At 40.5% G+C, this 72,089-nt stretch overlaps 1 protein-coding gene and 1 long non-coding RNA gene across 2 annotated transcripts; one reads left to right on the top strand and one right to left on the bottom strand.

Moving 5' to 3' along the window:
- The first annotated feature begins 14,788 nt into the window (after positions 1 to 14,788).
- LOC118563176 lies at positions 14,789 to 22,135 on the top strand. The gene is made up of 3 exons (XR_004931072.1): positions 14,789 to 15,185; positions 15,500 to 15,824; positions 22,063 to 22,135. It is a non-coding gene; the product is annotated as an uncharacterized LOC118563176 (long non-coding RNA).
- slc2a15b (solute carrier family 2 member 15b) lies at positions 20,314 to 42,794 on the bottom strand. The gene is made up of 12 exons (XM_012852046.3): positions 42,360 to 42,794; positions 41,552 to 41,650; positions 38,769 to 38,929; positions 38,513 to 38,637; positions 36,709 to 36,854; positions 35,597 to 35,729; positions 35,317 to 35,504; positions 30,294 to 30,404; positions 28,547 to 28,648; positions 28,181 to 28,256; positions 24,991 to 25,118; positions 20,314 to 22,294 (listed from the first exon to the last, which is right to left on the bottom strand). The coding sequence occupies exons 1-12, from the start codon at positions 42,402 to 42,404 to the stop codon at positions 22,067 to 22,069; spliced, it is 1,542 nt and encodes a 513-aa protein (XP_012707500.2). The 5' UTR covers positions 42,405 to 42,794; the 3' UTR covers positions 20,314 to 22,066.
- Positions 42,795 to 72,089: the final 29,295 nt, after the last annotated feature.

A 72,089-nucleotide genomic window follows, 5' to 3' on the forward strand; every position in this document is an offset into this window, starting at 1 on the left:
TAGTTTATTTAACTGAGTCGAATATCTTAATTACTTGTATTGTGTTTGTAACATTTTATTGTTTTTGTCTCTCTCAAAGATGAGCTCTTGGATCTCAATGAGAACATCTGTATAAACAAAGGTAAAATAAAAAAAAATCATTAATAAAAATTTGTGATGCAAACAAATATTTCCGACATTTTAGAAACGCTTGTCTTTCCCTTCTGAATTGTCATCGTCCACAGTTATATACCCTGCGTTGAGCTCTACAGTTCAGTGGCGACTTTAAACAGGAAGTTAATCAGAGTGAAGTAGATCACATGCTTCTGTGCAAGTGTCCTAGTCGCTAAGCAGTGGGATCAGTCCCAGCATTTCTTTTCCCCCCCCCCCCCCCCAACAACAAGTACAGTAGGTTCACCCATCTTAGCAGCCTTGAATGTATTATAAAAAGTCAAAATCCAAACCATTCTCTGTTTAAATATAAGCACACTAACAGGAATTGTTGTGATCCTGAAAAACTTCTTAACCAAGTTCAGCTGTTCTTCAAAATCTGGACCTGTGTCACGGTTTATTTTTGCTGGAGAGGCAGACTCCACACATCAGACCTGCAGTAAGAGGAGGAAAAAAAAAAAGGGACAAAGGACACCCAGTCATCTTGTGGCTGACCATAACCAGTGTTTAGCCTGGACAATCCGTTGCCACTGGTCATTACAGCACCATGCTGGACCTGCTGTAGTGTTGTCCAAACACTGTGCTTGGCAAGGACTGCACAAAACAACAAAATGACACTGGGAAATGTCAGCTTGAAATATTTGATTTGCTTTTAAGGTTTCACTCTGCTGCAGCGTTGTTTTTTAATGTGTCGATTCGGTAGCTGCAGGGATGGGGAAGATGTTGAGATGTTTCAGACAGGCTTAGGTGGGAGTCTGTGAAGTGAGTGGTGGGCTCAGTGTAAGGTCTGATGTGTGGTTAATGGGCTCCCCCTACTGTCTCCTCTGTTACTCACACGCTTGTCTCTCCACATGAACATATCACATGTTACTGCAGAGTGACGCTCCTGTGAAACCTACCATCGTTGCAGCTGTGGTCAGATTTGCATACACTCATCATGGGCATGACTGGGCCTTTAATGATTTATTTGAAATGTTCCATCATGAGTTTAAAAGAGAAGAACTGGGTGCATGCATTTGAATTTTTTGTCAAGTGGCTCAAACATATACATGCATTACACTAAATATTTAATTTTATTGGTGCAGTGGAGTAACCAGCAGCGGAGTAATAGACTGGGTGAATATGATTGTTGCAAATGGTTTGGATCATTGGCTGAACTTGTTCATTTACCAAGTATATAGTTGATGATAAACTCTAAACATATTTATCACTTGTTTGTGATATAAGTTATTGCAGCTGAAAATGTAATACTGTAAAAAAAAAAACTATGTTTCGGAAAAACAAAACATGAGCAGCAGTGTGCAGTTTTTTATATTTCTAAGTAAAGTAATAACAAACAGCGACATTGTGTCAGGATCCCCAGGTCGTTTAATTTTCTGGGGATCATGCAGTTCTGTTTGTGTTTTCACATCTTTAATATTGTTCATTTGTAGATTTGGTTCCTGTCATTAGTTTTTTTGTTCATTATGATATATGCAGTTTGTTCTTGTTTCTGTCAACTCCTTATTTTTCTGCCTGCCTTTCCTCGGTTTAGTCAGTGAGTTTATTTTTATCACGTCTGTTCATTCAGCATGTTTTCCTGTTAGATTCTGCTCTCCTCCTGTCTCTGTCAGATTATTGTCTCTGTCTTCCCCTCAGCCTAATCACCTCTACACTCTTCACCTGTGCTAATTGCTCCACCTGTCTTCCCTACTGTCTCTCCCCATTTATTCAGTCACACTCATTGTCAGATCCTCCGTTATGCCACCCTCTGTTCCAGTCAGTCTCCTTGTCCTGCTCCTGGTTCCTGTTTGCTTGCCTCTAAGATTTGTTGTTTAATTCAGGGGGCCTATTTTCACCACGTCATGTGACTCCAAAGTTCTTGCCTGCACTTTGGTCCACCAACAACAGCAACAGAATACCTGACACATTACCTTTGTTCAGTAAATATATTTATTTACTGAACAAAGATACTGGGTCAAATATTGTGTTGCTTCAGTCCTGTGGTGTCTCTGCATTTGGGACCAGGCCCCACCACCAGATGTCGCTGTGGAGCTCTATGTTCGCAACAATCAGTGGAACAGGATCGTTCTTCGTAGAGTAATATTGTAAAAAGGACCGATTCCCTTACCAATAACAATCTGTCATAGACAGTTGTGTCTATATAACTAAGTCTGCCAGAAAACTGACTTGCTCAGTAGGCTAAATCCTCTTGAGGTGCTTTCTCTAAACAACTGTGGGGCACAAATCATCTGGCCCCAAGCTCGGATCGTCCAATCAAAATACTTGAATTGCACACGTTACGTTTAGGTTCTGCTAGATAGTGTGCGACAATGTGGGCAAGGCGAATTTTTTTGATTAAGAACATTTCAGTACAAGGACAATGCAAAGTGCTTTACATGAATAAAACATAGGAAAACTAAAACAGAATAAAAGCAAGAAAAAAATGTTTTTAAACAAAATAAAACATAGCAAAATGTCAACTAAAAGCAAATATTAATCTAGTGTTGGTTGTCCTTGCTGAACAATGAGTGAGTCTTTATTTGTAATTTTATGTGTTAAAATTAAATTACATTTAGCTTATATAAAATGGATTTACTAGTGTGGTGGTTTATGCTAATTTATTTGTTTAATTGTTTTAAGTCAGGTTGTATGCATCACAAAGAATTTTGTTGCTGCTAATAGGTGTTGAGTTTTTGTGCCCCACTCAACTTATCGTGCCACTGAGTAGGGCAGAATATTGCAAAAGTTTAAACAATTTATTGACCAAAGTCAATTTTACTTCTCTTCTGGGATCAGGAGATTCCCGGACGACACTGAGAAAGAAATGTTATGGTTTTCATTTCTTGAAGCTGATGAAAAAAGTGGAGAAGAGGCAGAAGTCTTACTGTTTTCGCGGAGGTGGAGGGGAGCATACCCAAAGAGGCTGAGGTTGTCAACATATGTCGTGCAGTTCAGGTTGATAGGGATTCACGTCTTTCTATCCAGGGGATGACAGATATGAAGAATGTTGGAGGGTGGAGAGGCAGGTGAGTGTTGTTGGTGGATTATGGAAGTGTCTAGACAGCGGATCGGGAGGAGCGGTGAGGAGATTTGCGGTGGGAATCATCAGCTGAGATCTCCAATGAGCTTCGTAAATGAGGAGGCAGAGGAGTCGAGTCCCCGATGAAAAAGAGACTGAATAATTGTTTCCACTTGACAAACAAGAACAATTTGGCTCCTGCCCCAGGGGATCCCCTCCTCTACAAGCTCTTCCTGATTGGACCAATAAGAGGCTCCAGCTGGGAGGACGCACCTGTCATTCACACCTTAATCAATTAGAAAGCTAAATATTGAGTTTGCAAATTAAATATTTAATTTGCAAACTCACTATTTTATCTCAAACCTAAATATTAAGTTTGGAGATAAATATTTAGGTAATATGCAAATTCACTTGCCGATGAGTGGATGTGGTCATCTGAAACAAGATCTGGGTCTTGCTATTCCTCTATACAAGCTCCTGCTGCTAGCTAGCGACGAGAATGAATTTCTTCCAGCTACATAAAAAATTTGTCATGATGGTTTGAAGGAACTGGCGCCGTTCCGGGGATGGCCGGTGTGTGACAGGATGTAAGCTTGATGAGTGGGGTGGGGTGGGGCAGAGTAATAGCCACTTCTACTACTCTGTCTATAATGCTAACAGCAGCACGACCAGGTACCAGAATAGCTGTTGTTACATGCAGCATTTGGTGCTCATTCATAGAAAAGTGCTGTGATAGGATATTTGGGAGCAGGGGCTGCACAGTGGCTTTGCCCAGGGATCCCTGGGCATTCAAATTCAAATTAATTTAATTTAAGAAAATACACAACAAATGAAATCTTCTGCCACCGACTTTTCGAAAAACCAAGGCGGTTGTATGTTGCACAAACTTTCCATCCGGGAAAAAGAACAGATCAAATAAGTGAGAGCAACCTACAGCAAACCTGTATATCCCCCATCACATCTGAGTTTCTGTGAGACGCACACCCTTTCCCCTTCCATCTTCCCTCCCCTTTTCTTCTTTCTGATCTATAAATACTCCGTCATCAGTGGAGGTTGGCTGTGAGAGGCATCGACCCCGACCTCTCTCCGTCCAGCAGAGCGGTGATTTATGGGGTCTCAGGCTGCTGCTAACCTTGCACTTGAGCACTGGCGGTATAAATGATGGCGGGTCAGTGGCACCGTCGAAACTCCGTCTCTCTCTCTCGCTCGCTCTCATTCTTTCTCTCCCGATCTCTCTGTCCTGTTATCATCAGTGTGATGAAGACATCATCATCATCATCGTCCTCGCCGACTCCTGCGAGTATAAATAGTGCCGGATCAGGTGACAATGCCGGCCTTGGCCTTTGATGAGAGCTTTAATTTCATGCCTAATTTCTCTCGGCAGAGCGAGGATCGATGCTGCCCTGCTCCTGCTCCCTCTCCCTCTGCTCTCTCTTCGGCGGAGCAAAAGCGAAGAAAAGCAAACGTCCGGCGCTGAATTATATGCACACATTAAGCTGTGCTGTACATCGGCGAACGTGCGTTTTCTACTGACGTCCTTCACAGAAGGTGAATTACAGACAAATGGAGGTAAAGAGGCACATGCGGAGACTCGGACTTCTCCGGCGGCACACATGACTTAAGCAATCGATACAGCTGAAACAAATAGCTTTGGAAATAAGAGCAACAAGCAAAATATAACTACACAGAAGCTAGCCACCTGAGTGCAGTGTGTGTTACACATCGCCACGGTGATAAATATGAGTCCCCGTCCGCAGCCCAGGGGAGGCATTGAACTCTAGCCCCTTTATAATGACTTTGTCTACCTATCGATCCGGCTATGATCCATGTACTGTAATTCTTATATCATCAGGCCTGGCCTCAACAATAACTCCCAGTCATATTTCGGGGCCTCCTGTCCACTTGACAACTTAATGATGCAAGGGTCCTTGCCGAGTTTGGACTTTTACCCACCCTCACATCTCAGCCCCCCCCCCCTACTCCTTTCCCCTGCAGGGCACTAATTTCTCCTTGTTCTTTAAGACTAATATCAGTAAAAGCACTGAGAGACTGTTCAGTCCAAGGATTTCCTTCTTTACACCGCACACCCTCTCCTCTTCATCTCTCTCCTTGCAGCGCAGGGCAGGCGGGTTTTTTTTCTTTTTTCGTTCTGATTTGAAGCGCAGCCCCCTGCAGGCTGAAAGGGAGACTCAGCTGTCCCTCTTTAGTCCCTGTTCTTCTTCTTCCCTGGAGCCAGAACTATATTTCATTGTCACTTCAACCCTTTCTTTTAGCCTGGTGTAATAGCGGGAGATATATGGGGCTCAGTTCTGCAGCCTTCTGAGCTTCCTCAGTCTTCTATAAAACACTGTCAGAGTGACAAAACAGCAGCCCCTGGGTATTCAGGCACAGATGCCCCCCTCATCCAGAGGCGATTACTCAACATCCTGCGCTGATCCTTTCAGTAACGAGATAACGTCTTTGGGAAGGAAGAGTTGGAACAGTCCTCAGCGTCCCTGCTCATCCGCTTACCTTCACATGCACTCACTGGCCACTTTATTAGGAGCAAGGTTGCAAGGATGACCGTCCCCTTATTCCTTCAGAACCGCCTTTATTCCCTTGGACATTTACCAGGTGCAGAAGACATTCTTCTGTCATCATCTTGGTCCATATTGACATTATAGTACCAAGCAGTTGCTGTAGATTTGTCAGCTGCACATCTGGGATCCATGATGCACATACGAGGACCGCTATGCTTCAAATACGCTGTTGAATCTATGCCGTGAAGAATCGAGGCAGTTCTGCAGTCGAATGGAGGTCCAACGAGGTCCTGGTGGGGAGCTCAATGAAGTGTACTTCTGCAAACAGATTTTGATCTGTTTATCTTGTGAAGTGCATCAAGTTTTTTTTTTTTATTTTGGAGGAATTGTGCAATGTAATTAAATTGAATTTATTCATTTGATTATAGCATAGTTAGGTGAGGAGTGTTGGAAGATGTTGGTTGATTTTATTTTTCTTGCTAGTTGATGTGAGACCTGCTTGGTACAGGAGAAGGAGCTGAGGTTCACAACAGATGTTCTCTGTGTATCGTGTCGTTTAAAAAAAGCTCTTCGCTCTCATGGAGTGTGTAGCTTTAGCAGGGCACCATGCTGTTCTTGCCACTGAATGACTTATACTCTGACATTTTGCTGTAACCCCAAGCACTCATATTATAATGTATAGCATGAAGCGATCTTAGAGACTGCCTCCAAGTGGGAGGAGTACGTTGTAACCATATGTTGATCAAATAAACCTTGTTGCTCCTTTTAATAAACGAGAAATCTTGTGATTGCACATACTTTGGTGTCTGATCTCTCCTCTCTACGGAGATGCAAGCAGTCTAGGAATGTAAGAGTTACCTTAGGCATGTGGTCTAGGACCAAAAATCAAATGATCTGGTCCAGGACCAGTGGATAGGAATTTTTAATATTGCAGGGTAATTGTTTACATTTACCGCATATTAATGTAAAACACAGAAATGAGTGACTGAATTTAAATGTTGTGTTGGCAAGCATAAATACCAATTACCCCTGGTGCAATATCATGTATAATGGCATGTATACATACTGTAGGTGTTCCATATTTATATATATGTAGATATAACTCACATATATTAACAAATGTAAAGGGAAAAATTGCTCCAAACAGCAAGGAGTGCCTCCAAAAAACGTTCTAAGGCCAGGTGAGGGCTATACATAAATTTGAGGGGACTCAACCTAAATCAAAAGCTATATTTTATTTTTAGCTTATATTTTTTGCACTTTTAAACCATGCTTTGATTTAATTAGCCTAATTACATTCTGTTTGAATAACTTGATATCGAAGGGTGTATGTGAAGCTTTTTAAGTCGCTCATATGAGATATGATAAGCTGCATTTGATGATGATTTCATTTTCTTCATCACATAAAACATGTTTGTTACTGAAAACAATAAATTTGCTCCTGCATTTTTTTTTGTCGCCCTCTAAATTTAGGTTTACTTTCCCTCATTGTCTCTTAATGATAAAAGAACTACCAGTTTTGCTTTTACTTTTAGAAGTGTTATATGTTTTTTATGATATGTGGTATTAATATCCATAATGACAACAGAGTAGAGGTAGGTTTAGCTGACTTCCCCCTGTGTGCTGCAAAAAAAATTGTTAACCAATTGTGATTTTACTTTTTTTTTTTTTTTTTTTTTTTTTAATCAGGACTCACACATACTGGGTGGCAAAATTTTTGTTTGTGCAACCAATTGTTGTAATAAATAAATATGAACCTTTTTTCATTTCAGAACATAAAGATGCAGAATTTAATAATGTATGTAAAAGCAAAGTCACATAACATGGCTAAAAACAACAACTTTACATGATTAACTAAATAGTAAAGTAGGTGTCGCCACTAGTCCAACCGTGTGGATCAGTGCAGTCAGGTTGGCACGAGCGGTTAACAAACAAGGTTGGTACCAATGAACAAAAATTGAGAGGTCAAGCAGTTTCCATGTCCTTTTATTTTCCATTCAAAAAAAAGTCCAAAAAGTGCAAGTGCAGTCAGTATATGCATGGATGTTAAACAGTTTAGTGTTTCTACCTAGTAGCAGCAGAACAGCAGGTGGCATTCAGGAAACTCCAACAATCCAACTCATAATGAACGAACAAGATGGCTTTTTAAAGGGTTCACGCCCAACTAGGTAAAAACCACTTGAGACAACTAGGGGTGTACAAACATTAGTTCCTTTAAAACTAATGTAAAATTCCTCCAAAAAAACCACCAATAATGATGTAGAAATAAACCTACTAATTAAATAGACAAAATCCTAAATTAAACACAATTACAATAAATAATTACAGCAATTCTAAAACCAGTAAACCTCTCCCCTCTGCCTTCTTTGTTCTTGGTCTGGCCCGGAAGGTTTCAAATAGGTGTCTGGTCTCTGGGGAATCTTTTTGCCAGACACCTGGACACAAGAAGAAGGTAAGAAAAATAATACATTACACCACTCTAAAACCCTTTAAAACACACCACATACACTACACACTGACACTTAAGAGATATCACCAAAATTACATTCATCATTCTTATTTCTACAGGCTGGAGCCTGGGGATGTGCAAATTAGTAAAACTTTAAAGTGCAGTGTGCCATCCAAAGTGCTATGTGCATGTTCAAGCGTTTCAGGTAAGAGCTCTCTTTTTACTTCACAGTAACGAACCGGGTCTTCGTTACAGTAGGTTTCAAGACTTGCTGTGTGTGGAGCCTAAAACATCTGCCCTTTAGCCCTTTATCATAGCGGGGACTGGGAGGTCTGAGAGGGAAAATGAGAGATTATTAAAAAGTTTAAATCTAACCTTTTTATCAATATTATAAAATATAATTATTTTTTAAACCATTATCACAAAACCTAACTTGTATTAATCAGGGGATTTAAAACTGAACTCTAAGGCTCTTCCCTTGTCTGCGTTAGAAAAGACTTGAGCCACCTCAGCTCACAGGTCTGAGGGCACTGAAATACATTCAACTTTTGGCAACAACCTACTTGTGTGAGTCTGACTTTTCCACTTTAAAGGTACTCAAAACAAAACATAGAACACTCACTAGACACAGTGAGTGTCTAGTGAGTTTTTCTTTTCTTTTTCACAAAAAAGGAAAAGTTTGTTTTTCAATGGGAAGTATACAGTGTTGAAAACATGGTAGTTAATATCCTGATGCTAAACACATTTTATAATAAATAAACAATGATGAAAGTAAGAACAACAGCTGAAAATTAATTTTTCTTTACATATTTTGTAGCATTGTTTATGGGTTTTCAGTGAGGGACCCTGGTCAGAAGCTAATGCTGTTTAGTTTGGAAACCCCTGCAAACCTCCTGGCTGGAAGTATTCATTCCTCCTCTGCTCTCCTCTCACTCAAATGTCTATGAAGACATGCCATCAGAAGGCAGGGAGGCATCATTCTTCTTGTCTTTCTTACGTTTTTCTCTTCAAATGATCATTTAAAATGTGTGGAATGATAACGAGGAAAAGAAGAAAGAAGGGGTTCCTAATCTTGTGACGTGGCAGCCTTGTTTTGCCCCACCTCTGCTGCCTGTACTATCCCAGCCAGCCTGATTAAACACACCTGCTCTTAATCATCTCCTCCTGTGTGTATTTAATCAGTCTGTTCCTTCCTTCCATGCCAGTTTGTCTTTGTTTCTTCCAGCAAGCGGTCCAAACCCTTTTTCCCAAGCTTTCTAGCCTCTAGTGACTTTTGGACCTTTGCTGTGCTTCGTCTCTGCCTCAGCCCAGTGTTTTTTTTGGCTACCTCTGCGCTCTCGACTGATTCTCCGTGTACTGACCTTTGGACTGTCATTAAACCACAGAATTTTGGAAACTGTCTAAGTTGACATTTGAGTCCTGTCTGCCCAGTTTCCTGTGACAAATATAAACACAAATAAAAGCAGACATTAACAAAAACACTTTATTTTGAGAAAAATAAAGGAATAAATAGAAAAGCAATCAATAAACAAATAAAATGCACTTGGGCAGAGGTGTCCACATTTTTTGCCATGTGGGCCAAAAATTGTAAAGTAGAGGTTACACGAGGGCCACAAAAATTAAACCTCAGAAATTAATTTAATATATCTTTTCTACTTCAATCCACTCAACAGAGTCTTAGCAGGGAATATTTTAATGAAAGAAAGTACAGGCTATTTTTTCCCAGTAAATTGATCTGTAGTACATGCCAGATAAGAAATGTAAAAAGGGCCTCAAACTTTTGCTCTATAAAAGTATTTCATTTTGGAACTTTTGGAGTCAATTGTTAAGGATATTCTTATTAACAAGAACAGGATACATGTCTCTGATTCTTCAAAAATGCTTTGCTGCGACTTGACACATGCTAGTGTTGGTTGGTCAGAAACGTGCCATCCTTGAGTGGCAAAAAGTCGAGGGCTGCATAAACTGAGCTTTCACCTGCTCAGTTCTGTCTGTTTTGAGCTCCTTTCAGAAAGAGTGCTTTTTAGGGCTCTGCCCCTGTTATGCAAATACACTGTAGTTAGCTGCGTCCTCCTCCCAACTCCCAGGTTATATCCATATTAGGTTACGGCAGTCTGAATAAAACAAAAATAAAAGGTATGACACTTACCTGAACACACATATTTTTGGTTCTCTGATGAAGGATTTAATCTTGAGGAGTGAACATAGTCTTGTCTTTACAAGTAACCTCATAACTTCTCAATCTGCTAGTCCAAAGGGATCTGCTATCAGATTCCAAAACACAGAGACACCTTAATTAATTAACCTTAGTTAATTTTATGGCAGTGAAGTGTTGCCAGTGGCCTTCAGGGGCGCTAAAGCTGGAAGTTACAGGTCTAGCGCTTCCTAGTGGCTAAAAGTTCACAGTGCTGCTTTAAAGCCCCTGTGTGGTTTTAGCGCACTACCATCTAGTGGTACGCTAAATTAATTTTAAACGACCGTGCTGTTAAGCACGTAATAACTACTACGGAAACCGTGGAGTAATAAGCGTTACTGTAACGTGCGGGGAAAAACGGATCCAATTATCGACTCAGAACAGGTTAGTCTGTAACAATTAATAGGCTCTTTATTCAGGAGCTGAGTGTGCTGCGGTGACGCGTAGCTCACAAGCCGATAACTTCCTGCGGTAGAGACAGCGGGTTAGTGATCAGGATAGGAAGGGAAATGGTCGGGAGGGAGTGAAGCTGAATCACTAACCTGCTGAGAGCTGTAAGTCCGGTTGCAGGCTGTGTCTGCGGGGCGTAAGCCGTGGGGGCGGCAGCCGGGCTGATGGTCTTCTGGAACTCTCCTGGTGTGATCCAGAGACGGTCCAGGAATAATCACTTGTTCACCGGGTGCACACAATGTTTCAAAAAAGGGGAAATCCAAAGGCAGGTCCAGGTCCAATCCAAGGTTCGATATCTTGCGGGCTCAGAGGTACAAAAGGAGAAGGCAAATCCAGGGTTCCAAAGACAGATCAGGGTCGGGAAACAGAACAGGCATGCAGAATCAAAAGGGCTTGAAAGTACTCGAGAGTTAGCTTGAGACGATCTGGCGCTGGTGGTTTGTTTGGCGGTGGTTTATAAGGAGGTGGAATCAGGTGAAAACGGTGAAGGTTGATTGCAGTTGGGGTGGAGCCGAGATAGGTGTACTGAGTGAAGAACAAACCAACCCCAGTGCCAGGATCATCACAGTGACAATGTAAACATGTCCTCCATATATTTGCTACTGCTAATAGCTAATAGCTACAGTCATCGTGTGAAATGCTTTTTGGCACTGTTGCCAAGTCCGCTTGTTTTTTTCCCTAAAGTTTCCTAAAGAGTCGCGGTTTATTGGGTTCATTTCTGAACCTGCAGTTGCTTATTTGGGCTCTGAAAAAGCAACTAAAACACGAGTAAAGAGACCTGGCCTGTCTTGTTGCTTCACTACAGACAGTGAATGGGCGGCTGATATTCCTCTGCTGCTCCCCATACACATATACTAGAGGGAGACGAACAAACGAGCTCACTCTACCTGCCGGGAGGGCAAAGTGGTTGCTGGAATACACTGCCCTGTTTCTAACGTAATGCCAAAAAACTTCACTGTTATATTAAATTGATTTACCCGTCCAGCAGAAAGCTGCAACCTCTGCATCAGTTTTGAGTCCGCGCTCTCCAATGAATTGTCTTCACCCCACCTGGTAATTATGGCTGTGTCGATACAGACCTTCGTCTTCTCCCGGTTATTACTTATTTTTCTTTTCTCGGTTACTTTCTCTTTCCTCTTGCTGACGAATAGAATGATCTACGGTCATCTTTGCTTGTTTTCTACTCCTCCTCCATGACAGCGCATCCTCATATAGAAGACAGAGAGGGAAAACGCATAAGTCTGAAATCAGAAATGGCGATGCAACATGGCGTCTCCCAGTGGGTGCACTGACACCTATGTATTTATATACTACCAATTCTAAGTTGTGAGAACACTTTCATTTTTGCTGTGATGTTATTAGACTTTACAAGAATATGTGTTTATAAAACAATACTTGGTTTTTGCTAATTAAAAGCCAAATTAGTTACAGTTTTATTTTTTATGACTAAGAACAGAATTTATGGTCCTGAAGAATACAAGCACCCCAGACCATTACCCTCCCATCTCCATATCGAATCGTTTAAAGATTGCACTTTATATTTGTGTACTGTAGTGCCTCATAGTAGTTTTCTGGATTTAATGGGGTTGGCTAACCTGAGCTCTTTAAAATAATGTGGCATATCTACCTTTAATGGTTGGTGCTTAGCTTTCTTACCACAGAGTGAAACACAGAAATTAAAGGAAACCCCAAAGTCTACTTTAAACATGTACTTTACCTCTCTGTACTGTGTATGTATGTATGTTCTCCATCTAATGTTCGAAAGAGGCCCGTCCGCACACTTTTACCCCGCGTTATCCATTCAGGTCTACTCATCACACAGGATACACATCCGTCACCTGCTGCGGACATCTTTCTTTCTCTCTTTGTCCTCCTCCTTCTTCTTCTCTCCCTCTTCCGGGTTCAGCTCTTCATCTAAACCTTACAGCAATCACGTAAACTACCATTTATAGCAAATCAAAATTTCTGAGAAAGCAGAAGTCATAGTCAAAACCTTTGCTGTGGTTCATAGTTCTGAAAACATGTCAGAGGAAGGAAAAGTAAGAAAATTAAAGACAATGGATCAATATCAAGAAGTCCTGGCTAGTAAGTTTACAACAAACAATCGAATGGGTTTATTGTTTACAATTGAGGATATGTGCAGAGCACTTAGAAGGTCAAAACCAACATCTCCTGGAAAGGATCGGGTCTGTTATTTAATTTAAAAGAACATTGGCTGCGAAGGACTTACAAGACTACCTGAATTGTGTAACCGAGTTTGGATTGAGGGTAAACTCCCAGCAGCATGGTAGGAGGCAGTAATTATCCCAATACGCAAACCAGGTAAAAATCCATCTAATCCAAATAGTTATTGTCCAATAGCGCTTACCTCAAATTTGTGCAAAATTATGGAACGAATGATAACAGAAAGGATAACTTTTGATCTTAAAATAATGGGTTCAGGAAGGCATAAAATACCACAGATTCCATTATCAGATTAGAGAATGAAATCAGGAAAGCTTTTGTAAATAAGAAACCAGTAATTGCAGTGTTCTTTGATATTGAGAAGACGTATGATATGATGTGAATGGAGGGCCCTTTCATTAAGTTACACAGGTTGTGGATTGGGACCAGGGTCTTTGGTTGGATCAAAGACTTTCTCTTTGGTCGACAGATTCAGGTTTGAGTTAATTCAGTTTTGTCCAGTAAGTATACAGTTGATAATGGTACACCACAGGGAAGTTGTTTTAGTCCATTGCTTTCCATTAACATGATTAGTGAATTTCTCCAATGTGAGATCAATAAAGACTATCTTATCTTATCTATATCTATATCTGAGACAGGGAAATGTGAAGGTTAAAAGGAAGAGGAGACTGTTGAACATGCAATCTTAAGATGTGGTCTGTGCACAAAAGGAGAGTCTGAAGGAATTAGGGATAAAGGAGTTCACTTTAAAGAATATTTTGGGGTGTTGTAGTAGAGCATAGGTAAAAGTGTTAGTGTCCTTTCTAAAATACGCAGGGTTTTACTGCAGTATATATATATATATATATATATATATATATATATATATATATATATATATATATATATATATATATATTTTTTTTTTTTTTTTTATTATTTTTTTTATTTTGCATACATTTGTATAGTTCCTAGATTGTAAGTTCAGTCTAGCCCATACTCCGGAACAGTAGGTGGCGGTAATGCCCCTTTAAGTTGGTTGCCAACCGTGTTAAAATTTTAAGAAGATCTAAACATTTCTGCAACACTTACAACACTTTCAATTAAATCATAAATCAGTTACATTTCACATATCGGAAATAATAACATAACCACACATGAAATTTTAAAATTACATACATAAACCTTTTAAAGTTTGGTTTAGTCCCCAAATTAACTCACTCTTTCTTTACCGATTTATGCTTTTTAACTGATTCATGCTCTTTAACTTATTTGCGCTTTTAAACCTACTTATGCTCACAACCACAAGCCATTAGAATTGTAAACCCAAACTTCGAGGGGTTACATTCTCAAAGATTACTTTTGCCTGATATTAGCTACCAGTTTGCTTAAAAAAATCCGAAACAATTAAACGCGACAGAAACATCAGACATAATCAGTTGAGTTGCTGCTGAATACATTGTCGGCATGATAAAATAATTTCTCTGGAGATTGATAATCACACAACGATTTTATGTGAAATTGTCTTCAATTGTTCCCTCCTTTACTGTTCAAGCAAAATGTTGCCTGTCTGCAAAGGTTGTCCTCCCCTGTGTCGGCTCTCGTTACACCTTTGCATCTCTCTCACTTTCTCATCACCTCTATTCAGTTTCCGCTTTTTATTCTGCTCATCTTCATTTTCCGTCATCCCCCCCTCGCCACCCCCCCTTGCCGCCCCTCCCTCACCCTCACACCGGCACACAGTCCCCTCCCCCTCCCCCAGCCTTAATTGGGAGTCAGGCAGAGCAGTGGAAATCGCATTAACGCGGGCCCCGCCTGGGTGTGCCATCCATCTTCTTTTTTATTACGCCACGCCGGGGCTGCCTGGGCCGCTGCCGTTCGATTTGTCACCGGCCTCGTTCGCTGATAACAGGCATTTGTCATCGCCTTGCCTCCCTGTTAATGTTATCATCTCCTCCCTGACAGCCGCCCTCCGCCGGGGAGCGCCTGCGACAAAGCACATCCGTCAAGCGAATATTTCCACGGCTAAGGGGACCGCGCACTGCAATAAGCCACATTAAAGCACTTATGAAGGGTGCAGGCCGAGCAGTTTGTGTGCATGTCCCCGTCTGTGTGTGCGGGGTGAACCTTTAGCATCCCTCTTAGTGGCGCGCGGGCTCGGCGCGAGCGCACGTCCGCACACACGGGGTTCGCGAGCGCGCGGCGCTCCTGTCAGCGTGGTAAAAGAGGCGAGGTGGGGGCCGACAGGGAGAGGAAGAGGTAATTTGTTGCAATTAATTACGCAGTGAGTGTGGCTTTGTTGTGTGGGAGACCATTTTATCTGTTGGAATGCTTCCTTCGTCAGGGTGTGATGCTATTTGTTTGATTTATAGCTTCTGCCAGCCCGAGGCACAGCGAGTTGTGTACGTGCGTGTGTGTGCTGCTGTGGCATTATCCGCAGAAATATACTGTAGTCTCTGTGACAAGGAGACCTTTGTTTCAGAGTGATGTTACATATGAACAGGCCACTCGCAACCCTTGCTAGTGGTCCTCTGCTGGGACTGAGACTCTGCCGTCCATTTGTCTTTCAGCAGCAGCTCCAAAAGGTTGACCCTCCATCACGAGCCCGCCTCGCCTCTTTTATAAGACAGGTGGTCCGATCGGAAGGGCTGAGACCGCTGCAGCATACAAGACCTCGCTGCAAAAAAAAAATCCACACGCACGCCAAAGTTCGACTCGTTCGTTTTTTTTTTTGTTTTTTTTTGTGAGGACCCGGAGAGATGTGACAGCGTTTATCCATTCTGCCTCAGCTGGGGGTTGCAGGGCCCTTCTGCAGGGGCTGACAGATGGATCAGCCAGCCTAGAGGCAGCGGGAAGAGATGAGAGGGGAGCGGAGAAGCCTTTCGCATCGCTCATGCGGTATGAGTCCTAAATTTGCTAAAGCACGTCACATGTTGTGGCGTATAGCCTCAACCCTCGCGGAGCACCGGAGCCATTATGATGGCGGTAACACCTGTCACTGAAACTTGTTCAGCACACAGTCGCACGCCCTGCAGTTGAAACAAGATTGGAGATGAGCTGGAAGACCCTCGGTCACAAAAGCCATAGAAGAAACAGACTCTCTGACCTTCACTTATTTTACCGTTGGATGCTCTAACTACTGCCTGTTGTAGATCTGTTAAAAAAAAATTATGATTTCAGCACATATTCCCTCTGTTGCTTCTTTCAAATATGTCGGTTTCTAGCAAAGGTATTCACACCCCTTGAACTTCTTCACGTAACAGACTTCATTGTACTTTATTAAGAATATATGTGATGGATGAACATGAAGTTGTTTGTAGTGGGTAGTATAGCTATAGTACGTGGCTTTTAAAGTTTTCAAAATTATTTAAGAAGAACAATTCTTATGTCTTCACCATGCAAAATATAAATATTCATGGATTTATTTCATATTTTAACTTCTTAAATGCCAGGAGTACAGGGAGATGCAACGTAAAGTGAGGGTAGAGGAAGCTAAAGCCAAACAAAGGGCGGTATAGTGACTTGTGTGACATGTTGGACAGTAAGGATGGAGAGAAGGATTTATACAGGCTGGCGAGGCAGAAAGACAGCGATGGGAATGATGTTCAGCAGGTTAGGGTGATTAAGGATTCGAGACGGAACTATACTGACAGGTGCAACAAGCGTGATGGGAAGATGGAAGGAGTACTTTGAAGAGCTGATGAATGAGGAAAATGAGGAAGAATAAAGAGCAGACGAGGAGACCATTGTGGATCGGGAATTAGCAAAGAGGTAAAGACGGCTCTGATAAGGATGAAGAGTGGAAAGGCAGTCGGTCCTGGTGATATTCCTGTGGAAGTATGGACGAGTCTAGGAGAGACGGCAGTAGAGTTTTTCAGTACGCTGTTTGATGAGATGTTAGAGAGCGACGCAGGACATGTATGAAAGCTGTAAGACAGTGGTGAGGTGTGCTGTAGGTGTGACAGAAGGGTTTTAGGTGCAAGTGGGACAGCATCATGGATCGGCCCTGTGTCCCTTGTTGTTTGCTGTGGTGATGTACAGGTTGATAGATTTCTTTATTCTAAATTTGAAAAAAATAAATAAATACAATGAGTGTGTGTAAATGAGAGGGATCCAAGTGGAACCACGAGGGTACATGGAGCAGAGATAAAGAAGGTGAAGGATTTTTTTCTTTTTTTTTCTTCTTCTTGAACAGTCCAGAGCAACGGTGAGTGTGGAAAAGAGGTGAAGACACACACCCAAGCGGGTTGAAATGGGTGAAGAAAAGTGTGTTGCGTGATAAAAGACAATAATCAAGAATGAAAGGAATAGTGAACAAGATGGTGGGGAGACCAGCAATGTTGTCTGGTTTTGAGCTGGAGGCACGGAAGAAGAGACAGGAGGCAGAGCTGGAGGTAGCAGAGATGAAGATGTTGAGGTTTTCCTTGGGAGTGACGAGGATGAATATCATTGGGAATGAGAACATCAGAGGGAGCGCTCATGTTAGATGTTTTGGAGATACAGCCAGAGAGGCCAGACGGATGGTTTGGACATATACAGAGAAGTGATAGTGAGTACATCGGTACAAGGATGCTGAGGCTGGAATTGCCAGGCAGGAGGCCTAGAGGAGGTCCAAAGAGGAGATTTATGGACGGCGTTAAAGACGACAGCAAAAGGATGGATGGATGAGTCAGTGACACAAAAAATGCCATGGGGACACAGATTGTTGTGTTTATTTTTAAAGGGTGTTAAAACACGGGTGAAAACATAAACCTCTTCCAAAAGAAATGTCCAGGGACTAGTACCTGGTTAATAAAAATGTATGGAGTAGAACAGAATAAAAATATCCTTTATTGTCAGGAAAGTCTAACGTTATAAAGTCTGACGGCTGCTGGTTGGAAGGATCTGCAATAAAGCTACTTTTTGCACCCGGGATGCCGCAGTCTGTCACTGAAGAAGCTCTCCAGCTCTACTACAGCTTCATGCATGGGCTGGAAGACACTGTCCAACAGTGATGTCTCCCACCACCTGATGAGCTTATTCGCTTTCTCGCAGCTGTAGACAAGCTGCTGCTCATACAAACTGCACAATAGAAGATGACTGATGTCAACACACTCAAAAAAGGTTTTCAGGAGCTGTAATAGCATAAATCCAGCTATTCTATAAAGGCCTCAGAGGTTTAGTAGTGTAGTGGACATTAGTGGGGGAGTGGGGGCAGGGTCATGAAGACGTAGGAGCACAGCAGAAAGACCAGGGAGAAAGTTAAGGCAAGGCAAGGCAAATTTATTTGTATAGCACAATTCAGTACAGAGACCATGCAAAGTGCTTTACATGATTAAAGTACAGGAAAATAAAACAGAAAAAAGCAAGTAGGAGTAAAATGTAGAAACAAAGTTTAACTAGTGAGAATTGTTTAACTAGAACAGTCGAATGCAGTCCTGAACAAATGTGTTTTTAATCTTGATTTAAAGGAACTCAGGCTTTCCGCACTTTTACAGTTTTCTGGAAGTTTGTTCCAGATAAGTGGAGCATAGGAACTAAATGCTGCTCCTATATGTTTAGTTCTGGTTCTGGGTATGCAGAGAAGGCTGGAGCCAGAAGACCTCAGTGGTCTGGAGGGTTTATACACTGACAACAAGTCTGTAATGTAGTTATTGGGAAGTTTGAAGCAGGGTTAGACTGTGAGTGGATTTAATTTTTCTTCCTGTTTGTTTTCATAGTTGCAGCCTTTTTATGTCATACTTCTGTACATTATGTTACTAATTCATCCGCTGTACATCTCATATTGTTTCTGTTACTCTCCTGAGCTTGTTTCTGTGCTACTCTGATTGCTCTCCCTTCATTTCGTCTCCGCTGTTCCTCATTTCTCCTGACCAGCTTTTCGGTTTGCCACACTTTTCTCCACCCTGTTTTCACGCTCCCTGGTCCTCCTTGCTCTCAGCTGGTTTCTTCTGCACATTTATGGAGCGCTCCATCTGCCTTGGAACTCAAACTTAATAAGTCGCAGACTACGTCATCTCTGCCCTTCTGCGTTCCTGTTTCCCTCTTTTTGAATCGTAGGAAAAAACATGGACGCTCGTACAAAAAAACATTATTAACGGTAAAAATACAACCAACCTGCGTCTCAGAAAGCGTTTTAAAGACTCATTTTATTGCAAAATCTTTGTCTTTCTTTAAGCTGTGCTGAACTGTTCAACATGAAACGCGAAACAAGAGGTGGCATTTCTTCATTGCTCATTTAGCCACTATGGCTACTGTTGAACAATAACACTGTTCTACCTGGTGTGTTCTGTGTATAAACAGCAATGACACATCGCCCTATAAGCGCGAAAAGTAGTACTTGTATAACTGACTAAATCTTACATAAATAAGAGGGAACTGCTAAAAACAGTCAAAGAATTAAGTTTTCTCAATGTTGCAGGAGCAGCAGCCATCATGAATACCGAAGTCGGGTACCAACCAGTTACGCCGACTTCCCAACTAACAATTCCAACTTGAGGGGCTGTCCCAAATGAAACTTCTGACTTGGAGTTATGACATAGTTATGATGGTGACAGCATCCTGCTGTGTAAATGTTTTTCTCCTGAATTATTTGCAGCTGTTTGAAAACTTCTGATCCTCTTGCAGTAGTAAATTCAATTCAATTCAATTCAATTTTATTTATATAGAGCCAAATCATGAAACATGTCATCTCGAGGCACTTTACAAAGTCAAGTTCAATCAGATTATACAGATTGGTCAAAAATGTCCTATATAAGGGAACCCAGTTGATTGCATCAAAGTCCCGACAAGCAGCATTCACTCCTGGGGAAGCGTAGAGCCACAGGGAGAGTCGTCTGCATTGTACATGGCTTTGCTGCAATCCCTCATACTGAGCAAGCATGAAGCGACAGTGGGAAGAAAAACTCCCCATTAACGGGAAGGAAAACCTCTGGCAGAACCGGGCTCAGTATAAACGGTCATCTGCCTCGACCGACTGTCGAGTCAGGACTAGTAAACATAGTTTGGTTTTATCATCAACATATTTGGTTAAAATGAACACAAAATATCATTCTAACCCTCATCACTGAGGCAAGATGTTCTGCATATTTTAGCCGTCACTCTGTTGCAAGGCTACAAAACCAAATAAATAAATGACCTTGACAGCTGAGCCTTAATTCACAAAAATGTGTTGTCGAGACTTCAATTTGTTGTTGTTGTTAAGTATCTAAAGCATGGAGAAATGTGTAACTTAAGGACCACCGTGTACACAGACAGACACAGCTGAATTAAGATAGTTGCGCTTTTTTTAAATTTTTTGAAAAGAGACAAAATATGAGTTGATTGAGTTGGGATCAGCGTTATAGCGCCCCTAGTGGGTCAGCATGAATGAGGAAAGACACAACAAATAAGATACCTGGTAGAGTGGTCAAATGTGGTATTTTAAAATGTCATTTTAACAAGAAAACAATGGATAACTTAACAAGCTCCACTTCTTTTTCAGTAAAAAACATGAGGTCACCTTCAAATAAACTGTAAGGTGGATTTAAACAGAATGCAGCAAAAGTAAATAATTTTCCTGGATTTCTTTATGTTTATATTAACTGAGCCACACTTTAGTCAGAGTAATAAAGTGCCTTGAAAAATTCTTAATTTCTGTAAAACATTATCATATTTTCTCAGGTTACAGCCACAAAATTTCATACATGTGATAGAGATTTTGAGCCTTGGTTTAACACAAAGTAGGTCAGAAGAGTAAAGCGGAAGGAAAATGATTCCTTCTCAATGTTTTTCACCATTTTTCAGGTGGCACAATAATCTGTTGACATAATGGCTATTAGTCTTGCACTCCACAAATCTGGCCTTGAAAGTAAAAGTGGCAAGAAGGAAGTTATTGTTCAAAGAAAGCATTGCGAAGTCCCATTTGTAGTTTTGCTACAAGCCATGTTGGGTACACAGCAAACATGTGGAAGAAGGCGTCTGGTCAAATCACACTAAATCTGAGCTTTTTGACCTGCATGCAAAACACAATTTCACCATTAACACACCATCTCCACCATAATGAAACATGGTGGTGGCAACGTCATGCTGAGGGAATGCTTTTCTGCTGCAGGGAGAGGGAAGCTGGTCAGACTTGATGGAAAGATTGATGGAGCTAAATACGGTGCTGTCCTGGAGGGGAAAAAAAACAAAACGTTTTGAGGCTGCAAAAGAAAGAAGACTGGGATCCAGCAGGACAAAGACACCAAACATGTGATGCTGCGACTTAGATCAAAGCTTTATCATGTGGTATAATCTTTCAAATAAGTCAAATGAGAATCTGTGGCAAGATTGGAATATTTCTTTTCTCAGACGTTCTCCATCCAGTTTGACTGAGCTTTAGCCATTTTGTCAAAGATGCATAGGCAAACAGTTCAGTTTCTAGATGTGCAAACCTGGTAGACATTTACACAAACAGACTTGAAGAAATAAAAAGCAAAAGTTGGTTTTGTAGTATTGACTCAGGGGATAAAATATAAATGCACAGTCCGCCTTTCACGTTTTTATTGGTACATAGATTTGATTATGTATTATTTCCCTTCCACCTATCAACGGTGAACTACTTTATGTTGGTCTGGCACAGAAAATGGCAATTAAAAATTGTATTTATAACCCGGAAAAACGTGAAAAAGTTGGAGGGAAATATAAACCTTTTCAAGGCACTGCAGTTTTACTTTCCTTTGGGTTAAAAAAAACTTAAGGTTTACCATTATTGCCTGTCTACTGGTAAAAAACAACAAGTCTCTTTGGTTAACAAAAGGTCAAACAACACTAACTGTAACAACAGAGCTATCGTGTGATCAACAGAATCCAATTGACACAGAAAACATCTGAGAGAACGCCGCAAAGTCCCCATAGTTGCAACACAAGAGCCTTCAGACTGCAGGAAATTGATCCAAATGTGACTAATGGTTGAACTGAAGCACATGACTGTATAAGCTCTACCCCACATCATGGACACCAACTGAGGAATTGTCGCATGTAACAATAAACAACATTTCAAAGAAGCCCGTGTTTTATTTTACTTTGTGTGCACGTTTATGTCCATCAACCTTGTTCAAGTAAAGCAGTGAATCTCAAAGGCGCAGTTCGATCTTTGCACAGGTTCATCCCATAGCTTGTGCTCCTCTTTTTCCAGGATTTCACTTTTCATCGTGGAGCCCGAGTGATCCATAGCCGTTCATCAGTGCCAGTTTCAGATGGCTGTTTGGAGTCGGCTCTTCCTTCTGGATGCTGTTTTTGGTAGCAAACATCTGGCTGATCTCCAGGAAGGTTTTGTTCTTGGTCTCGGGAATGATGAGTATGGTGTACACAGCCACTCCCCAGCAGATCGCACAGAAGATCAGGTAACAGTAGGGACCTGTAGCGTCCTGAAAAGGGACGGTACAAAATAAGCCAAATGCGTAAGGAGGCTGACTTTAAAAACATGGAAAATTGCTTGTCAAGCAAAAGATCAGAGACTACTGCTTCATGAAAATGGAGGAAAAAGCCTATAAAGATGATTGTATTTTAAAACTATTTTCCACTGTGCTCATCAATTGCTTTTGGGTCTGTACTAGATATCTTTCTAAAAACATTTAACTATTTGTGCTTAATTTTTTAAAAGGATTTCAAAATAAATTGTGTATTAAATGAACATTGGTAATTTGTGGCTGATTTGAATAAAATTAGAAAGTTTTATGGGTAAAAAAAAAACTTCAAGGACAGCAGATTAACCACTCGTTGCCATTTTTTCATATTTTCGTGCTCTTACTATCAATTTAGGCAAATAAATGAATAAAAGGCTTAGGTTCTTCTGATTTACAGATTTAATTATGAACAGAGCTACAAGTAGCTAGCAGGAAGGTTATGATCCATAAAAAGTAGAATTTTACATCAACACAAAGTCAAAAACTGCTCTCTTCTGCAGACAACCAGCAGTGTATGCATGTGTCCGTCCTTCCACCTAATTCTCCAGGATCTAACAGTGTTCCTTGGCCAGATGAGATTTACAGTCCTTTACGTGAGTTTTCCTAGTGTCTCTTCCCAGTGGAAGATACCCAAAACCGATGCAGAGGAACAGTTCTTTTATTTTGTCTTACAGAAAAGCTCATTTCAGTCACGTTTATCTAAGATCTTGCAGACATGGACTGATCAATCTAAAGGTTTGCCATGTCTTTCTCACTGCAGACAAGGCCCCTGATCCGTTTGTCCATCTTTCATTCTATCCTACCATCAGTCATGAGCAAGACACCAAGATTTTTGAACTGAACTGACCCTAACCCAAAGCTGACTCTCTCTCCTCTCCACAAGTACGTCTTGGGACCCGGTCCATAAACATCTCAAACAGGATCTGTGACAAAGGGCAATCCTGAAGGAGTCCAGCCTGCACTGGAAAGGAGTTTAATTTTGCGCTCATTGTTATAAAACAGAGACCAGATAGGCCTATAGAGCAACAGCCTACACCAACTTATTATAGTCTATTCAAGATATAGAAAATCCACTGGCTGAACCTGCAGAAGTAGGAAAGTGGACCACTGATGACATGCTGTAAGTTTTAAATGTATGCCTGTTTTCCAGCTTGAGCTTGATTAATTAACTAGTAAGTACCAAGGGTGTAAATCACCAACTTTAGCAGAATATGAAGGTATATCGATTTGTTTAGGTGACGACATGATATTACCTGCCCATCTAACACTCCTATTTACATTGATATCAACTCACCCCCCCCCCAAAAAAAATAAAAAATAAAAATATGATTTGACCATTTAATTTCTAAGCTCTTACAGATATCAAACATTTAAATCAAACACAGCATTCTTCTAATTGAAAAAGAATATTTCACCTGTTCACTATAGTCTCATGCCTGAATTTTAAAATAAAGGTGTATCTTAAAAATGATGATATGGATCCATATTTAAATTTTTTACTGATGTAATTGTGTCGTTAGTCATTTAATCGATATATTGATGTGAACCGATGTATTGTTACACCCCTAGTAATACCTGGGAGTCTGAGTCTATATAACAGTTTCTATGTATTTATTTACTCTCTCCTTCCAACCAATGGCAGCAGCAGGTCCTCATTTTCTCTGTTCAAACCTCAATACATTAAAATAGTAAAGATAAACACTCATTCTGGCCTCGTGTCTATTGTTATGTTTGGCATTCAAGCCTCTATGTCATAAATAGGGACTTGTCCTACGTAGGCAGCATGTAATATCATTCATCCACACAATGCTTCCTATTTATTTCATTTTCTGCTTTATTTCTACCATCTATAATATTGGTACAGAATCAAATTCTGATGAGCTTGGCAGGATTTTTGTGAGATTTAATGTTGTGCCTGGGGACTGCTCAACAAAAAGATCTTCAAATCAAAAGGAAAAAAGGTCTAACACTAACATAAGAGAGTGAATGAAAAGGCACAGAGAAATCAACACCAGAAACACGTGAACTAAACACAAGGAATGGACCTATTAACGATCACGATGCTCTCAGTTTAGGTGGACCGATGTATCTTGGTAGGTTTGTAGATGAGTTATACTCTCTCCACTTTTGGATGATGCATTGGAAGATGCAGTGTGAAATCATCCAAGCTTGAGTTTTGCAAATATTGACTTTTATGTATTATAGGTTATGTTTCCTTAAAAAAAACCCTCTAAGGCCAGAAACTGGTTTTATACTGAGATTAAATTATACACATAGGAACTCTAGCTGGTACTTAAATGACTTCTGAAGTCAGCTGTTCGCCACACGTTTCAGCTTTGTGTTTGTAGCAAATGTTCACAAATATGTGCTACTTTAGGTTTGTCTGTGTACAGTGCAAATGAAATAACTTAAGTTTGTGGTTCTCAAATGACAAAATATCAAAACTGTCAAAGGGGCATTCCTACTTTTGCAGAAGAATAAAAATACAAAGTTCTCAGACTTAGGAGGATAACTTTGGCCGAAAAATAGAAACATTACACACTATGATATTGTTTGAGCAGAACTGGACACCTCTATAGGAGGAGCTAGCCAAAATGCCCAGTAGAGCGCTGATTTTATGACATCCTGGGACCCAAAGTTTGAATTCAGTGTCTGACCTCTAGGAAGGGAAAGACGAAGCCGATTGTGAAGTTGGACAACCAGTTGAGGCAGCCTGCCACGGTATAGGCAGACGGTCGGTGAGACTGTTTGAAGAGCTCTGCTGTGATCAGGAAAGGCACGCCAGCTGTAAAGACAAGACGAACACATGGTTGTGGTATTTTAAAGGGGACTTATTGTGAAAAATTCATGTTTTGCACGTTTAGGTCTCTACTGCTTCTAGAAACAGTCCAAGGTGCACAAAACAGCAAAAAACAACATTATCATTGTTTAATTTAGGCAATAACTAAATGTTTTGTTGGTGTGTGGAAAATGAGCCTTTTCAAAATCCTCCTGATTAGTACGTCACAATGGGGTACCGCGCACGTGGGTTGAGGTTCGAGGGCTTAAAAAGACTGGAAAACTGGCCGAGTTGATGAACGGTAAGCTTTGTTTTGTTTTTTTCCTGCGCGGCGATCATGGCAGCGTCGGCCGTTTTTTTTTGTTGTTGTTTGCAATCACCGTCCAGGAATGGGTATATGTTTAATGTTTGTCTCATTTGAAATGTTTTTGAGTAAGCTATCCTGGTAGCAGGCTATCATGTTAGCGCCTGCTACCATGATAGCCTATATGCTGTCATGGTAGCAGGCGCTACTTTATTAACATGTCGGCCACCAAAATACTCTTACCTTGACTTGATGTCGCTGGAATTGGGTCAGTATGTTCTTCGGTTGGGCCCTTTCCTCCGACAAAATGCTTGCTACATATGTACTTGAATTTGGTAACTTTTTCCGGGTTGAACTGTTGTGTAGGGCGACCGTACCGGTGAACCCAGCGCACACATTTCTCCTTGGCAGTCTTGAAGAAAACATCCTTCATATGCGGCCGATCAGCGTACCTCGAGTCGCTGTTGCACGTTCCATAGCAACAATGTTTAAAAACCATGGTCTTAGATTTGGAAAAAGCAGTCGTTTACCGAGTAAAACCTAGGCTAACGCACGTCTCTTTTACAGCAAAACAGCGGCGGGTTTCCGGAGTTTGCCCCACTGCGTACCACGTGATGTGACATCATCGTGACGTTACGTTTCTAAAAATAGCTCGCGCGCGGTACCCCATTGGCGTGGGCACATTTTTAGAAGAGGAGAGGATAGTGTTTTGTTGTTGGCAGCAATAAACACCATGTAGCAGTGCACATCCTCCCAGTCATAGAGAACTACGATGTGGGGCTTCAATTTTATTGTTGATACCAATGTCCCAGGCACATTGCCATAGAAAACTGTGGTTTGTGTGAACGACTTCACGAAGGACGTTTTTGAAAACTACGGACAGTACGCGGCAGGATTTACCGAAAGACGTTTTACTGAAGGAAAGTTCTGTTCCTACTGATCGTTGGAAATCTGCACATAAAGGACATTTATGTACTTAAAGGCATAGTGGATGAGCTTTCTGGAAATGTTGGTTAAAAAAAAGCTCAAGTCACTAAAAGCTTTAGTGTGTAGAGCGTTACGACAGGAGGCGAGTAGAGTAGTAGCGTGAGTTAGCATGTTGCACGTAACAACAGCTTTTATTGTTGCTGATTGTGCTGTTGAAGGAGGGCCGAGTGGCGTCCGCCTTTAAAAAAACTGAAATAAAGAGCAGGGCACGAGCTTGTCACCACCAATGACTTAGACTTAGACAAACTTTGTAATTTTGTATGCACAGAGTGCGTACAGAACTGAAATTTCATTTGCATACAGTTTAAGAATTTCAGTGAATTGCAGTGGATTCCAGAATAAAGCAGGAAAATAAAGTAACTTTGCAGGACGAGGAACTGTCCTGTGCTATTATGATGAGAAGTAGTCGATTTTGGGGTCTTTTTGGGCTGATCCGCTTCTGGGTTTGGCTCAGGGTCAAACATGTACAGCTGTACCCTTGTGCATCTGTATATAAAATGCGAGTGTTAACATTGCGCTGCTAGCTACAGGTTTTTGCAATAAAATAAAAAACAGTGCTTTCTAAAAGGAGCTCACAATACACAAAGGTGGGGAGCTGAAATCTCATCATCTGAGAATGATTTTACGCAAAAAATCTTATGAACGAGTTTCCATCCTAAATGTTTCAAAAGGTAGCATAACAGGTCACCTTTAAAAGCCAGAATGGCAGCAGCCCGTGTCTCCTTGGTTTAATTTACAGGCTTGATCCAACCAAGCATCCAGTTATCACACAAATCAAATTTAATTACCCAGTGCTGTTATGAAATTAACACCGGCATCTTCATTCATCAAGTAGTTTATCAATATTCCCACTCTGGCCTATTCAATAGCCTTCATTCGAAATGAATAGATAGCGATATAGCCAAAGTGCTATTAAGTTACACTTGTTTCCTTTCATGTATTTCATTTCGTGTCTGTTATGACTGAGGAATGGCGGGGAGGAAGACGGCGATGATTGTCTATAGGAGGCAGGCATCACTGTAAAAAGACAGTAGCTTTGCCGGCACTCTTCTACCAGTATCTAAGATACATCAGAGGGTTGCTTCGCTTTAAACATTTTTCATTGTTAGATTGTGCTTCAGCCAAAAAGCTCTAATGATCATCTTCCAGAATGATGTCCTCATTATCTGTGGCTGCTAACAGCAGCCAGAGAGGCTTAGTACCGTCAGATGAATAACTACAGGCCATCATTTGTCAACATGTGCTCCCGCGTTCGGGAACGTCTCATTGTGAAGCCAAGGTTTCATCCAAGAGGAGACGGTATTCATCACGGGGAAGCTCGCGAACAATGAGCCATTAAAGGTCTAATTGCGGGAACAAGAGATCCTCCTTCTTGTTCGGTGGTATAGATTTTTGCTCCGTTGATGAATGACGTTACGTGCACCAGATTCGGCCCGATTCATCATCCTCACGGGTCCGCTCGACGTGGTTGTAAACTAACGGCTCGTAATTCTCTTCCCTCGTCTCGTCTAAATGGCTACAGTGTGGCAGCGCGGATTTCCTAATTTACAAGACTAATGAAATACAATATCTCTTCATGCTCTTGCAGGGGAGGGGAGGTGGGAGCCGGGCCTCGACTTCGGTGCCCGTTGTTTCGCAAGCGTCCAGCAGGGAGCAGTGTCACCTTAAAACACGAGGGCTGCCTCTGCAGACCGAGAGGGTTCAGCTGAAGGTCTGAGCGTGTTCTCTTTCCTCTGCGGGGCAGGAATGGGGAGGACGTGGTGGAGTTTTGTTTTACCTGGACCGATGCAGAAGCCGGCGATGATCCCTACAACGCAGCCCACACTGATGTAGCTCATGAAGGGAAACTGCGCCTGCAAAAGCCACACAATTTGCACACTTTCTAATGACTATCCATTTAATTGCACTCAATCATTTTGATTATAAGAGACAAGGAACACAATTCGTACCATGTGGTGCCGCCTGACATTTACTCAATATTACACATAATTACTTTCTTGCTTGTATCGTTATTGTTTACAGTCACAAACAAGGACAAGAAACGAGGCAAATTATAGATATTACGTGAGACTCGCAGCGATTCTAATTTTCTGACTTGGTAAACTGCACACACGCTTTAGGAGACGGGTTAATGTAGGTGTACCTGGAGGAGGACTGACACTGCGATTCCTGCGCAGCAGAGGCCCATGAAGAGGAACCCACCGATAATCAGAGGCCTTCTGCCCACTCGCTCGATGGTGAAGCACTGGATGATGTGAGAGGAACAGGTGGTGAAAGGGCCGGCGACAGCAGATACATTTAAAAGGCAGAAACCATTGACATGTTTAGGATTTGTTGTCTGTACTTCAACGTCCACGCTGTGTCACACGTGCTGTGCAAAAGTGTTGAGTTGCTCTTTCTATTTTTATGTTTTGCTTTCAAGAGAAGTCTATTTTTAAGCTTGGCTTGATCGACACTTAAAGTTTTCTTCAAAATATGGTATTAGAAATAAGAGGAAACACTGCCTAAGTCCAAAGAAAAACTTTTCTGTCATGTACCAGGCCATTTTCGGAGGAGTGCCACTTCTACTCCTAACTGTTAAGGACCTATGAGTCATTCAGGCACAGAGGGATTAAACCACCACTCAATTGGTTTTAACTTCTCCAGCCAAATATGTAAAAAAAATACAGAAAGCAATGTTTGAGGGACTATACAATAATATTTTAGCACCAAAAAGTGATTTCAAAGGTATATTAGATAGTAATTATCTTCTTTTTTTTTCATTGTAACTGTGTACATTCGATTGAACCTAACCCACCCATTAGGTAGCAGTGGACTGCCACTGAGCGGCGATGGGAAGCATTCTGGGGGTCTTGCTCAGGTACCCAGAGTGCCAGTTTGTGAGATTTAAAGCAGGGAACTTGTAGTCTTCCCAGGAGACACTGCCCTGCATTAACCACTAGGTTAACCTCTCTCCCTAAACTTTTTGTACAGTGGATGATAAACCAAACATTGCTGCGTCTGTTAGATCCCGTATCATAGCCATGCTAGATCTTTTCTACATTTATCCTCCACTTTCCTCACGTTTTATGGCAGACTGTGTGCAAGTTGTTGTCTTGGTCCAGTACTGGCTTGCACATAAGCAGAATGCCCACCCCCAAAAGGCAACAAAATTGAAAGTCCTTCTATCAGCCAGCTGACTGGCAGTGTGCAGCAACAGGTGGGGGCAGGGCAGCTTTACATTATTCCATACAGTCAGAGAAAACTCTGGTCACTTTGACACTTTTTTTGGTGTCTCATCAAAAGGACTTTAAATAGGTGAAACGTTTTATGGAAAATGTTAGCGTTTTTAAAACTGTAACTTTTTACAGATCTGGAATACCATGCAGGGACTGCATGGTAGCACTGTTGCCTTGGAGCAAGAAGGAAGGTCCTGGGTTCAAATCCCAGTTTAGAGTCTGTCTGCACGGCGTCTGCATGTTCTCCATTATGCATTCGTGGGTCCTCTCTGGGTACTGTGAGGTTAACTGGTCACTTAGATATGACTGTGTGCGTCTCCAGGGTGTACCCTGCCTCCTTACTAATGCCTATTGTAAATAACCCCCCTTTGAAATTTATTTTAATCCACAAACTAGTTGAGTTTAATGATGTCTGTATACTGGATTAAAAAGATTTTGATGGATTATATCAAGCAAAAACTTTTAAAAATCTAGTTTAATCATGCTGTGTACAATGTGATGTGTGATAATTAACCAGCCATTTTTTTTTATAATTTCCCAATTAACACTTCAGTCTAACTAATTATGTTACCAGAGATCACTTCATGTTTCAGTCTTATCATGTCAAAATGTTATGCTGTGAAACAAAACCAATTACAGACTGATTAACGTCACATTAATGCGTCTGCTCACCCCCAGCATCCCAGCAATGACCTCTATGGCTCCCGTTCCCACTGTTGTATACTGAATGTGAGGTTCTGGAATTCCTGCATTCCTGAAGATTTCATTTGTGTAGAACCAGATCTGAAATTCAGAAAGAGAGATGAAGTTTATCAGGATGAATCTGATGGATTACAAACTGAGAATTAGATTATCTCGTTTTCTAAGGAGCCAAAACCCCCGTCTTTTTATTTTGTGCTTTCGCATGATTCATTATACTGATCATTTTCATTAGTCCAACCATCACTTATGCATTTGAGAGACTGCGTTTGATGAGCGTGGATTGCTGACAAGTGCTCCCCTTGAAATTAATTTGTGCGTTCTCATCAATCACACTTTACCGGTGCAGCATCCATCATTGATGAGGGGAGAACAGAAATGTGATCGGCGCAGTTCAACCCTGTCTTGTTGATATAGTAACCGAACATGTTGCGTTTCATCAACTTTACAACTTTGAAAAATGCATTACGGGTGTAAGAAAACAGAGGGCCTGCATAAAACAGAAATTTCCTCATGTTTATTTTAAAAAAAAGGCTCTTTTTTTAAATGGGAACAAAGCTGTTTGTACAGCATAACAAGCATAAAGTCTGAGTTTTTACCCGGCTCTCACCGTCATACCATATTTTTATTTATAAAGCGCTTAAAACAAAGTGCTGTACATCGCTACAAGCTAAAATATGTCCATTAAAAAACTAAAAAAAAAAATTATGCATTAAAACACTTAGAAGAAACAAAACACATTTCAAAGAAAAAACTATGTCTCGCTAGTGGTAAAAGCTAAAGAATAATAGTGGGGTTTAAGGCGAGTTTTAAAGGTGGGCAGTGAAGGAGCCTCTTTTATGTGCAGGGGCAGGTTATTCCACAACAGAAAAGGCCCTGTCCCCTCTGAGCTTCCTCTTAGACCTCGGCACCTCCAGGAGAAGCAGTTCAAATGACCCAAGGGGCCGAGAGGGCGAGTAGGGAAGAAAAAGGTAAGGGAGGTATGGCAAGGTCATTCAAACACCTAAAAACAAAAAGAATTTTAAAGTGAACTCTGAAATGTACTGGGAGCCGACCACTGAGCTATATTATACACTGGAGTGCTGGTTTTGCCGAAAAACTGAAGTCACTGGCCGCCATCTTGCTACTCCCTACTCTCACAGAATCCCATAGGATTTGGTTGCAACAACAAGCAGTTTTCAGTGGATGTACTAACAGTATCAACTACTAGGAAATTAGGTGCTGAAATATTTTACATGTTATTCATATAAAAAAAAAAAAAAAAATATATATATATATATATATATATATATATATATATATATATATATATATATATAATATAGTTATTTATATATTTATAAATGTTATATTTAAATAATTAAAATGCTAAATATTTGACTAATATTTCACATGACTTTCTCAGTACTTGATAGTTTAGTACATAACATAAAAATATATGGCATTTGACATTTTATAAGTTTTATGCCCCCCCCCTTACATGAGAAAATCCTCGTTACTCGATGCTGTAGCGCACATATTCCCTAGTTACTGGGGGAAAATAGGGAGTACCAATATGGCGGCTGGTGGCTTCAAAGCGACTCGTTCTAACAGCGGGCGATTAGCACTGCAGTGTATAATATAGCTCAGTGGAGCCGACAGAGTGAGGCCAAAATAGGGGTGATATGCTCTGTTGTTGGAGTACCTGTTAAAAGACGCCCAGCAGCTCTGTATCAAGATGCCTGCATTATGGCAAAAAACCTCTACATTTTGACATCATCGTAAATACAGGCGTGGGAGAAATAAAGTACACCAGATTGCTCAGAACCTTTAGAACCACCTTTTTGAGCTTTAAGGGTAGTTTCTGTTTTATGACTTTATCAGATTCTGGGGAACGATCAGTCTGACTGACCTAGTTAGCAAAGAACAGACAAGGATTTCGTTGTTTGGATAAGAAATACTCCAAAAGACTTGCAGATGTAATTACAGCTAAACATGAGGCTAAAAAGCATACATTTAAAGGGCACATATCATGCAAAACATTTTCTTGTGCACTTGGGAGTCTCTGGGAGTGCAGAAATATATGTAGTCTGTCCAGGTGCTGCGTAGCTCTCTTTTTATTCTGTTTGAGTCATGTTTTTAAGGCATTCTGTTTGCTCTATTTTCAGTTTAATTATTTGAACAATTACCTCACAGTATTTGCTGCGGAGCTGCTAAACAAGGCCATGGAGGTCCAGCTTAACCAACTTCATAAATCCGCCATTTTTATTTGTCTGAGCAATTCTGTAGTCCAAGCTGAAGGATACCGAAGCTACAAGTGGATATGTGTTTGGTTATCCGTTACATCATCCCCCATAATACAAAAATGGCCAAACATGGTGAAGGGGAACACTCTGCGACCTGGAGGGGGGACGGTGTCAAGTTGAAAAAGAAACTGTCAGACACACCTCAGAACAGTGGTAAAAAGGGGGAATGTGAGGGTAAATCAGACCAAAGCAGTTCAGTTCCACTTTATATACAGTAGACCACAAATGAATGATGTCAATGTGAAAAGGAAGAACTAAAAGGAAAATGTGTCCCCTTTAAAGGGGCTAAACCCATATATATCCTTTTTAGATTTTATTGTAAAACAACGCAACACAATGGTTTGTGTCGGATGAAGTGTTGGAGTTCATTCACATTCAATTTAAAACTGTTCTGCCATTTGATTTTTATTCTCTGCTGCTCTGGTGATGCCTCTTATTTTGAACTTAGGCCTGTAAAGTCTGAAATTTGGCTCTTTTTTGTGCATTTTCTCTGAAAATCTGCACAATCTTGGTGGCAATCAGCAGGGACATCCACTCCTGGAAGTTCAGTTTCCTAAATGCCCCTAAAGGTCACTGCTGATGTCCTTCCATCTTGACAATACTTTATGTTAGACATATGATCCAGGCCACTAAAATGAAAACATTTCTGCTTTTATAAAAGGTGGTCACACTATGTGAAGAGCACTTAATCAAGGGCATCGGACTGGCAGCCTTTGTCGTCCTAAACACTCTAAACGCAACAAGGTCTGACAGTAAACTTCTGATACTCTAAAGTCCAGAGGGAGGATTGCTTGTTAGGAATTATAACGCAAGGGGATTCTCCATCCAATAAATAGTCACTTATTTTATTTAATGTTATTAAGTAGTCTCAATAATTGATCTTTGTTATCAGGGGAGAACGGGACCGACCCGGTAGAACAGCACCGTTGTTGTTGTGGCTTTAATCGAATGCCAATCTGTCTTTTTTTTTTGTCTTTACTGTTATACTATAAAACACGTTTGTTTTTAAATAAGTTTGAGCTTGTTTTGCAAATTCATTTCCCAGCCATGTTAAACAGGACCGAGAGAAAACGTGTCACAGGATAATACTCAAATCAGTTCTTGCGCTTGGTCTCGATACAGCCGCGCTTAAAAGATCAGACTGTATTCATCCAACAGAATACTCCATTTTAAAATAACAAAAGTTTGACTCAACCTGAAAGTAAAGTGTACTTCTGTTATCCACACCGTTCAGAGGTATACTAAAGAAAGTTTATTTTGTGTGCCAGTTGTTTAAACCACCTTGTTGTAGGGAAAAAACAACATAATACATTTGTTTCCACTGGTACAGAACTGTATAGAGAAACACTGTGGCTCCCAATGCCCTCATTTGCATTGAGCATGTCATCACAGTGAATTAGACCTGGTGACGCAATGAACAACTACAACGAGCCTTTCACATTTATTCTGATTAATGCCATATTCTACTGCTCCATGGGTCTAATTAAGTTTTTCCACATAGTTTCATGTTGAACCTACAACATTTAATTTGTGTTATTGGGATTTTAATGGGACAGATGGTGAAGAGAGAAAAGGTATGACATGCATTTGTATCCAGCCCCTTTACTCTAATTTAACTCAATTTTATTTATATAGCGCCAATTCATGAAACATATCATCTCAAGGCACTTTCCAAAGACTAATTCAATCAGATTATACAGATTGGTCAAAAAGTTTCCTATCTAAGGAAACCCAGTAGATTGCATCGAGTCTTGACAAGCAGCATTCACTCCTCCTGAAAGAGCGTAGAGCCACAGGGAGAGTCGTCTGCATTGTCCATGGCTTTGCAGCAATCCCTCATACTCAGCATGCATGAAGCGACAGTGGAGAGGAAAACTCCCCTTTAACAGGAAGGAAAACCTCCAGCAGAACCAGGCTCAGTGTGAACGGTCATCTGCCTCGACTGACTGGGGGTTACAGAAGACAGAGCAGAGACACAAACAAGCACAGAAGCAGACATTGATCCAGGAATCCTTTCTATGTATATAGTAATAGCGGGTGATCTGTCTTCCCTGGATGATGTCACAGCTAGCAAAACGCCAGACCAGGTGTACCTACTATGAAGAAAAAAAAAATGACACAAAATACCGCTCTGCAACCTCAGGGAGAACTTTATTCCTGATCTGGTTCAGCAGAATTAGTGAGATGTGCAAAGTTAATACGTTTAGTCCTAACTTAAAGACCGGGAGACAATAGAAGATGATAAATCGTTAACTGAAACGCATAATTTAACTTCTTTTGTTGATTTCATTCTTGGGCTCATAGCTTAATCTGCATGTGTGAAGCCTTGCAGAGTTCCTGTGTAGAACAGCTGGGACCGAGCGACCCAGCGGGAAGCCCCCTCCCTTGTAGGGAGATGATGCCACCATGAGCCAGCCTGCCCGGAGCTGCCATCCACTCGTAGCAATAAGCTCAAAGATGTGCTCCACTTTATGTTCAGATGGGCGGACCTTGTTAGGTGAGGTTACACCGAGGGAGATAATGAGGCGTGATCATGTCGCCCTTAGCTCAGTTATTCAGCGGGCGCAGCACTGTGTGACTCTGTGATGTATGGACAGAAAGAAGGAGCCCAGCTGGGATCCGCAGCAATGTGAGCTCTCGCTTTCGCATTAAGAGCACAGCGATGTAAATCCGAAACGAAAAAGAGAAGTTGCTGCTCTGTTCCCACTCACCGCATCAATCCCAGACAGCTGCATGCCGATGTTGACCACCACAATGGTAACGACCTGCCACCGGACGGAGCGGTCCATGAGCAGACGCCGCACAGAGAGGGTCTTGATGGAGGAGAGCGACCTTTGCTCCTCCTGCATCTCCTCAACCTCGGCCTGGATATTTCCTTTCTTACGGAAACACTTGAGGGCTAGAGAACAGAGAGAGATTTCCAACTGGGAATGGGTTTTAAGTTTTACGGCACACAAGACGGAAATACAAGAAATGAGCAGTCTCTCTTACCTGTTACGGTGGCATGGACGTTTCCCTTCTCGATCAGCAGGTACCGTGGACTCTCTGGGAACCATGGCAACAGCATCAGCTGGACCAAAGTAGGAAACAACACGAGGGAGAGGAGCAGCGGCCAGTGTTCTTCCTGCGTGTAGAAACAAGCAGAACAAAAATGTTGAGCCTCTTCTAACTTTTCTGTATATAAGAATTATATCCTGTAAATATGGAATAAAAAAAAAACATGAAAGGCTCCTCTCTTTCAAAGTTTAAGACTCCTAAAACATCCTGAGAGGTTGACTCTATATTTATTTATTTAAAAAAAAAACATTTTTAACAAGTTTTAACTATCTTATTTGTTTATTTTTGCTTGTCTGTGTTTTACTTGCCTATCTATTTTAATTTGAATGTAAATATCAGTTGTATGTGTACAACACTTTGTTGACCTTGGTTATTATAAAGTGCTTTATAAATAAAGGTGGTATAGTGTCAAACCTTCTCCTATTGGGAATAATTTTTTTTTTTTTAAAGATATCCACGATTTTCCATGCAGCTGGCCCATAACCAATCACATTGGTGTTCAGAATGAAAAGCTTGAAATTAAGCTTGACATTTTCTCTGGTCATGTGAGGAGAAATTCCCGATATCTGGCATACATTTCATGTGAATGTTATCTTACTGTGGATCACTGTGTTTACATGATTAACAGAGCAACTTAAAACAGATCTGTTAGAGATCTGTGATTACAGAACCACACATGCATTTCTCTTTCCGTGTTGTGAATGGATTAGCTGGAGAGCCTTGTTTTGTTTTTCTGCCTTCATTAATGTCCACATTTCCTGCATTTCTGGAACTCAGGTTTCAGGAAAACCGATTACACATTTATGTTATTATTTGCTGTTATGTCACAATTTACTGATCAAACAACAAACCATCAAACAACCTTTAACAACAGACAATGAGAACCTGAGAAACGTATTTAATTAATTAAGATGCCGGCTATCCAGTTCAACCAGGCTCTATATTGTAAAACCTCACAACTGGTAGTCTGATGGATGATGAGAAGATGATGAGAATAAGACAAAAAAAAAAAAGTCAACTCAGCCACAGAACAAAAAATTTGGTACCTTTCCTAGTAGTTCAGAAAGCCCTAGGACCTGAGCAATGAATACTCCAAGACAGATGTGGATACTGGGAACAAGGCCCAGAAACCCGCGGAGGTTCTTGGGGGCGATCTCTCCGAGGTACATTGGCACCACGCTCAGCGAGATCCCTGAAAAAGAAAAAGTTTAAAAAAATCACAATGACAAAACAACCTGTGCACATGAGTAGGGCCGTTTAAACCTCAGACATTTAGTTTGGGGCCTTCTGACTGTTGAAGTGAGAGTAACCACCATGGTGAGCTTAAAAGAGGTCTCAGAGTTCTCCAGAAAAGAAAGACGCCTCACAATACTTTGAAATTAGCCTTCCCACGGTTCAGAAAATCATCTGCAAGTAGAGGATATCTGTAACAACTGTGCACACATACGCCCAGGTATGGAAGTCCAGCACACCTGGCCCTGAATGTAGACCCTGAGAAGTCTCCTGCTGCAGGTTCTTTCTACAGTTTACAGTTTATATCAAGGTTATTTTCCCTTTAGTCCAGATATTTAGCTTTGTGACATTTTGTAGGGGGACATGAAACAGGAAGTTCAACAAGAAACCCCTCAGACATGACAGGTAAGAGTTACGAGGGAGCCAAACTTTCCAGAGACTTGTAGATGGCTCCAAGAAGTAACTAACTGAAGTTATTCTGGCCAAAGTGAACACACTGGCCATTGGGTGATAGGGTTGTTTCTCCAGGTATAAAATTTGTTGTTAATATCTGTTATTTGATAAATAATCACGTCTTTTTTTTCTTAAGTGCAATTAAAGCCCAATCATTTCCAAAAATAAGATTAGGTATCAATATGTAAACATTTCTTGATAAAGAACTGAATGTCCTATTGTTTCACATTAAGTATATACACTCTCCAGATAATTTCAGTCATTGTCAGAGCCTCATGTTGTGTACGTGTCACTTGTTGGGCCTTTGTTGATCCTGGCATGTCGCTTGCCATTTAGTGAGAGTCCTTTTTCCTTTAATGGATGTCTGGCTGCTTCCCGCCTGCTTTTGGATCCAAGTCAACAACATTCAAAGAAAGTTTGGTGCTAATGGTGCTCAGTGGTTCCAAGTTTCTCCCAAATAAAAAGAAGAAAGGATAATCTTGTTTTAATTTTAGATCAGCATTCTGAAGCCTCATCAAGTAGAGGTGTGCAAAATAATTGTTATGACGATGCATCGCGATTCTAATTTTCGCAATCTACTGCATCGATTCTTGACGGCAAGTATCGATTATTAATTTGAAAAAATTAATAAATAAAATTGCATGAATGGTTGGCGAACATCAGCCAAAAACGAGTGGAATACAACTTCATTGGTTTAAAGGACCACTGAGTCCATGTAAAGCACTTTTTGTCAGTGTGTCCACTCCAGTAACAGTAATATTTGTTTTCATGGCAATACCTCCATAAGTTGTTTCAATAAATACAGCTATGTATGAATTCAGTTGCTTTCAGTTATGTATCAATTGAAGACACTATCCAGATCATACAGAGCCAGTCAGACACTGGTAATTGCTGTATTTTTTTTTTCTAACAGTGTTCAGTGAAAATATCACAATGCATCGCGATACATCGCAATAATTCAAGTATCGTGATGCATCGTGATAGAATCGGATTGTGGCTTCTTTGGCAATACCCACCCCTATCATCAAGTGACTTTTGGTAAATTACATTAAGGGCCAGATAATTGGGTTTAAGTTCAGTTTCAATTTAAGTTAAAAAACAATTCAAACAGGTTCTAGCAAATGTTGGGAACTAAGTCAATGTTTTTCAATTAGGCAGGCCTACCTGAATGAACTCCGGTGATGAAGCGTCCTGCTATGACCATGAAGGGGTTCCTGAACCATCGGCTGAAGCCCATCAAAGAGCCCCCAATAAACACCAGCGTGGTAGACCTCACCAGCGTCCCTTTTCTGTTCAAACACATCCACTGTCAGAGCGTATCGTTGTTCAACAATAGGATGTTTTATACGATCAGAAGCAACAAAAAAAACAAAAAAAAAATTGCGAACAAGACGAGTAATTAATCTACACCTGTGCTAACCTTCCATATTTAGTGACAAGTCTGCCCACCAGCAGCGCACCGATCATCCCACCGATGGCAAAGATGGACACGGTGAGGGAGTACAAGATCGTCAAGAAATGCTCATCTGGAGTCCAGTGATGGCGCTCAGTTAGCGTCTCGTTGTAGAAGGCTTTGATGTACTGGTTGAAGAGAAGAAGAGAAGCACTAAAACAGGGGAATATGCTGACATTTTAAAGAAAAAAAAAAGCACAGACATGAGTGGAAATCTGTCAAATTTCTAAAACAAAGAAAAGAAGCAAATCAGATTAAACTCAATTTGATGGCCAAAAATGTAAAAAAAACCTACATGATTAGATTTTGACTCTAACAGAGAGGCACAAACTGCATCAAAGAGAAATTCAACAATGTACGTTGTTGAAGGAAAAAAAGGTATTCACATAAATTGAGTGATTAGTTTAGTCTAATTACAGCAGAATGGGCAGGATAGATCAGACCAGACCCTCTCTGGGACATGTGTCCCTTGCTGTTCTACATCTTATGAGAAGATAATAAATCCCGACTTTCATAAAATCATCGATCTCTGTCTCCGTAAGTAAGGAAGGCAATGCAAGAGTTTTTTGTTTTTTGTTTTTACCGCTTCAACGTCAACAATGTGTTGAATATCTGAAACCCTGAATGACTTTAGTTTTCTGCTTTCAAACTCACACAGAGGGCAGAATTAGTCTTGTTCTTTTTGGACCATCTCATCTTAAAAACGACCTGCTTAATAAATCAGTTATCCAGAATAGTGTTAGACTTTCCTTCAGTAATAGTTAAAAGAACCTTGATTTATTTGACCAGGATGCAACATTTAAATCCTATATTAGACAGGTCTATTTCTCTTTACTTTGCAATAGTTTGTTTGTTAAATCACGTTTGTTTTTTATGTTGAAAGCTGCTATATAAATAAAGTTTTAATTACCTATTAATATGTGAAAGTTAGACATTTCCTATTCAAGAATGATGCAAAAAACACGTCCATCCATTTGTTATTTCTGGACTAATATTGAAATTCTCTATTACCAGGGAGTCCAAAAATGTCAGTAAACACCTACAGATCATTAAAACTCTGAAGGGAGAATTTTGATTCAAATTAGAGGAATTATCAAATTAACGAGGATCAAATTTCAGCTTCTCTTAATAGGCTTCCTGTTAAATACAGAATATCTTTTAAAGTTCTTCTAATGAAACATTTACAATTTTCATTTTTTACATAATAATCTATGAACGATCAGTTAATATGTTTCAAACAGACCACTTCACTCAGAGCGCAGGTTTTCTTGTGGTTCCTGGAGTGTCTAACAGGGGAATCAGCTTCCAGATTTTGTACAGAAGGCAGACACACCGTTTAATTTTAAGACTAGGTTTAACTACTCTTAAAAGTAGATATAAACTAACTTTTACTTTCCCACAGAAAGCACACCAGGCCCTCTGATTTCTGCGTTTGTGTCTCTCTACTGTCCTCTCAGACTCTGCTGTATGTGTAATATTTATATATACTAAAAGCAAATAACTTAAAAAGAGGAAAAAAATGAGGAGTCACCAAAAGAATATCAGTTTAATGAGGAACATGTGCGCACCAAGGTTGGATTTTATTGTCTTTTGCTGCTAAAATTGATTAGTTTGCTTGGTTAAGACATTGAATCCTCATTTTCTAGATTTTTTAGGTTTCACAATATCTTCTGATACCATAAAACCTAACAAAATGTGTTGCATTAGTTGCAAAGCACCAACTTCCTGATTCCGGATCAGTCACTAAAAAATCTCTTTCATATTGTTTTTTTCCTGACAGTAAAAAGTGTTCATTGCACCTCTATTGTTCTTAAGCGAAGAAAGGCACTGAGAAAAGTTCCACATTAAGTCAATGCTAATGAACAGGGCAGGGTAAACTCTTCCTACATCAGAACGGGGTTATCCATGTCAAAACAGGAATGCTCACAGCTCGGTCACTGCGCCGCAGCAAATTGGTCAGCGCAGGAGCAGAACAGAACAAATGATGGATTAGGAGCTGAGGAACATCAATAACACGCTACAGCTGATGCACAGACCCACATGAGGGGCACGGGACAGACAGTGTTACGCAAATGTAGCATAATAATGCATCGTTATTAGATTACAGGGATCACTTAATACAGTGATACCAGAACCTTTGGCCAAATAGTCATCAAGTTCACAGTATGGGTGGGTTGGAGAAAAAAAAAGTTATTTCACTCGTTTTTATTAAAAATCCATAAAAAAGAATTTGTGAAATTTTTGTATTTTGTTCTACTGAGCAATATGTTAAAGAAGAAATTAATATTTCAATAGAATGGAAAATGTAAACCTATTTTCTGTAAGAAAGAATGCTAAGCAGATCTAAAACATAAATAGGGACTGACATGTTTGACTTTTGAAAATAAAGGTATATGGTTTCCAAATTTCTGGATTTTCTTGCTTTGCTGGAATAAATATTTTAGCCTCTTCTCAGCTAGATGAACGGAATACTGGCCACTCTTTTTTATTTCATTTTGACTGCATTTAGCAAGTTTAACAATGTTTTTTTCACCCAAGTCTGCCTGTGATGTCAGCCTTGATGTGTAACTTTCTTGAATTGCAGTGGGATGCTGCGTGAAATCATCCTGAGTGCCACAAATGGCCTGTGGGCTGAACTTTGGACACCCTTGACTGAAAGTCGGTGAAAGCGCTGAAATAGTTGGATTGGTCGTGTAGACTATAGAGGATCCAGTGACCGTTATGAAAATGCAGAAGCTGCTGGAACCAACCTCTGCAGGTGAGTTGACGACGGCCAAGTTGAAGCCGTAGAGCATCGAGCTGCCGAACGAGGCCAGGAAAGCCACCGCCAGCAGTGACCACGTGAGATGCTGAAAGAGAGGAGAATAAAGAAGCAACTGAGAAAAGCCAAACTGTGACCCGTGCAGCAGATTTTCTCACACATAGAGGCATTTTACTGTATCATCTGACACTGTCAAACTAAACAAGTAACCTTTTACAATCCCTAATGTTAATAAATATAGTTTAATGGTATATTTGTGAAAGAAACGCTTGTACAAGATTGCAGTAATGCTTTTGAGCTTAAAAAGTCAGCGTTTCTATGTATAATTAACATGCTGCCACACAGAGTCAAATTTCACATTTGACACCATCTTTGGACTTTAGAAGAACATACAACAGATAAAGATTGTCATTTTTTTGTCCATGCTATGTGAAAATGAGTAAAAAGTAGGCTGAGAAAACAATAGCTGCTCTGTTCTTTAAATAAATCGAATTAAGTTGGAAATGCAGGAAGTTCAGAGACGTGAAAATAGCTCAGAGCAGACAAAGCAGAGCAGTCTGCATCCATTTAAGTAGATTATGTGTCTAATGTTCAACCCCTCACATGTTGCATCACTTCAGTCAGACTTCTTGGTAGCGTTCCTACTTAGTTTTTGAAAAGTCCTTTAAAACTGTTTTTCCTTAAACCAAAAAAAGATTTAGATTTCAGCATTCCTCTCTGGTAATATTAGATATAGGATGGTATATTTTCTGTCACACGCTGGACAACACATTTTAGATGAAGAACTGCACACTCACCCCGCTGATTTTCGCAGCGTTTTCCTTTAACAGCTCCTCCGCCATTTATGTCATGAATAATTCCTCCTCTGGTATAATCAGCTTGATGGAGATGAGGCGCAACTCATCTAAGAAACTTGTTAAAACTCCTCGCTCCTTGTCCCATTTGTAGATTCCTCCCATTGCTCATGTGGCGCAGAGGAGGCGAGTCCCGATGATGGGCGGAATTAGCCGACTTATTATCAAACTCCTGATCCGTCCCCAAGACCAGCCATGAATTGGTTCCACTGGATCCGGTTCATTAGAGATCACATGAGCCCTGTGGGTCATCCAGAAGAGCCCACGACTGCGAACAAACAGCCAGTGACTGAACACGTTGGGTTTTTAATAAACATTTAGGCAGGAGAATAACCAAGAAAAGATGCAGAGGAACCTGTCAGAAGGATCAATTTGCTAATTGAGCTTTGAGAGTCACATTAAAGTGAGCTACAGTTAAATTAAGATGTGATTGATATTGTGCACCAATTATGATTCCATATGTGCTGAAGTGTTATTATGTTTGTGGTTCCATATAAACTTTATGGACTCCAAAGCCTCAATAACTAACCATGCTACAGATATAGTATAGAGTATATAATATCTATACGTATGTAAATGAGAAGTAGGATTTTACCACCTCTTTTTTTCCACGCATGCTTTTCAAAGTAATTGATCAGTAATTCTAGTTTTGGGTCAAGTTTGTTTAACTCTATTTTTGTTCTTTTGGTGTCATCCTAGTCATAATCTAATCCATGTGTTTACCTTTAGTCACATTGGTTACTGAAACAGTGTCTTCACATGTCTGTCCAAAAAAAAATCTATCAGACAGCTGCAGCTGATCCAGAACGCTGCTGCTGGTGTTCTCACTAAAACCAGGAATATGGAGAACATCACTCCAGTTCTTGAAGTGATTACACTGGCTCCCTGTAGCTCAGAGAATAGACTTTAAAATAGTTCTGTTAGTTTGTAAATCACTTAATAAACAGCTTAGCACCTAAATACATTAACGACCTGTTGTTGGTGTATCAGCCCTCCAGACCCCTGAGATCTTCTGGTTCTGGTCTACTCTGCATACCCAGAACCAGAACCAAACACTGAGAAGCAGCATTCAGCTTCTATGCTCCACAAATCTGGAACAAACTTCCAGGAAACAGCAAATCAGCCGAAACACTGAGTTCCTTTAAATCAAGACTGAAAACCCTCCTGATTAGAGTTGCTTTCGACCCAAAATAACAGGAACACTGACCAACATATTTGTTGTTGATGTTTTCACCTGATACAATTTAATGTTTACTGTTGTCACAACCAGTAAATGTTTTCATGACATAAAGCACTTTGAACCGCCTTGCTGCTGAAATGTGCTATACGTATAAACCTGACTCAACCCTTCAATCTTGCATCATTTTCTTAGGTTGTATCTTTAGTTTTCTTTCTCTCCGCTGTCCTCTCTCACCTGGCCCTCGTTGTCTATTGCTACACCTGTTGTTCATTTAGTTAATTACTCCCCCTGGATGCAAAAAGGCTATTTTTTGTTTCGCTGAATAAACATTTGTTTGGTTCCAATCAATCTGGTTGTCAGGGTGAATTCATGCTCTCTTCATCTGACTGTTGCGTTTTGCATACGTGTTTTTCATTTTCAAATAAAAAAAATCCTAAAGTATACATAAATAAAAGACACTAAGTACCCAACTTGGAACCTCCACAGTGTGTGGATATTTGGGCAGTTGCTTTGATTTTACTTTTAGAGATTATGCTTACAGAGCTCAACACAACAAATCAGACTTTGCACTCATGTTTTAGTTGATGGATATTTGCAGAGGCCCTAACCCTAAGTTGGTTCAGTTTTCTAATATATATATATATATATATATATATATATATATATATATATATATATATATATATATATATATATACATATATATATATATGAAGAGCCAGTGGTGGTCCTCCCTCTGTTACTCATTTCTTAACCGACTGTCTGCTGCCTCCATCCAGCTTTCTGCTATATTTCTCTGTGCAGAATCCTCCAATAAACTGCATTCAGGCAGGTGCTGCTGTCGGTAACTCAACAAAGGAAACTTAGTTCCTGACTGTGAAATTTAAGAGGTTGGAGCTGCATGACTTTTCTTTAAGGCGTCTGCAGGCTCTTGCTGTTTCAGTGTAAAACACTGATTATCCTGTGAACAATCGGCCTGGCTCAGACGCGCTGGTAACAGCCGTTCAACACAATAATGGCTCTGTTGTGCCAATTCCAGAGGTGTTTTACCAAAACCTCCAGATCATCCTAGATTGTCCTGTTGGATCGTTTTATTTGACAGCGGTTGTCGTCAAAACGTATTGTTAATGAAATTCCACAAACACGCACCAAAACTAGTGATTTAGGTGGGGAATCGTGATTGCTGTTTGATGCAGGTGGTTCCAGCTAACGTTTTGCCTCGTCAACAAATAACTTTTCCATATTCATTAAATCGTTGCAAGGAGATGGTGAGCTGATGCCTATCTCAACAAAAGGAAACAAGCCAGGTACAGTTTGGCAGTTTACCGCTCCATCTCAGGGCCAAACACAGAAATATCACACAAACCTACTACACAACCAGACAGTCGCACACACACACATCTGAGAACAATGTAAGGCGTAGGGAAATGATTTGTGTGTATTTATAAAAAGGTGCTTTGAGTTAAAAAATGTTCTGGCATCTATAGAGCATTGAGATATACGTCATACGTTGTAAAAAAAAATTCTGTTCTATCCAACGAGAATTTTACTGCACATTTCACCTTCTTGGTGTGTAATTTTACATGCATATTATTTCACCAAAGTCTGTTTTTTTCTAACACTAAATAAACGCATTGTTCTGGTTTAAAGGTTTTCACATGACATCATGTCATGCCTCCAGCCTAATTAGGCATTTCCTTGACGTTGTGCGAAGGCCTCTGCGCGCTGTGAAGTCCAAGGGATTGAGACCTTTGTATGTTTGGGCACCTCCTTAGAATAACTTCTCAAATAAATATATAAATATCAGTCTGTAACCTGGAGGAGCTAATGAGAGTTTTTTTTCTTTTTTAGTAAGAACAGCTCTCTGCTGTACCTGGAAACCATGCTGATGGGAACAAAGACACTGAATCTGTGTTAAGGTTGGGCTGGAAGGCCTCTGCAGAGATCTGGTACTGAGTTAAAATTAAATGTAGCATTCTGATATTATTCAACCTCTTTTAAAACAATATGGATCACTGAGGGTTTAAGCATCTGTATTATAGTTGGCTAAATGCAACAAGAGTTGCCATTTCCTTCCCAGTTGTCCTGAATGTTCACACAACTTATTTTATTAGTACCTTTTAGTACATAAAATACAATTTTTCATTTATTTTTCAAGTATTAAATGGTTAGGATATGTAAGTGCTTTAGCTCCTCTTAGTCTGAAGCCATGATTCTTACTTGGTCTTGACTGATAGCCATTCGGATCCTCCAGCTCAGCACCAGTAAGATTTTCTTTTTGGCTCAACCACCTGATATCCCTGAGGAGTTTTTAAGAAATGCAATATGGCTGTCTTACTGCGTCCAACCTCAGCAGCGATGCAACGTTTTGAGAGGTCCTGTCAATGCAGCTCAACAGTCTCACCACGTTCAAAGACGGTGAGCTTTTTTGCCTTTTGCCATCAAAAGATCTTCACAGGGCGATTACTTGACAGGAAATGACATGGGATCCACATTTTTTTGGCTTATAAAAGGCTGTGGTCTTAAACTTTAGATCAGCTGATGAACAGCCTATTTAACCCAGGTGGATGGATGGATGGATGGATATTTTCAGACATATTCAGACATATTCATCACACATACCCAGAGATTCTACGTATAATTAGGAGGGTGTATTTAATCTATTTAATCTTCTGCTGATGAGCCTGTTGTCATGCTGGTTGGATGGATGGTTTCAGACACAAAGGCTTCTGCTTCACTGGAGTAAATTAAAATGGGAAGTTAATGAATTATAATATTTCCATTATTCCTTTACTGATGGTTCCTGCAGCCAAACATTCAGTGAGGTCCACCAGTTCAGACTCTATAGGTAAAAATATTTACTCAAAAAAAAAATTTTTTGGGCTTTTCCACAGAAGCTTAAGCACCGTTTACATCATACTGATGTTATTGCTAAAGCTCTGATCTTTGTGACCATCCACACCTTAACTTGGCTAAACATGTTCTTTCCACTCACCTAAGGTCAACGTCATCTCCACTGTGTTTAGCTGCTTTAATAGGTGGTTCTGAGTGCACCAGACTCAAGACTTTTAGAACAAGACCTTGTATTCCAGCAGCTGAAATTTACTAGCTCTATAACAGGGCTCACCAACCATTTTGAAACTGAGAGCTACTTCAATGGTACTGCGTCATTCGAAGGGCCACCAGTACTGACCTTTGGACTAGAAGAGTCAGAGCTCTCTTTAACGTTATGTAAAAATTAAAATTTTTCATGCTTTTGTCACTTTTAAATCTATATAATTGCAGATGTGATTAAAAAAGGAAACCCAAATGGAATAGAATGCTATTTTAGATGCAGCTCACTGGAGGACGGTGCTATTTATTTAAACAGGCCAGAGGGCGGCACATGTGGTACTTCGGGGGAAACCATGGTGGTGACCCCTGCTCTAAAAGGTGGGTTTATTTTCCATTTGAGATGGTGAACAAACTCTGTCCTCCAAGGGGAGTTCCTCCAAATCAGCGATGCTGGCCAAGGTAGATCTAGGTTCTGATTCAGGAGTATCATTCATGACTGCCGGACACCACCTGTTTGAAGCTTTCTGTGCAAAGCCCACTTGGAGAAGATTCTTGACAGACCAAGAACTCACTGGATGAACGTATATATCCCATCTGGACCGGAAATGCCTCCAGACGAAAAAAAAAAAAGTAGTATAGTGTTGAATATTTCAAAATACATTCTGCTGGACTGTAAGTGGGGCCGTATAACTCTTTGCACCGGTTTCCTCCCCTTAAACTGTTTTCCATCACTCACGCGTAATTTGCAATCTCGGTGACCATTTTCACAGCCTTGGCTGGCCTGAAAATCCAGAGAGGAAATCGGGACGCAATCTGCACGAACATAATTTTTCCATAACTTACAAGAGGGACAGCTTAAGATCATAATCAGGATCTGGAACTACATGATTTAATTTCCTCTCAGCAGTGAATGAGCTCTCATTTGATAAATTACCCATCAATAGTAGACAGCGGAGGGAAGACGTACTGAGAGGCGGTGTGTGTGTGTGTGTGTGTGTGTGTGTGTTTGCGTTTCATGGGGAAAGTGTACATTTCCATGGACATGTCTCCCTGGTGTGTTCGAGCTGCTGGGTCAGAATAACCCCACATTAGCAGCCTATTATTTCAATAAACCTCCTCTTGCATCCACTTGACAGATCATCTGCCGAGAAAAGCAGATATTGCGGCCTTTAATCAGTCAGCCCCCTTCGAGCCTGAGGAGTCTCTTGTGCAGTATTTAAATTCCTCATTTACTCTGTTGCAGGCGGGACGTGCCTGTCCCCTATTGTTCGCTCTGAATAAACTGGGGGGGCTGATCGTGTTAAGTGCGGCCGTGATTGATGGCTGCTGATGAAATCTAATATGCTCGCTCCATGTCATCGTTTAGCAGAAATAAGATTAGAGGCGGAAGGAGAGAAACGGAGTGAGGGAGACGCCAACACAAGCCGACAAAAAGGTGGAAATCTGTTTAACGCAGTGAGTGATAAAAGCGAGGGGCTGTTTGGTGGTGATGAGTCTGGGAGATTGACTCTATTTTTGGTTTTGGGCACAACAACATGCAAAGTCGCCTTTAAATAACTGGTGTTTATATTTGCCATCATCCTTTCCCCTGTTCTGCTGTTGTCCATTATGCTTTCATCACAGTTCTATTATGGTTCTGTTGTTGAAACATCCTCAGATCGGAGTGATTCCATCGTAGTTTCTGTCGTTTACGGTTCCATTGTGATTCTGTTGTGCTCCAGCATGGTCCCCGTCGCTGGATCATTAAGAAAAGAAATGAGCTGTCGGAGTGAGCTTGGGTCACGGGGCTCAGGTTTAAAACCCATGAAGTGGACTGATCGTCATCAGCCGCACTAATTATTTACACAATTGCGATCACAGCCGCTCTCGGCTCCTTGTGCTCTCTGTAAAGGTCGGCAGCTGATGGCAGAAAATCCAGTGACTAAAGGCTCATGACTCTGTGATCCAAGGGCTTCACTGAGTGGTGAAGATTTAACAGACAGAGCAGGAGGAGGAGGGGGAGGAGGAGGAAGCTAGATTTTAGTGACCCCTTGTGGAACGAGAGCGCCACCTCAGCGCGGAGTGATTAAAGGCTGACAAAAGGGGGATTTCTTTAAAGGTTAGAGTCTGGATGTATTTAAATAGAGAAATGTGACACACACTCCAGAGTCCACTTAAATAAGTCATACGTCTCATAGATGCCATCCCCTCTCCTCTCCTTCCTCCTCTGGTCCCTGTTTTACCCTTTTCACAGCTACATTAGTGCTTGATTTGGGTGTAATGGATCCCCCTCCTCCCCTCCCGCTCCTCCTCATTGGCTGCGGCTGGACTCCAGCCCGGCCCACCTGCTCCGCCGCGCTCTCCTTAATGCGACTGGCCAAGGATGATGGATCACCCCCTGTCACTTCCACCTCCTCCTCCAATCAACAACCGGCCATGGAAATTGATTGTTCTAATTTGCTCTCATTATTATTATGATATTAAGCACAATATACAGACACAGCTCACTGTCAGATCTGGGCAACGCCGTCATTAGTTACAGGAGCTGGAGAATACGCCTCAGTGGGGTTTTTCTCCCACAGATGCCAAGATGTAAAGGAATCAGCGAGCGTTGGAATAACGCAGTGCTTTTTCTTAATAAGATTTGCCGTGCAGCCGCTCGCTGAGGTGATGTAGCATCTAATTAAGTTCAATTCGGTGCATCTGGGAAAGGGGGGGAAAGGAGATATGATTAAGTCCCCCCCCATACACACACACACACACACACACACACACACACACACACACACACGTCAGATGCGACGTGCTCACGTGCGAGGAAATGGGCAAGTGAGAAAACACTCATCCCAACATCTGCAGTGACTGCAAACGAAAGAAGTCTACAGTTATTAAATGCTGCTAAAACATCCCATTTGGATGTGTTGTACATTTACAGAGAGAGTGGTGCTGAATATCAATCAGCGCACACAATCAAGGAACCTGCGCGCAAACATGAGGTTACTCTTCAGGGGTGGGCGGTATGACGAAACATCATATCATCGTGATCATTTTCACAGTATCATCGCGGTCAAGATTCATCACAATTTCCCCTCGCTGGAGATATAGCTATTAAAGTTAAAACATGGCAGAGGGTTTGGGGTCAAAGAGCATTTCTAAACAAATTTCAGATTTGGCAGTTTTTCCCATGTTGTATCAATCACAATGAGCACAATGACGTACTACTCCCAAAGTGATTTGCCAGATCTGTTCAATTCAATTCAATTCAATTTTATTTATATAGCGCCAAATCATGAAACATGTCATCTCAAGGCAATTTGTTGTATCAAGATGTTAGTGAACGTATTTATGGCCACTGTTGGTTTCTGGTTCGGATGTTATGGCTATCTACCCAGGGCCGCACCGTACAAAGGGGTGGCACAGAGACTAAAAAAAGGAAAAAAAATGACAAAAAGGATTATCTTAGCCTTATTTGCATGTTCACTTTTGAATAATCCACCTTCAGTTTAAACACTAGGCTGCTGCCGCCTATAATGATAATAATGCTGATGTTGGTACTCAGAGCTTATGATCTGGTGTAAAATTAAAGCATTGATTATATTTATTCACGGCTGGGCCATCTCTGGTTGAGAATCTTAAACATTAAGTCTTGTTAGCGCTTTACTAAAGTTTTACGCATGGAATAAATTATATGTAACACAGTTTGAGATTCATGAAACATTGGATTTTGTTTGTGTAAACACACAAAAAAAATATTTTCAGTGATTTTGTTGTGGCAGCTTAAATTGAGATGAGAGGAAACAAGCTCAATGTCAAGACAAGTCAAAGCAGGACCGAAATATTTTTATAGTGATTATAGCTCCTCTATCATGCAGTTTGTGAAACATCTTACTCTGCAGATAGTTGAAGCTTAGTTCACCAATTCCTTTTTTTAAAAAAGGAATCTATATTGAATGGAGCAAACTACATCACTTTACAGGTTAAATATTTATAGTGCGTTCCATTTGTCCTCAGTAGTCAGAATACTGGACCTCTGGGTCAGAAAATTTACCTGGAACGCCCCTAAAGTTGGTATTACGAGTCGGTGCAACAGGACGGTACCCGACATCAGCATTCATGATGGCTGCTACTCACAGCAGCATTAAGTAAAACCTCATTATTTGCTGTTTGGAGCAGCTCTCTATGATTTATGTAACATTTAGTCAGTCGTACAGGTGCTACCTTTCAGTGTTCATCAGACGGGATATTTCAGCTCTGTTTATTTGCACAAAATACCGCCTAGAGCTGTTATTGTCATTATTATTGTTTTAACAACAGTGCAAGCGTCCATGTTTTTCTCCCACTGTCCAACAAGGGAAACTGGAACGCAATAAGGTGGAGACGATGCAATCTGCGACTCGTTTGTCCCAACCTCCAAGGTAAAAGTATGGCGTAAGAAACTTAGAGTGCATTATATACAATTGAGGCTTTTATTATGAAGATTTTAAGGAAGTTATGTCTCAGTTTTCTGTTATCCTTCTTGTCGCTGTAAAATAGAAAGCTGTCCAACTAATTAAATCAAAAAGCTTTGTTTTGTTTTGGATGTCCTGTTGCGTAAAAGTAGACCCTCAAATACAGGCAGGTAAAAAGTTAAAAAGACGAGCCAGATCTTTGTGATGGCTGTAAAGAAGGCTGCACAATATTAGCAAAAGTTGTGATATGCCATAATATTGGTAAATGTTACGATGATACAGTTGCGATAAATACAGAAAAAAATTTAAGTGTTAATGTATTTTTGCTTTAGGATAATAAACACAGACCCCAGATAATAAGTCGTCCATCCAGCTACTGACAGACAAAAACGTTTATCGTTTTATCTCCAACACAAGGTTTTAATGAAAAGGTTTTTTTTTGTTTTGATTTTTTTTTTGCAATGAAACAACTTAACTGTAATTTTGTATTAACTTCACCTCCATTTTACCTTCTCAAACTTTTTATGTTGCATTAAACAACAAATGTCTCCAAACATATTAGGGACACCGAGAGCCTGAATGAGGGCGGGGCTTAAAAAGCCAACGCTTATCGCACTCCAGGCGGTTCTATGCGATAAGCACTTTGCAATCCGTGATATTGTGATAATTTTAAATGTGTGATATATTGTGCAGCCCTAGCTGCATACATTTAGCCAGACTATTGTCCTTTGAAAGATATGGTAGTTTTAAAGGCATTTTGTTTTAAATAAAATGTAACAATAAACACTAGTAATACGTTGAATAATATTTTAAAAATGCCTGAAATCTCTGGAAATTTGAGTCTAGAAAAGTATGGCAATTGTAAATTTCTTGATAAGATCAACAAAGAAGGATATTCAAGACAGAGATGTTGTTATGCCGATGTTATAGAATACACAATCATGGGGGAGACAGATGACTGTTGTCCATCAGACAGCCATTTTCACTCTCTTTGTTAAAGATGCTAGCTGTTCACAAATGGGCGGGCAGAATGATGGAAGGTTTGCTGGAAGGAAAATATGTGGCACAACAACGTGCACATGCAAGTTCTCCAGTTAGTACAACTAAAGTAAATACTAGGTTCACTCTGGTTATGGAAATATCCCTATTTACCTCTCAATTGGGTGCGGATGGGGAGTGGGGTGGAGATTGCTGTCGATGGAGGCCAATAAGCCACCAGTGTAATACTAGCTACATGTTATTTCTAAACTTTACCGTGTTTGTCATTTATCTGAAAAAGGAATTATTTCATCCCTACAAAACAGGATGCAGTTTACAAAGCTGAAGGGGAATAAAAGATCATAGAACTGCAGACTGTGCCCCATGGACAATCCCATAATCTCTCTGCTTTGGCAGATTGTCAACGTGTTCTTATCCCTTACAATCCTTTTACTGACCTTCCCTAGTATGCATGTAAACTTTTACTGTCAAAACCCCCAAGATGTAATCCTGTTTGTGTGTCTATTTAATGGCTTTGTTGGAACCTTTCCCTGCTCTTTATCTCTCCATCTATCTCCGCATGCATCACCATGCCTGATGAGGAGAAAAAGCCGAGGTAAGCAGATTATCACTCTGCGTGGTTATCACCCTGCCTTCACAAGCCCAATTTGAGATGGTACAAATGAGACTCCAAAAGGCCAAAGCAAATACCATAAAAATGTGCTGATCCTGATATTACCACAGCAGCCCCTCCAGCTGTATACCACTCCTATGTTCCCTGGACCAGAGTGTCTCCCCAGCCACGCCGTTATCAGCCCAGAGTATATTGGGTAGTGCTTACATTAACACAGAGTGTCTAACAAACCGCTTACGCTCCTTTAATTGGATTACAAGGAGAGCTGCATTCCCATTGGTGAGATTAGGGGGAGTCCGGGCACGGAGCCCGCTTCCCCCCTCCGCCATGTGAGTGAAGGATCTGATTCGCCGTCGTCCCTAACGACCTGCAGATGGCAGATGTTTGATTGGTGGAGTGGAGCTGGCGAGGCTGTTTATTGGTCCGTGACGGTGTAATAAGAGGGGGATGCCAAGTCAACTGTCAGGGTGTTCAAGTGTCTTCTCTGATCTGGAGGTGATTAATGAGGCTATTTATTTATTTACTGGCCTTAAATACAGCTTGTGGAAACACTGTGCTCTAAGTAGATTTAAAGGTCAGTTTAGAAAAGCTTTTCAGGGGTTTTCTGTGACTTAAAAAAACAACAACAGGGTTTTTATGGTTTACTGCATTTGTTTTAACTTTCAGCGGCAATTCAGCATGAATGTTTAATCATCTAGCTCCGTCTTTGCTATTGTGCCAAATTTTCTGTAATCTTTTGGAGGTTAGGGAAGGTTGCATTTTCTGCTTTGGAAAGTTTCCAAATTGTTTCACATTTCCATCAACTGGAAAAGCTAAACCAGGTGAAGTCAGACAGAAGCATGTAGTTTCTGTCTCTTATTTTTTCCTGTTAAATCCGTGTTAGATCCAGCTAAATAAAACCTGTAAAAACATTTTTTCGGAAATCAGCTATATTATATTCTCTGTGCGTAGAGAGAATATAGAGTTTTACCTTAACTCTAAGATTTTCAAAAGGTTGCAAATATTTATTGAAGGCTATGGTAGAAGACAGCATATTCACTGTAAAATACAGCCTTCCTGTTAACCGCTGAATGTCTCGCTCTCTTCCCTTCTTGACACATTTCTTTAAGCCTGTTTGCTACCGTTGCATAATAATTCAGTTAGGCTCAAAATTATTTATACCCTTGCCTGATATAAATTATTTTTATTCACCCAAGAAGTTTATTTCTGACAGAAAATTTAACAGATATCTCTGCAAACACAATAAACAATGTAAGATGATCAACAATATTGAAAAAAATATTCTGGTTGAAGGAAGACCAAAATGCAGACTGTAGTAGAAGCAGGCGTAGACATTTAATGGAAGATAAATAAACTTACAGTTCGGCTGGGAAACAATCTAAAGGTGGCAAACAGGAGAAACCAGTAACTGGGAGATGAACACAGAGTGTTTAAATACCGGGGAGAAGAGGGAAAGCGATAGAATGGAGAGCAGGTGGAGGTACTCAGATAGTTATGGAAAACAGGTGAGAGCAATGAAGGTGGAGACAGGTAGGAAACACAGAAACAAAATACCAAAATATTACAGAAAGAACTAACAAAACTAACAGAAACCAGTAAGTAAATCCACACGGTACAAATAAATACACATTCAAGGAATGAATAACTAAAGAAGGCACAATCCAAAAATACAACAAAAATCAAAACACACCCAGGGATCATAAATCATGACGATAACATTTCTGTTAAAAAAGCATATAGGAAATTATGGGCCTTCTCAATAACTTAAAATCGTTGCTAGGCTTGCAGCAATAAAACCCTTCTTCTAATTACCAACCAGCTTTTTGCATGTTTCTATTGATATTAGCTGCTTCTATTTTTAAAGTTTATTTCCTTGCCATCGCCCTTACATTTAACTCCAGGCACAGATCCTCTATCAGATTTAAGGCAGAACTCTGACTGGGCCACTGCAAAGCAACAGAAGAAACATGTCAGTAAATCTAAAAGCTTACTTTAAACCAAACTGTATGTGTTGGCCATCGCTTACCCCATTAGTTTAATATTAGAATTTAGAAAAATTATGGGGAAAGAAACCCTAAATAATGAATACAAACCAATAAGCTGCACAAGCAGATAATGTATTCTCTACACATGCTAATATTGTGCCATTGCAGAGTTCGGCGTATATTTCAGAAGATAAAGCTGTGTTACGTGAGCAACAGTACAAATGTATTTTAAAATGTGGGTAAATTAACCCTTTAAGGTTACAAATAAAACACATTTTTAGTGCATACTTTCACTTAAGTGCCCAGTAATGAGAGTGTGACCCTCCGCTCTGTCACCTTTGACGTCTGACCCCTAAATTTGGGCATTTTCAGCCTTTTTCCCCACACATTAACCCAAACCTCTGACCACTAACTTATGGGGGAGTCGTCAGCACAAGCTGCTGAAAACCTGGCAGCTGCTGGCCTCCTGCGAAGGCGGACCCTCTCCATCATGACGGTGACACCTTAACTGTCCAACTCCGGCTAAGCGAGGAAGGCCCCCTGCCGTCCAGCTCACACTATACACCGAGCAGCACACACTTTCACTTGTGTCTTTGGTGGCAAAAAAAAAAAAAAAGAGGGCAAACACAATGAAACAAACTGCAAGCGCTTTTCTCCCCAAAAAAACAGGTGCAGCCGCTAATCTGCCGCTAACAAACAAGCGCTGTCTCCATGAACTGCCATTAAATCTCCTCTCTGTCTCCACGATCAGCAGAAACAATTCTCCTTTTCACCGTCTGCTTCGTCTACCCGCGTAAACACGCACGTGGCTAGAGCTTTGCACACGCGGGGCCCGAATGTGCTCTGGCCCGTTTCCCCGCAGGTGATCTGACCCTTACTGTCATGACTGTCGGGCGAGGAGGAGCCCGGTCGGGCAGATGGCAGGAGAGCCGAATGTTTCCGAACAACAGGGCGAGTTAATGTGTAGCTTTAACCATTGTGTCCTCTGCACCGACAAAGAAGAGAGGTGGGGAGGGAGGAGCGCTTGCCGGAGCTGCTGGTGAAGATGGACTCGGTGTGTATTCTTGGAGGAGTTAATAAAAAGTGAGCCGAAGCCCCCTTGATTCATCACTGTCTCATTTGGGCAGGAAAGCAAAAGGACAGAAGGAGGAACGCCCTGTGCATGTCAAAAAGCAAAATGCACCAGTCTGTGTGCTTGCTTGCTTGCTTGTGAGCGGCACCCCCCCATTTGTTAAAGCTTATAAATATACTGAAACCAATGTTCTGATTGTGCTTCAAATTAAACACAGAAAAGGAGAGCCATGCATTTTTTGTTCGATGTAGAAAATGCTGCAACAGTGCCTGCAAAACACCCTCATTGTCCGCCCCTGCTCCTCGGCGCCATCACTTTCCCGAAGATGAGGGTAATTCTCTATGCAAATGTGTCGCCGTCATTGTCCCCGCCTCGTTAATCTGGGCCCGAGCTCCTTTGACAAACCCCTCTCTGATTGATGAGGCCCTGACAGCTCCAATGTGTGCTTGCGTTTTCACAGATTGACATCGTCATTAAGGAGCCCCGAATCGCTGCAGATTTACTCGCCAGCACGCTCTCCGGCATGCACCCGCCAAACGCATGGGCCGTCGACGCAAGGCGCGCGCATGGGAAAACACGCGCAGTAGGAGGAGGCGCCGCCATCCGTCTAACAGCTGAGGTTCGCCCTCTGCGCCCGTGGAGCCGGGGATGCAAAGCGCTCGCTCATTGGCCGCCTGGATCTGTCATTTTGAAGTTAATTGGTGTAGGCTTTAAGCAAATTTCCAGCAGCATACACCCCCCCACCCCCACCCAGTCGCCGCGCCGCTTGATGGGTGAGCCGCTGTCATATGGCACCTATCGATTCACCCAGGGGATGAGATGATTCCCATAAAACCCGCTATGTCAGTGTCAGCCTCTCGGAGAGGGGGCCAATAGCCTCCGTCCTGCTTGTCTGTTGATGTAGATCTGGGACAGAAGAGTTTTAAATCACGCTTTATTCATATTCACTTCGTCTGAGGAGTATCCGCAGGCTGGGTTTTTTTTTTTAGTATTTCAATCGGCTGAAGTCCATTTTAGAGTTCATTTGAAAATGGGAAAATCGTTACCTAATCCCGTTGCTCTGGCCTGGAGCTATAGCATAAGAAACATGGCGTGTGCTGGCAGAGGAGGGTTGGGGGTGTAGGGGGGGGGGGGGGATAAGAAAATAAAAAAAAGAGAGAGAGAGAGAGAGACGAGACACAAACCCTGACATAGCGGAGGCAGCTGCAGATGAGCAAATAAAGCATTCAATATTTATGACTGAAATTAAAACCAGATAAAGATGTCCCATATTACCGTGTCGCCGCCCTCCTCCCTCCCAGGCCCCTGGCCCTGACTCCGGTGCTCACAACTCTCCGCTCTCTCTTTCGGCGGCGGAGTGAAAGAGAAGCATTATTCCTTCTCAGCTAAATGTCTTCAAAGACAGTAATGAATGCAATGCAGTGACCCAGAAAATGGACTTTAGAGAAAGAGAGCGAGGGGAAAAAAGCAATCTTGCGTTTGTGGCGGAGTATTATCACTTTACTCCCCTCCCCTCGTCTGCCCCCCCCCCCCCTCTCAGGCTGGTGTGTGCTCCTTCACTTTGTGTGCAACTGCCTTGATGTGTGTCTCTGAGGGCATGTGCACCTTGTGAATTGGTGCACACTTGCCTCCGTGTGTGTGTGTGTGTCTATGCATATGCAAGCTGAGAGTGAAGTTTCAATCAAGAGGGAATGGGTGCGGGCTGACAGGCGGGCCCATTGTGGGGTTAATTAAACACTTCAGGTTTAACACCCCGTCTCTGTCGTTAACCCGAACACTGCCTCATCATTCATCCCCGCCACACTTCAGCTGGAGAATAGAGAGGGGAGAGGGACGGGAAGGGACAGGGGGGATGGGGGGGGGGGGGGGGGGGGGGGGGGGGAGTATCACAGTTGGTGGGGATCTGGTGGTGGTTGCAAGACGTAAGCGTACGAGCGATGGTGGAGGTGCTTAAAGTTTATCTGTTTAGCTTGGAATAATATGATTGATTACAAAAAGGAGACGGCACAGAGAGGCAGCATGGGTCACGACAGGCTTTTGTCCCACCTTTAGTATTTAGGAGTATCTCTTCAAGTATTTTCAAAAAATGAATCTGAAGCCGGGTATCAGCTTCCTTGTTTTATTGACAGAAAACATGTCTTCGAACAACAAAAAAATGTGGCTGAAAGATAAAAAAAATGTCCATTGGCCAATGTCAACAAACTATCATAATTTGGACTTCAGTTTACTTCTAAAAGAGAGATATTTTTACTATAAAAAAAGGAAGTCCACTGTTTGGAGTGATGGTTCAAACTTTGCATTAAAGGAGCACAGCTCAAGTACCAGGGTTTTTTGCAGACGTCTGCCCCTTCTGGCGACAAGTTGAAATGACACCAGTGTTGCGCATCTGCATTGGAGAGGAGGAAAAGCGTTTGCCTCTGTGACTGCACAAGCCTTTTGTTTAGAGGTGTAATGTCTTGTGAGGTGAGAAAGCGATAAATATTGAAATTAGCCCGTGCTTTCTTGCTAATGCACCGATTACGGCGGAGACTCAACAAAAATGAGAGTGCGCAGTGCGTCACACCCAAGAGGACTTCTCTTCTCCAGCATCCCAGAGTAAGCTTTCCCAGGGAGGCTGAGGAAGTGTGAACCCCTTAATAATTAGAAAATAACCTCTGGTCGCCCTTTCTTAAAAATTGGGACCACCACCCCCGTCTGCCAATACAGCAGCGTTGTCCAGGACCTCCACGCGACATTGAAGAGGCTTGTCAACTGTGACAGCCATACAACGTCCAGAGCCTTCAGAATCTGTTCCACACCTGGCGCCCCGCCGCCGGGGGAGTGTTTTAACTACCTCACCTACCCCCAACATGTTAACAGAATTACATTCTCCCAATTCCTCAGGCTCTGCCTCCTCCGCTAGGACTGAATGGTTTTCCAGAACTTCCTTGAGACCAACTAGAAGTCTCTCGCCATAGTCTCTCCAAATTCCTCCCATGTCTGAGTTTTAACTTCCACAACCACAGAAGCTGCAGTCCTTCTGGCTGCCCGGTACATGTCAACTGCTTCAGCAGTCCCCAAGAACAACCGAGCCCTAACGGCGTCCTTCTTCCACATGATGTCTTCCATAGAAAGCATCCATTGGTTGACGACCACGACAGGCACCAACAACCTTCAGGCCACAGCTCCTGGACGCTGCGTCAGCAACGGAGGTCCTGAACATGGTCCATTCCAATTCCATGCACAGTGGGGCAAAAAAGTGTTTAGTCAGGCGCTGATTGGGTAAGTTCTCCAACTTAGAAAGATGAGAGGTCTGACATTTTCATCATAGGTACACTTCAACTAAGACGGGGAAAAAAACAGGAAATCACATTGTAGGATTTTTTTTGTGTCCTGTCTGGCAATGTGGCATTAAGAATTGTTATCTTAATCAAAAAGGGCCCAACAGATTTTACTTTCACAAACGGAGCCTCACTGCTTTCGCCATAGTGCTCTGCTTGATTTATATATGCAAGAAACTTTATTATAATCTACACAGGGAATATTTCACGTTAAATGGAGACTGAAACAAGAAGGTAGAAGAGAAAAAAAGGAGAAACAGTGAAAAGGGAGAGAATTATACATCCTCAGTCCGCCTATTCACATGCATAGAGAGATGTAAAAAGTAAACAGTAGAACCAGCTGAAGTATTACAGGTTCAAACAAGCAACGCCTTCATCCTATCACTGAAGAATATACGGTATTATTTAATACGAAATGTATAAAGCGAAAGCTGAAGATAATAATAGGCGTTTTGTGTATGGAAGTGAATCTGTAAGTACCTGGATCCAAGCAGTGGGTGTTTGTGACAAACATTGTAGGACTTTAAAAGAATATATTTGTAAATTATGGTGGAAAATAAGCATTTGGTCAATAATAAAAGTTCAACTCAATACTTTGTAACATAACCTTTGTTTCCTGTAAGTCTTTACCAGGTTTGCACGCACTGTAGCTGGAGTTTTGGCCCATTCCTCCATGCGCATCTCCTCTAGAGCAACTAGTATGTTTTGAGACTGTTGCTGGGCAACACAGACTTTCAACTCCCTCCACATATTTTCTATGAGGTTGAGGTCTGGAGACTAGCTAGGCCACTCCAGTACCTTAAAATGCTTTTTAGGGAGCCACTCTTTTGTTGACTGAGCGGTTTGTTTGGGATCATTGGGTTAGGGTTATGTTCCATCTTTGATGCTCTCTTTGATGGAAGGAGGTTTTGCCTTATAATCTTACGATACATGGCGCTAGTGGCCTCTTTATAGAAAGTTGGCTTACAGACAAGGGGCTTAGAGAGGGGGAAGACATGTGGCAAGACACTGCAGGCCAGAGTTGAACCTGGGTCAGCCACATCAAGGACTAAGGCCTCCGTACATGGGCCGCACGTGCTACCCCAGTGCCACTGTGCGCCCTATAATTGGAAAATTTCATAGGAAAACACTATTTCTTGATGGTTTTTTTAAAAATTGCTTTGACTTTAGCTATTTTCTAACAGCAACTCATTAACTTATGCAGATAAAAACACACCTGCCTTACTTTTTCTGCATTTTTCCCATTTTGAAAAGTGAGAACAGACATGGTGTCATGTCCTGTTCATCTCTCAGTCTGGATTACATATTTATGTTCCTCTAACACTTTCATTAATATATAAAGCCAAATATGTATTTAATTATTTTATTTTAAAACTAATTCATAGGGAATTGTTTGGAGTGAAAACATTTTTTTTCTTAACAAATAAATTAGGTTAAAAGAGAGATTACATTTGTGTCAACATAGTGCTATATTGACCCACAGCTAGAAAATGTGAATTAACAGCATTTTACCCATATTTACTGTGGGTACTAATGGCGGTGTATGGTGGGATATGCTGTTTTTGCTTTGTTATCATGTGCTGCCCTGAGTTTGTTTGCAATGTTTAAAACTCTGGAGTTAGCTTCCTTTAGGGTTTGCCAAATGTGAGACAAACACTATAAAACTCACCACTTCAACATCAATAAAGAGTTGGATAGTGTCAGAATAAAAGGATCTCACCGTCTCTTGCCTTCCTGCTGTATGTTTTGATATCACCCGTCACAGGGTTTAAGTCGGTCAATCCATTTTATGGAGCTGTACCTATATTTTCCATTGACACAACTTCTGAGTCAGTTCTTAAAAACAAATCAAACAAAGAAACTGGTCTTTTAATATGACCAGGACTTTACAATAAATCTGCTGTATTTAACTACTTCTTGCTCCACTGCTGTCAGATCAGCTGGTCTGGGCTGTAGAGCATTCACAAACACAATTATTATTTGGGATTAATAAAACTGGTTATATTAAGGCATCTGTTTGTAAGGGCACTGAGTTACACTACGTGCACTGTGCAGATGTTGAATGCGCTGCAGTCCTCCACAAATACAGTGTAAACAGGCATTCACTGTATGAGATGTTGATGTAACGACGTGACACCAAACAGCCTTTCTCACTGTGGAGAATCAAACCGGTTCTCTTATAGAACCTGATAGAACTGCCTCCAACAGCAGGCCTGGATAAGCACTATATCTCATTTTGGCAGTTAATCTTTTGTTTTTTGCTGATTTTTTGTTTCCTATCAGTGGCCTTCATCTATTTATTTGTAATGATTTTAACAAATTAATAACAAATGCCTAGTTTATTCTTCTTATATGTCTCTACTTTTGCTGTACGTTTAGTCAGAACTTGAAAGGATATCAAAGCAACTAAGAGTTTTTTTTTTTAATCTATAAAACATCTGAATTTGGATTTGAGACGTTCCCTAAAACAAGGAAATTGTTGAAACGGTTTCCTCTAAAACAAATATTGAGTCTGGTCAGAGAAACTACCTTGGCCGGCAGTGCAATGGACTCTCACACCACTAGATAGCAGTAGTTTACACCGCAGACAACCAGTCCACCCAGTTCCTGTAGAAGAACTGAAGGGAGCCTCTGAATAAACAGAGATTAATGAGTTAAAAAGCTTTAACATCATCTTACTGGACTGAACCTACCCTCATATAGAAGAGTCATTAATGAGGTGGAATCAGCTATAGGTAATTTAATATATTGCTGCAGCTGTATAAATGTCACATGAATGGAACTGCATTAATAATGCAGTTGATGATACAAGGAGCTTTATCAAGCTCATACTTAACTCAGGTTGAAGCTTTTATTCAAAATTCTCAACAGAAAGTGCAAAAAATAACATAGCTTTCAACAGTCCTATGTTTAACTTCTATATAATTATCAAAGTTGTTTTTTTTCCCAGATGTTATTAAAGTATTTTACATAAAGTCTATACTGAGTGGTTGAGTCAGTTTATAAATCCTTTTGAAGATTAATGAAATGACTAAAATCTGAGTTAAAATCTATAATAGGCATAACTGACAATCAAATTATTTCATTTATGAAGGCAGCCTTTGCATTACAGTCCTGCTTTGAGCCTCACCATGTGAAAACTGATTTAAAAAAGAGGATACTATTTAATAAAAAGTACAAAGCTTTATAACAAAATTAGTGGGAGAACTTTAAATAATCAAACTGATGGCTTATTAGTGTTATTTTAATATAATTTGAACCCTCCTAACATATGTGAAATGGTCCCCCAGATGTTCACAACACAGTTTTACACAGCTTAAATGTTACTTTCTTAAGTCTTACTATGTATTTTTTTTAATTGTGCAGTTTAAAACAAGTTAAATTTGGTTGTTATTCATATTACTGATCTGGTGTGTAACTCCGTCTATGTGTTTCTGCCACTGTCACGTCCAAATTTTCCCATTGTGGGACAATAAAGGTATTTCTTCATCTTATGAGTTACTAAATAACTGCAAATATTAAATCATAAGCAACTCTAATGGTGAGAAAGACATTAACAAAGTAAAATGAAGCAAGGCTCATTTTAGTTTTGATCGACTTTTCTAGCATAAATGAAACGTTGCAGAAGACGTGGGAAATGGTAAACCTTTATCAGCCTTGACATGTGTAAATGTTTGGTTTATCCACCTCAGTCTTGGTGCTGCTGCTGGAGGACTGATTGTGTAAGCAGTTTCCGGTATGATAGCGGCAGTAAAGTTGTTTATTTTGCTTCAGAATCTGTCTTTTTGTATGTGTGTGTGTGTGTGTGTTTGGTAGCTGGTAGTTCAGCAACAATGTTGTTAAACATGGGCAAATCTTGGGATCAGTGGAATATTTCCCATCTGTTGCCAAAGAAACAATGCAGAAAGTGGCTGAAGAATCCAAAATTTTAAGTGACCACCAAAAAGGCCCCACTAATGTACTCTTATAACGTCCAGTAAGGAGGAACATCCCTACCATCATCATGCTTGAGTGACTACAACCCACCAGAGAAGAAACGTCGCCTTCTGAATGGGAATTACGATGCTAAGAAGAGCAGATCAGATATGATTTTAGGTTTTAGAAACAAGGGGTAATGTAATTACAAATAACTAATTTGTGCATAACATCCTGGTCTTATTCCCTGATGGCATTTCCCACTATCACTTGTGAAAATACTAAGATAAAAAAAAACGTGCAAAAATGTTCTCTATGTAATTAAAAGCAAAGAAAACCGCAAATCAATATTGATTGAATTCTATTTTGCCTCTGTTCTTCTCTATAGCATTGGTTGAGGCAAATTCAGTAAATATGCTGGTATACGTAATCAGAATCCATTTCTTTAGGTTATTCTCCCAAGCTCAATGAGCATGAAGGATGAAAGGACTGGTTTGTTCTTTATGCACCCTGTACATACAGAATGACAAATAAAGTTGTCTAAGACTAAGTCTAAGTAATGACATTATCCCATGTATAAGATTCAAAAGCTGATGTTCCCACATCATTTTACCCAAAATCTCTGCCAGCTGTTTACATGTTAAAATGCAGTACCAGAAACCACAGTTGCAGAAGGAATCTGTGCAATGTATTTTATCTAAGAATAAGGTGAATAGGGTTTATAAGTTACTATATCTCAGATGATGTAGTATGATGTAGTAACTTTTAAAGTTACTCCCCCTTTGCAATACATCTGCACAGCACAATCTTGGAATTATGCACATATGCGTATCTGCCAGGTTTCTTTTTCTCTGCAAATGCTTGTATTATGTTTCTTTATTCTTATATCATTCTTATACCACTTGCATTTGTTTATTCTGTACCATATATTTTACATTTATTTATGTCAACTCTATGTTGGTGTAGCACTTTGTCACCTAAGCAAAATTTTCATGTGTGGCAATAAAACGGATTCTGATTCTTATTATAATTCTTAATATACAACAAAAGGAAAATTAACCAATTCTCAAATCAAGTCCATTTGTTTAGACTTTTCAAGCATGAGTGAAATGTTCAGGCAGATGTTTGTTGCACATTTCTACACAGCTACCGACTAATTTCTTGTAACCTTGTGTATTTTTTTATTTTATAGGGTATAAAACATATTTTATACCCTATAAAATAAAAAAGAAGAAGTTAAAAAAAAAAATCCACCAAATATTATTATTTTTGTAGCAGATATTTCAGGCATAATTTAAATCGTCAGGTACATTAGCTGTATTTTCTATACAGCTAACAGTTACATGTTAGAGTCTCACCATGTGTAAATATTGTGTTTATTTGGTTTATTTGTTTCTATTTGCATACGAATTTGAAGTTCAAACTAGAGAAAATTCTAAAGAAGTTACCAAATTTTATATTGAGCATAAATTAAATGTTTAAGCAGACATTGAGGCTCATATACAAATTTTGTATATATGGTTAATACAAGTCTGGTCTGGAGAGATCAAAAATCAAAAATGTAAAGAGCAAGTTAACGAATTTCCCATTGGGGGACTTTTCGATCGTTCACATCAGTTTCATACAGCTACGACAAGCTTTTTTGTGTCTTATTGCATGTAAGTGTTTATACAGTTTCTTTGATACAAAGTATTAAGTTATTACAAATCATAAATGAAAAGGAAAAGTTACCTGAATCAACTGACCCATTTATCAGTGTTTTGATGGACATTTCTGACGTTCCCAACACTGTTTGATAGCGCTAACAGCTAGCTTCTTTAGCACTCGTGTGTAAACGTTTTGTTCATATGATCTATAACTTACTATTTATATCTCTTCTGAAATCGGAAAATAAATGAAGAATACGACGAAGGGATTAACAAATTCGAATGAAGCAATAGTGTTGTGTTGATAGACTTTTGAAGCATAAGTAAAATGGTCAGGCAGATGCTCGCAGCGCGCTTTCATACGGCTAACGGTGGTCTTTTCTAAGGTTCATTAACGATGGTGCAGTTTTGTAGCCATGTTGCTGTTATGTGCCTGTTGTCGTGGAGGTTTGGTGAGACAGAGTCCATACCCGTGATGCAGTCTCTCCATTAGCCATTAGCCCATTAGCCCGTTAGCGCTCAGGCTGTTGGAACAGCTTGAAAGTGTGATGCTAATGCTTCAGGGATCCAGCCCAAACTGGAGCCTTGGCAAAAGGCCAAACAGGAGGAATGGTGTAACAACTTTCCCTACCTATCCTTGCTCCACGCTCTCTCCTGTTATCACCTCACATTCGTTTTTTTTTTATTGTTTTATCTTGTTTGTCTGCTCCGGATTTGAGTATTTTAGCATCTCTAAGCCGCACTTTTTTTTTAACAGAAGTGCGTCTCTGTGTCGTTCCTGTGGCATATGTTAGCAAACAAGACTAATGAACATGTCTATCCAAATGTGGTGGAGACATTTTTCTCCTTCAATTCACCCGCCGTTGCTCACTGCAGTTTATCCCCGGTTTGTTTTCCAAGCATTCCTCATAAAAGTGATTTATCAAACGCACTTAATGCCGAATTGCTGATGTTTTGTCGCGAATGATTCAAAAGCCTGCTGAAGCTGGTGGTTTTATGGCTCAGGCTGAAAAGGCTACTTCTTGGGGGCATATTGTGTTTGCTTCTTGTAAAGCTGTTAGACACACATACACACGCTACACGCTAACCCTACTGTAGTCGACTGGGGATGGGTGGTGAGAAAATGTCAGGAGGGATAGAGGTCATTGCCTTCCAAAAGGATAAAACACACATTTCACACAGCTCCCCCACTGCGTTATCATTTACTGCCCTACCGGACACGTTTTGCCGACTCTGAATGTATTTATATTTACAAACATATTCTTTATTTATTTTCTCTGAGGCCACTGCGCCGAGGAAATGATACTGAAATCTAACATTTGGAGAGCCATCGTGACTGCCAGGAAGCAATTTGTGCTCTATCTCCGTGAAAAAAAAGGGGGCCGTGATGCCCCGGGGCGGCCATTTCGTTCCCTGCAGTGACATTTTTAACAGGGTGCCTGCAGGACACTGGGACGCAGTCTGAGCCACACGGTACCTCGTCATGGCAGAAAGCCTGCGCACGCTGCTGTGGACACACTGTCTTTGTAGGTCTCTTTGCCTGACTCTAAATGCTGAAGCAAGGTTAATAATCTCTACAGCTTGCAAAGACACAAAAAGCAATGCAGGCGGGCGCATTAGTGCCTTTGTCTGTTTAGGTTATAGTTGGTAGGTGTCTGTCCGCAGCCAGAATATCTTTGTGTCAATAATTATACATACCAGCCCTGTGAGATTTCTTTTAATGCTCCTGTCTATATGTATCAAAACAACATTAGGAGCGTTTCAGCATCAATTTGCCATCATGAAGCATAGAGACTGCATTGCACTCATGTGTGACCGTTATACTAATGAGGTTAATGGTTCAGCTGTGCTTACTAAAAGATGGATGCCCCCCCCCCCCCCCCCCCCCCGCCCCCCAACACACACATACACCCACAATGGAACCTGGTCCCTCTTGAGAGTGTTGGTGTTCACCTCTGAGCTCATTTATACGTGTCTCTTCTTTTTGTGGTAAATTAAACAAAAATGTAAAAGTATTTTTTTTTTGTCCCAATGATTAAAGGGACACCTCCAGAGGGCTTTGTAAGGAACGGCCCGATTGGGGACACTCGTAATTTTGGGGTCGGCTGCACGATAACCAAAAGCTAAGACCTTATATAGGACATTTTGACCAATCTGTATAATCTGACCCAATCTGTATAATATGATTGAACTTGATTTTGTAAAGTGCCTTGAGATGACATGTTTCATGATTTGGCGCTATATAAATACAATTGAATTGAATTGAATTGAACTATAAAAGATTTCCAGGAGTTTTATGTTAATATAGCAAAACTTCAAACTGTGTAAGATAATTTTTTTATCAAGCACCTAGATACCACAAAGTCAGCTGATTTTAGATGTTAGCACATTGTTTTTTAGCCTATGCGGAACTTTGTGTTCATGATTTTAAAATACTGTAACTTTGTGTCCTTTTTCCTGTGAAATTATTGCGTAAAAACTACATTACATTTAAGACTGCAAGGCAACGTGTGGCCGAATGGGGGCCACTAATTAGTGGCACACAACAACCAAAAGCCAGACTAATCAGGACTTTTTTGCTACTTAGGTATGTTGCTATGGCAAAACTTGAAATAGGGTTCAATAAAAAAAGGCAAAAAAACTGTATCTTCTTTTGGGTTTTCTAAAACAAACTAATAGTTTATAAGTTCACTTTTTTTGGTCCTGAAATATACTATAAAGAAACTGAGTTGATATGTTAGCGCATGCTTTTTTAGCTTGCTAATGTTCTAAGTGTTAGAATGTTTTTTTAAATGAATATGGGAGCGAGACACTCAAAAAGGGGCTCAGTGAAGGAAAAAACATTTCTATAAATAAATAAAATAGTGCAACCAGTGAAAGGTTGTCCATTCTTTCCTTAAATCCATGCAAAAAAAAAATCTAATGCATATGACTGTCTGTGTGAGGGGGCATTGGACGGGTGTGTGTGGGGCTCTTGGGGATGCAGATGTATAGGGGTGGTGTTTGTATGCTGTGCGGCCAATCTAGCTCAGTTTTCACTTTAGAAAAGAGACTTTTAAATCAAACTGAATAGGATAAAAAGGGACACGCATTACAATAAAAATATCATAACTCCTCATCCCCAACAACATGTCCTCGCCGAGCACAAATAAAACTCAGCAAAAGCCTCCTAAGAGAGAGATATCTGTCACTGCCTCTATCGTCTTGAACTTTTCAGACTAATACGACCAACTGATCTCGTCTCGTGGGCTATTAGGAGAGGGCAAATTACCGGTGTCTATTTTTGCTAATTACAAATGGTAAAACCAGTGAAGCCTTTTATAAGCTAGGATACTGTTTATTCCCTGCCACATGTGATTCAGTCTGAAAGTGAAACAACCCTCAGGATTGAGATTGCGCCGTTCCTTTAACAGATGGGATGCCCTAGCCAGCTGTATTTTATTTATTTTTTTGCCAGAGATTTAAATGTGTTTAGGTATAGCAACAGTTTTTTAATTCAGCCCCACTGAGTACCTGAAACCAGCTTTAAAACAAGACAGTTTAGTTATATGGTCCCCAGAATTCAAACAAAGGGCGAAAAAAAAAGGAAATCAACTCATAAACTTCTTTGTTATTGTTTTTAATGCCTTGACCCAAATAATCATCGGGGTTGAGATTTGCTTGGTTCTAATTCGAATTTCCACATTCGCCGCGGTGTCGAGGGCCAATACTTGTTTGCACTCAACCTCAAAACCACAGTATTGCTTCTTAATTAGATTTACAGGATATTAAAAACACAGTAGGTGCTTCTAAACGATGATCACTGGAGACAGTGTTGAAATAGCATGCTATCAGGCATGTTTTTTTTATATTGCCTGTCGAACCATAACAATATCTGCTTTTGGATTTTATAAATGTGTTCAATTACCATCCCAAGTCCCGCCAAAAATATGCAAAATATGAGATCATGAGGGGAGATTTGGAAACACAGACAACTGACTGTCAGGTTTTTTTTTTTTTTTTTTTTCATCTTCAGAATGGCACTTTAATGAAGAAAATGAAGTTGGCCTCATTTACCGTTAATGCAGTCAAATGCCTTTTCTCAGTGGGTGCAACCCAATAAGCTGAGGAGAGGAAGGGCATTGGGTCTCTGGAGGGGTACAACTTTAATTGGATGATCTGGAAGTCCTTTTCCCCCCAATTCCAATTGTAAACAAGGCATGTCATGGCACATCTAACACCAAATGAAGAAACCTTAGGAAAATGCCTCTCAGACCTATAACATGCTTTTTTCTTCATTTGTGTGTGTCTGAGTATGGGTAAGTGTGTGTGTGTCTCTCTCTATTTATAATGTGCTTTATTGCAACATATATTCAGGTATTTCCTACGAAGCCATTTTTAAATATGAGCTCATTAAGTTTTAATATATAAATAGTGGTGAGATCTACCCCCAAAGAAGGAAAGAAAAAAAAAACACTGGTTGTATGTAGACCATTTTTCCTCGAGTGTCTTTAATGTTGCTGTTTTTTAATTAGCTTGTAGTGTTTGAATCACATGACTTTTTGTGGGGACTATCCCACACCTCTCACTTTGCATCACATAGTTTTAAATTAGGCCCCAAGATTAATTACACCCCTGGCAGATTTAGATTTGAAATTGTGTACATTAAATCAGAAAGTTTGTTTTTCTGATAGGTAGAAAGACAGGCATCTCCCAAAAATAACCCAACTATGTGAAAGGAATATAATTTTGAAAAAAAAAAAAAAGTTACATATCTATTCCTATCAATATGTCATTAAATATGGCATGTATATATTTATGTATATTAAAGTATTTATGTAATACATAAATAGCATATCTATATCAGCATATCAGAAATTATATGATTTAATTGCTGAACAATGTTTGTTCATGTTTCCACTGGTATTTCGATGATCTTTGGTGATGAGCTTCAAGTGATTTAGGCTAAAACCTGTCCACCAGTCCATCACCCTAATCTTTAGCTACTTCCTCATATTTTCCATCAGATTTAAGTCAGGACTCTGACTGGTCTGCTCCAACATGTTAATATCACTTCCAGTCAAAAGAAGCATGTTGATTGAATTTAAAAATCCCCTTACACCTGAAATCTGCTCGGTGGGATTAATTTTTTTGGACTTAACTGTAAATATTGCAACAGTTCTGATGTTGGCAAATTGTCCTTTGTGTACAAATAAAAGAAATATAAAGTTTTTCTTTCTTTAATTTTTTTTTTTTTCAAAGTACTCAATAATTGCTTCATGTAAAAAATAGTTCTGGAGGTGAAATATCTTTTAAATGGCTAATTTTGTTCAACCATAATAACTTAAATTAAACTTTAATTAAATCAAACTGCAGCATACGTAATTCTAAAGATGCTAAGTTTGACTGGAGCCTACTATTGTAACACAATATTTTATATTATGTTATGCTGCAGCTTAAAAGTGTACGGTTAGTATCACGTTTTACTGTATTGCATTTAAGATAATTTTTCATCCGTATTCTAATATGGCCTTAATGAAATATGATTAACTTGAACATTACATTTTAAATTGGTGAGCAGGGGGTTAGGCATCAAGAAGATAAACCAAGATTGTTTGGCAAAATTTTAGTCTGGAAATCCTTTTTGTTATAATTGTTTCTAACAACTCGCAGTCACCCCCAGTTTAAATTAGCACGCACAGTTATTTATCCCTATAACACCACATGTTTAATTTTTTATGTGAGCATGTATGAGATGTCAACCTCTTTAAAGGACTTTGTACTTTTCTCAAACTTTCCCTATAACACCACAGCAAATATAGCTAAATACATTTTACACATTCAGTTGTTCAGGTATGCTATTTCATTATTTTTTAAAACCTTTATGCTTACATGGACCTAAAAGCCTGGTGTGCCAAATATGATACTAAAAAACTGAGAGAGACAAAATGGCTGTTTTACTTTATTTTACTTTATTTGTTTTATTTAAAGCATCAAATCATGAGTTAAATAAAAACGTGGACGTTCTGGCAATTATTTCCTGGATACCATTTATTTAAAAAAACAGTTTTATTAAAATGCACAGTATTTATTTAAACTCGTGTAGTTTAATGTGAAGTAAACATGTAATTCAGGCTTAATTCTTGACTCAAAGACACAAACCAATTTACGTTGCTCCAACGGATGATCACACTTTAACTTTTCTCTCACGTTTGGAAGTTCAAAACAGAAACGTTGCCTCTGCTACAGGGAGGAAACCAAATTAATAAGTTAGTGCAGTTGAAACCACGCATTTATATTTCAGCCTTTTTTTTTTTTTTTTTGAAGCTCAAAACAAGCCCAGCAGAAATGCAACGTGTGAGTGAAACAGTTTTAGTGTAGGCTGTTATTAGCTGTAATTACCCACATGTATTATGACGTTGCAGCTGAAGATCTGTTGGTCGACAGAAAGCCCACATTGCACTGAGGATAGCAGCAAATGTCTCCCGTGCTGTTGTGTTGCTCTCCTCCTCTACATATGGGTGATAATATTAGGCCTTTGAGTTTGTTTCCCAGTGCCTCAGCGAATGTTTGGAGAAGCTGAACTGAAGAGTGCTGAGGCAGTGAGTTAGCTTAGCCGACCCTTGGGCCTGGAAACCTGCTGAGCACAGCACAGCACTTTGCAAACACACACACAAACACACACATCCGCAGCCTTGATAGCACATAAAAAAAAAAGTTTTCAACCCCTGAAAACACTCATGTGTGCCCAGCTCCATCTCAGCTGAGTAATTTAACAAGACTTATATCATCATCTGAAGGATCTGAAATATGCAATCGACAGACAGCCTGTTCTACAAGAAGAAAAGTCTTCCATAAAGTTTGGAGTCTGCTTTATTGGCTCTTCCAGGATCGGTGGGAAACTCATAGCCAATGGGAAAGCTCAGACACAGACGGCATATTAATTCATCGCTATTCGTTAGGACCTCCACATGTGCTAAAGACGGTAATCTTCGGTAATTTGTTAGTGCTGCATCGGCGCTTTGACTTTTTAGAGAGCTACTTGACAGCAGTGTTAGCCCCTGGGCTCCTGTCTCGGAGAAAAAAAATGTTGCTCCAATTTGCAATTCATACACATTGGGGGAAATGTTTAATTCCATGGCCGTTATTCAACTCAGTTCATTAATTAAAGAAAAAAAAAAAACCCTACCATTCTCCTCTCTGCTTTCCCGCCATCTTTTTGATGAGCTTTCTTCAGGAGTAATTGAGTCCGTTAATTAGACAGAATTAGGCTCTAATTATTCCAAAGGCCCAGTGCCGGGGGAGAAAAGAAACCAAATGTGCAATATTTCACTGCCTCGCCACTCCTACCGCCCTCGTAGAATCCCCCTTTAACTCCCTTTGATGTCCCGTACACCGCCGGTTTCACAGGAAATGGATTAGATATCAGGCCTCTTAATTCTGCCGCTCTGCTCGGCAGGAGATCTCTTTTGACGTTTGCTCT

The sequence above is a fragment of the Fundulus heteroclitus genome, chromosome 5 (genome assembly GCF_011125445.2).
Source record: "Fundulus heteroclitus isolate FHET01 chromosome 5, MU-UCD_Fhet_4.1, whole genome shotgun sequence".
Taxonomy (NCBI): domain Eukaryota; kingdom Metazoa; phylum Chordata; class Actinopteri; order Cyprinodontiformes; family Fundulidae; genus Fundulus; species Fundulus heteroclitus.

Excerpts from the sequence above, each read along its gene's own strand:
- slc2a15b (XM_012852046.3), bottom strand. The coding sequence starts at position 42,404 with ATGGCGGAGGAGCTGTTAAAGGAAAACGCTGCGAAAATCAGCGGG. Across the intron at positions 38,930-41,551 it reads TCGTCAACTCACCTGCAGAG|TACATCAAAGCCTTCTACAA; the intron begins GTTGGTTCCAGC and ends CTCTTCAACCAG. Across the intron at positions 22,295-24,990 it reads TCGTCTTTCCCTTCCTAGAG|GACGCTACAGGTCCCTACTG; the intron begins GTCAGACACTGA and ends GTCCCTTTTCAG.